General features: G+C 36.7%; 6 protein-coding genes across 6 annotated transcripts; 3 read left to right on the forward strand and 3 right to left on the reverse strand.

The window, feature by feature from the left end:
* The first annotated feature begins 6742 nt into the window (after window positions 1-6742).
* On the forward strand, window positions 6743-7705 carry LOC100935164 (olfactory receptor 10Q1). The gene has a single exon (XM_003773967.1). The coding sequence runs from the start codon at window positions 6743-6745 to the stop codon at window positions 7703-7705; it is 963 nt and encodes a 320-aa protein (XP_003774015.1).
* An 11321-nt stretch (window positions 7706-19026) lies between these two features.
* LOC100934905 (olfactory receptor 10W1) lies at window positions 19027-19977 on the forward strand. Its single transcript, XM_003773966.1, has one exon. The coding sequence runs from the start codon at window positions 19027-19029 to the stop codon at window positions 19975-19977; it is 951 nt and encodes a 316-aa protein (XP_003774014.1).
* Window positions 19978-25569: 5592 nt separating this feature from the next.
* Window positions 25570-34462, reverse strand: LOC100934643 (extracellular calcium-sensing receptor-like). Its single transcript, XM_031942317.1, has 5 exons — window positions 34205-34462; window positions 29307-30131; window positions 28379-28606; window positions 28007-28130; window positions 25570-26477 (listed from the first exon to the last, which is right to left on the reverse strand). The coding sequence occupies exons 1-5, from the start codon at window positions 34460-34462 to the stop codon at window positions 25570-25572; spliced, it is 2343 nt and encodes a 780-aa protein (XP_031798177.1).
* Window positions 34463-42363: 7901 nt separating this feature from the next.
* Window positions 42364-47008, reverse strand: LOC100934380 (olfactory receptor 9I1-like). Its single transcript, XM_003773964.3, has 2 exons — window positions 46967-47008; window positions 42364-43302 (listed from the first exon to the last, which is right to left on the reverse strand). The coding sequence occupies exons 1-2, from the start codon at window positions 46985-46987 to the stop codon at window positions 42364-42366; spliced, it is 960 nt and encodes a 319-aa protein (XP_003774012.3). The 5' UTR covers window positions 46988-47008.
* A 14286-nt stretch (window positions 47009-61294) lies between these two features.
* LOC100934122 (olfactory receptor 1S1-like) lies at window positions 61295-62260 on the forward strand. Its single transcript, XM_003773963.3, has one exon. The coding sequence runs from the start codon at window positions 61322-61324 to the stop codon at window positions 62258-62260; it is 939 nt and encodes a 312-aa protein (XP_003774011.2). The 5' UTR covers window positions 61295-61321.
* Window positions 62261-66096: 3836 nt separating this feature from the next.
* On the reverse strand, window positions 66097-67047 carry LOC100933860 (olfactory receptor 9Q1-like). Its single transcript, XM_003773962.1, has one exon. It carries the CDS (start codon window positions 67045-67047, stop codon window positions 66097-66099), a length of 951 nt encoding a protein of 316 aa, XP_003774010.1.
* Window positions 67048-72089: the final 5042 nt, after the last annotated feature.

The following is a 72089-nucleotide window of genomic DNA, read 5'->3' on the forward strand; positions in this document are numbered from 1 at the left end:
GGTGATAAAGAGAGCAAGATTCCCTTCTACAAGTCTCCAGGCTCCTGTTGGGATGGCCACTGAACAAGCCTATAGAGATATGAATGTCCATTAATTTTACCTGACTTGTCCTCAATTCACAAAGTTTTCCCCAAACCCTCTGCTTCAGGGACCCATTCCTCTGAGAGAGAACCCAGAGAAGACTGTAAATAACTTGATTAAAGAAAAAACATGACTAGACTATGATTGGAGTCAATAGGGATTACCCTTATTGGCTTTTTTCATTCAGCAGACTCATCCTGAATCTTAGTCTAGAAAGTGTCCATGGTACATATGCTCATTCTATACTAAAGCTATCTCCACTCTAAGACCCTAGGTAGGGAAGGATACCAGTATCTGTTCCCATCTTCAGTTCTATCAGATTTAGCCAGAGAATTAAAGAAAGGGGAATATCCATTAGGCAGGATCTCTTTTTTCTAGTTACTCATAATACCCTTTGAAAATCATGTAATCTCCATTTAAATCAACAAGAAGGTAGAAAGTAACTGAGCTCTGTTGTAGATGGGCACAGGAGCATCTCAGGACAAAAGCAGACTGCTGATCAGCTCTTCCCTCAGATGATTGATGGATTCAGAGATGCTGGAAAGAAGAGGTAATTTCACTGCTTCCTTTTTATTTACTTATTGACTTGAGATCTCAGGATTTGGAGCAGAATCAATTCAGTCTAAACCCTCTTCTTTTAAGAAAATTGAATCCCAGTGAAAGGAAGTGTCTGGCCAAGAAAATACAATGAACTGAGGGGTTTTGGTTTCAACTCCAATATTCTTTTCATCCTACTGGACTTTTCCGGGATTATCTTAAATATGTATAAATCAGCCTATCTATTTGATCCTCATGCAGGACTATGGTTAGAGTCAAGAGGAATCTTTGATACCAATCAAATCTATAGATATACTTTTCTAGATATGAATAATATGGTCATTTCCTTTGGCTAGATTCCTATTTATAATGAAGGAGAGGTTTCTCTTGGTGGGGAGAAGAGGGGTTAGGAGAGTCAGCAGTCAATAGACCATCAAGGAAATATTTCAAATTCAGAGAAGAAATTAAAGAGAACTGTAAAAGAAAACACAAAAATTCTTTATAAAATCATTAAATTGTATATATGTGTGTATATACATATATGTGTACATATAAATATTTCTGGAAGAATATTACATAAATTTAAGGTTTCTTACACAATTTCCTTTTTTATATATTGTTGGAGAAGAGGAGATTGGGAGAGTCAGCAGTCAGTAGATCATCAAGGAAATATTTCAAATTCAGAGAAGAAATTAAAGAGAACTGTAAAAGAAAACACAAAAATTCTTTATAAAATCATTAAATTGTACATATGTGTGTATATACATATATGTGTACATATAAATATTTCTGGAAGAATATTACATAAATGTGAGGTTTCTTACACAATTTCCTTTTTTATATATTGTTGAAGTCCTGCTCCTGTAGTGAGATGAAGGATGTGACTTTTACCAGAATTAGGCAGAGAGAATCTCGATAATGGACTCTTTAAAGTTTATTGATCAAAGAGACAAATATATATACTTCAAATGCTCATAGACTTGATACAAAGCACACTCTTTGAAGTTCCTATACTTTTCTCTAACAAACAAGATCTACTGAGATGTAAATGATTAAGCTCCGGATCTTGGTTAATTAGTCAGAGATTCATATAGTTGAGATACACATCAGAGTAAAGTTTATCATACCATTGTCTCAAGTATCTTTCTCCCAAATGCCTTTAGTGTTTATTGTGGCCTCTTTTTCCTGTCCTAAGGTCAAAGGTTTGCCTTTAATCTAAAGAGCAGTGTTTGCATTTTGCTTCAGTCACTAGATTATTAATTTATTATCTTGACAAGCAGTCTCTGCTATTTCAATAAGGGAATTTAAAGTGAGTTTACTGTAAGATTCAAAACCTGAAATGGATTCTCACCTCCTGGCCCTCTACAAAATATTATTTGTTTTATGGATGGTTATTAAGTTCACAATAATAAAGAAAATGTTAAAGATAGAAAAAAGTAGACCAATTGGACATACTCCCCCCCATCTTATTGTCACTGGATCTCCTTCTGTACTTCAGTGGCTCATGTGTGTCAGTCTTATCTCATCAAGTACATCATAAACTAAAGTACAGAAAAGACAAGAGAATAAAGAGATATGAGTTCTAAAAACAATTCTGCTACTAATTTACCATGGAATATTGGGCAACAATTCATTCCACTCCAGTTAGAGTTGAAAGTTCCCTTAGAGGCCATGTAATCCAGTCCTATCACTTTATTTTCAGAAATGAGGAAACTGAGGTTTGAAGAGATTAGTTAGGTTACCTATAGCCATACAATTAGTAAAATCCTAAGGCAAAATTGAATTCAGGTCTTTCTGATTGTTAAAGCAAACACTCCATTCACTGTGCCACTTTCTTTCTTAGTTTTCGTACCTGTAACATTAAAGGAGTGATAGACCCCTCTTTAAGACTCTTTAAGAGTAACTATAGGTCACATCCTTAGTTAATCCACCCTAAGTTCAAAGCCCCAAACCCAAGGAGTATAAATTTCTTAAGACACAAAGTCACAAATAGGCCAAGCATCTGCCCTATAATGATGAAGTGGCTTCTCTCAGGATCAGGTTACAGGATACTTTTATCTCTATATTTTATATATATTCATCTCGTGGAAAAGAGAGTATCCTCAGAAATTTATTTGAAACAGATTTCACTGTTCTTTACCTAAATGGCTAAATGTATGGATGCATCATAGACTTAGAAGTGAAAAGGACTTTAAAGATTATCTAATCCAATTCCTTGGTATTACATAAGGAAAGCAAGGACTAGAGAAATGAACTTGCTCATGGTTACTCAGGTAGAGAGTTCTGGTATTGTCTTTTAAACCCTGGGTATTCTGATAGTAATAATGATAAAAGGGGAGGAGGAGGAGGAGGAGGAGGAGGAGTACTACAAGTAGTAGGAGAAGGATTAGTAGAAGTAGTACAAAAAGCATTTACGCAGTGTTTTAAGGTTTGCAAAGCATCTTACATTTGCTCATTCACTTGATTCTCACAATGATTATGAAATAAATGCTATTATTCTTACTTTACAGATGAGGAAACTGAAATAGAAGTTAAATGACTTGCTGAGAATCACCTAGCTAATAAGAGTGAGTGGCAAAACTAATTCCAAGTGCTGTATTCTTTCCACTTCACTACCTCTTTGCCAGGATTTTTTCCTCTTTACCTCACAGATGCTCATCTAAACCGGTACAAAGGGCAACCCACACCTGCTGTCCTCAAGGGTCTTATTCCCTCATTACTGAGAAGAGAGATAAGATATTGATACCTCATCTTGGTCATTCTTTTTCATGTCCTTCCCTAAACCCTCCATAGAAAAGTTATTCAATGTACTGACTGCTTTCCTCTAGTATAGGTGTTCCTAATCTGGGATCCACAGACTTGAGGATGTTCATAGAGCATCCCCGGAGCAATTTCATAGAGTCAATGAATTTAAGTAGGAAAGATACATCTAAATTCAGCAAAATTGTTTTCCTTTCCCATTCTGTTTATTTTATTTTGCTCATTTCAAAACATTCTGAAAAAGAGTACATACACTTCAGCAAACTGATGACATGATGCATGACTCAATTAAGAAAAAGGTTAAAAACTTTTGCTCTAGGTCTTTTTACATTTTGTGATCTCTTTTACATGATCTGAGATGTTGCATCATCTAATCTAATCTCTCTAATCCCTAGAGTGTTTAGCTATTAGGGGAATGGGAAATAGCCCAGGTTCTTTACCAATATTCTTTGTCTTAAAGTCTCTACTAATCCATGGACAGGACAGTTTTGTCCCTGCAATACTTTCCTTCACTTCAGTGTGATTCAACAAACATTTACCAAATTCGTGGCATCATTGACTAGTGCCATGATACATAATCTAAGCAACATAAACTTGAATAAAACTGATCTTTGATCAGCAGACAGAAGGATAGCATTGTGGGTCATGAAATCACAGAGTTGTGTGAGAATTCTAAAATAGCAATTAATTCACGTTCATCTGATGACAAGGAAACTGTGGTCAAAATTGGGGGAGGATTCATTGCTAAATTCAACATATACTTAACAGAGTTTGTGAGGGCTTTAAAAGCTAAAGATAAGAATGTATTTTATTCGAGAACCAATTGGAAGCCACTGGCGTTGGTATAGTAGGGAACTGACACAGTTAGATCTGTACATAAGAAAAATTGCTTTCAAGTATCATGGATGGTGCACTGAAGTATAGAAAGACAATTCAGAGAAACTAGCCAAGAGAATGATGTAGTAATCTAGGCTAATTGGGATAAGATCCTATACTTAGGCAATGTGGCAACCATGTGAGTAAAAAAAAAAAGAGAGATATTGGGAAAATAGAAGTAGCAAGATTTGGCAAGTGATTGAATTCATGTGAGATAAGGGAGAAGGCGAGTAAGGAATAGAGGATAAGACTAAGATTATGAATCTTGAAAGCAGAAAGAATTTCAATGAATAAAAGCAAGTTTGGAAGAGGAGATGAGTTATGGGGAAAGATAGAGCTCTATTTTGAGTACATTGAGTTTGACATATTTTCTTGACATACATTTTTAATGCACAATAGGCAATTGGTAATGCAAGACTCAAAGTCAGAAAAGAGTTTGGAGCTATATATCCACATCTGAGAATCACTGGCATAGAATTATCATTTAAAAATTTATGAGGTGATGGAGTCAGAATGAGAGAGTGCAGAAAGAGAAGAGTAAAGGAACCTGGCAAAGAACTTTGGGTGACACTCCCAAGTAGGGGGAATGACCAGGATGATGGATAAGCAAAAGAAATTTAAAAGGAGAGGTAAAAGAGAGTGGTGTTTAAAAAAAAAAAAAACCTAGAGAGAAACAAGTATCCAGGAGAAGAGGGTATTCGACAGGTTTAGACTCAGCAGCTAGTTGGAGAATGATGAAAACTAGCAAAGAAAATCAGATTTATCAATTAAGAGATTTTTAGTAATATTGTAGAGAGCAGTTTCAGCTGAGTAATAAGGTTGGAAGTGGAAACCAGAGTGCAAAGGATTGAGAAATGACTGAGAAAAAAGTAGCTGAAACAATGAGTGTAGACAGTTTATTCTAGGAATATAGTTGAGCAAGGAAGATGGGTAATAGGACAATTGCTGAAAAGAGTGGTGAAGTCTAATGATTTTTTTTTAATATAGGGGAGAATTAGATTTGTTAAAAGACTGGAGGAAAAGAGCAAAGAGATAAGGAGAAGCTGAAAATCATTAAGAGATTATTGAGGTTGTAATCTTTTGGGAAAAATAGGAGGAGCTGGGATCAAGAAGATATATGGTGGAATTTGTCTTGTCAACCAAGAACTTTGCTATATAAAATATTAGAGTAAAACAATGATTTACATCTGATCTGGAATGAACTTAACAGTTTTGAACTTTGAATCTCCAAGCTTTAAGGAACTTTAGTAAATACAACATACATTGTTAGAACTAGAACAAATTAGGGAAGTCACCTAATTCAAGCACTTTCTCATACAGATAAAGATAACTAAGACCCAGTGAGATGAAATGATTGCATCAAGATGATTTTAACTGGGCATTGAAGTCTGAAATGGTATGCTTTCATCTTAACATAATAGTAATTCAGACAAAGAGTGGACGGACTGCCTTGATGTGGCCATTAATTAGCTATTCCAATTGCAATGAAAGTTGTAGCTTTTCTAAAAAGTGAAATAATGAAACCATCAATGAGTCTGAAATTGGAGGGTAAAGTTTTATTTTGTTTTTTTCCATTGCAATGAATTTTTAAAGTCTTTCTGTGGGAGACATGAAAGAATCAAAGATAGTGGGGGAGAGACAAAGAGAAATACTAATGAGTGACAAACAGCATCAGGAAAAGAAGCATACTTTCCATGAAACTGACTTGGCTTCACCCATTTTTCCTTCAGCTTTTGAGGAATCGTCTTAAGATAAACCCAGCAGGGAGTGAAAGAACTCTGCCAATTTGGAGAAGCCTCCAGAATGCCACTGAATCCCCCCTTCTGTTTCTGCTCTTTTTGTTTCATTGCCACATGCAATCTTGGATCACTTTACCACAGTTTCTTTGCTCTTTTAATTTTTTTTTTCCATGTGTTTATGTCTTAATGACTGTTCTTTCTGGATGAAGGAAAGATTATTACATTGTATCCTGAATTAGCATCTTTTCTATAGAGATCAAAAAGACGAATAATTGAGTATAACAAGACTGGAAAACCACATTTCTAAACTAATTATTAAAATAATTTGAGGTTAATTTTATTATTAATTATTGATTTTATTACTTATCTACATTTTAAGCTTTATAATTTTCCAAAGCAAAAAAAGCCACTTGGAAATGAGATCTACACTCGTATGAGATTTTGTCTCCAAACCAACAAGTCACTTTGAATAAAGAGACTCTACCCTCATGGAAGAAAAGGGATGAGGAGTAGATATAGGGACATCGAGCAGTGATGGCCTGAGATGACCCTAGCACGTAGAGGAAGGTGTGGTCAGGGAGAATCAGTTCCTATCATCCTACTGAAGGAACAGAGAAAGAACTCCTCAAGTAAATTAACTTTCACTGTGACGTATTCTGAGCAACAATAAAAATGGCATTTTGGATTCTGATTTTATTTAGATAAATCAGCAGCTCATTCTTTCTTTATACTTTTCCTTAGCAGGTAAGATGGTTCCACCCAACTTTATCCATGTCAACCAATCTGGCCCTACTGAATTTGTATTCCGGATGTTCACTAGTTCCCCCCGAATCCAGGCCCTCCTCTTCCTTCTCTTTTTCCTCCTCTATATGATGATACTCTGTGGGAACACTGCTATCATCTGGGTTGTATGCACCCATACTTCCCTCCGTACCCCCATGTACTTCTTCCTGTCCAACCTCTCCTTCCTAGAGATATGTTACACCACTACTGTAGTACCATTGATGCTCTCCAACATCTTTGGAGCCCAGAAACCCATCCCATTGGCTGGCTGTGGGGCTCAGATGTTCTTTTTTGTCACCCTTGGCAGCACTGACTGTTTCCTGTTGGCTGTCATGGCGTATGATCGCTATGTGGCCATTTGTCATCCTTTGCACTACAGTCTCATCATGACTCAGAAGCTTTGTACCCAAATGGTGGTCGGCTCGCTGGGTCTGGCTCTCTTTCTCTCTCTCCAGCTGACAGCACTGATTTTCACCCTGCCCTTCTGTGGTCACCACCGGGAGATCAACCACTTCCTTTGTGATGTGCCACCTGTCCTACGCCTGGCCTGTGCTGATACCAGAATTCATCAGGCTGTCCTCTATGTGGTAGGAATCCTTGTTCTGACTGTCCCATTCCTGCTCATCTGCATCTCTTATGTCTTCATCACCACCACCATCTTGCGCATCCGCTCGGCTGAGGGCCGCCGACGAGCTTTCTCCACTTGCTCTTCCCATCTCACTGTGGTTCTGCTGCAATATGGCTGCTGCAGCCTAGTCTATTTACGCCCCAGGTCCAGCACCTCAGAGGATGAGGATCGACAGATTGCCTTGGTCTATACTTTTGTTACTCCCTTGCTAAACCCTCTCATTTACACACTACGGAACAAGGATGTCAAAGGTGCTCTCAAAAAATCTGTGAGCCGCAAAGGAGCCTCTGAAATTCCATGAAGGGGCAAGATGAAAACCTTATGGTTGTTAAGACTGTGAAACTTTTAGAAAGCATAATTCCAACATATGTTGTATGTCGTTTCTTAAATTTGTTGTTTGCTTCTCTGAAATACTAAACATATATCAATCTTGTTAACTATAGAACTATCCCAGGAAAGGACAGATGTGCAAGCTATTTCAAAGAGTTTATCCCCCTCTTTAGAAATACAGGTAATTTACAGGTAAGTAAGATAATAAGCTTAAAATTAGAATCTTAAAGACCATCTAGTCCAATTCACTTATTTTATAGCTGAGAAAATTGACACATATCGAGGTTAATTGACTTGCCAAAAGCTGTACAGGGAACTGAAATTTAAACTCAGGTCCTCTAAATTCAACCTTTTATCTTTTACTTGGGACAACTAAATGGTGCAGTGGATGCACAAAACTAGCCTCAGATACTTATTAGTTGTGTGGTCCTGGGTAAGTCACTTCTATTTGCCTCAGTTTCCTCATCGGTAAAATGAGTCAGAGATGGAAATGGCCAACTACTCCAGGATCTTTGCCAAGAAAACCTCAAAGAAGGTCACAAAGAGTCAGACATTACTGAACAATGCTGCCCATGCCACTTCTGAGAAGAGCCTAAATAGAATGTGTTCAAGAGACTTTGTCATCTTTGGACCTATGTCTTGAGGAGGGGTGGTTATAATAATCCCCCCACATGGGGGTTTTGGAGGCAGAACCATTGTAGTATTATTGTTGATATTAGAACTTCATTTGCAATCATAATTACCTTAATTTATCCTCTACTAATATTTTCCTATTTTTGTCAATACCCCCAACCAGTCCCTAGGAAATATAAAATAAGCAGGTTAGACAAACAACATATTTAGTTTCGATTTGAAATGAGGCAATGGCCTACTGATTGCCATAGTAGATAGAGTTGGCTTTGCAGTTGGGAATTCCTACTTCTGACACATAATAACTGTGTAGCCCAGGACAAGTTAGTTTACTTCCCAGTGTCCTGGAAAGTGATACTTTCCAAGATCATAAACTAGAGAGTTGAGACTTATCTGCTGTAGTAAAGGAAGTTTCTCACCAAGATTTTCCAATTTTAATGGAATCACAAATCCAGCAAAAAAAAATTCTGCAAAACTGAAGTCAAGAGTAGAGACTAAATTTTAGTGTTGGTCTGCTAGACTCTCTTCTGTTTAAGGAACCCCCCCCCAACCCATCTTTCAAAAGATTTTCCTATCTCTATTAAGCAGGGATCCCAGACTATGAATGTCCTCCTAACGACCAATGATAAAGCATCTCCCAATTACCAGAAAAGTGACAGATTAACTATGCAAAATGACATTTTTTTTACATAGATATGGGAATTTTTACTTCATTTTGGAGATAGCATTTGGGTTAGAAAATAGTGATCCCATTGTCATGAAACTTGATCATAGTTTGTTATAGTGTGTGACTCTGGACCAGTCACTCAAGCTCTAAGCCTCAATTTCCTCACCTGTAAAGTGAGAATAATTGCACCTGTCTCCCAGGGCTGTTGTAAAGAGAATATGTAAGAATATTTGTAAAATGCTTTGCAAACCTTAAAATTCTATATCAATAAAATCTATTATTATTATTATTATTATTATTATTATTAAATAAAGACAAATCTATCACTCGACTCAGGATCATGTTATTTTTTTATGAGTTCTCACAACCAAAGAAGTTTGGGCAGGTCTTACCAGGATAGAAAGGCTTCAAGTATTAGTCTAGTGAATGGGTTGGATAGAGTCATTGGCTTCCACTTGCCTGGAATGGATTGTCTGAATGGACAGACAATGGATAACAATAATCTCTGATGCTTAACCCAAGTCCTTAATAAATACTCATTAATTGATTGATTTGTCTAGTTATCTCAGGAAAGATTCATTATCAGGTTGACCTAACAGTAATGATTCTTGTAGAATATACACTAGGTTATAAAGGGTTGAAATCTACACAAGTCAAAGAGGTACTCATGATGATGAAATTGAAGCACCTTAATGTATTTTTATTAATAAGATAATAAGATTAAAATAATTTAAATGCATACAGGCCTTTAAGAATAGAACATACACACAGGTAAGTTATAGTCATTTATATTGTGTCTCATTTAGCTTCTGGATCCATTACTTTCTCACTGGGTTCTCCCTTCTTTTGCAGAATATCATATCCTCAGCCATGTGACAACCTAGATAACAGTGCCAGTACAGAGAACAGCTTCTAACCCAGGGCTCTCATTGTTGCACAGGAAGATCTTGCTTGCCTCCAGAAATATCTTGATATATTCATTCACCTTTGTAATTTATAAGAACCCAACTCTCAAAGGTCCCTCAAAGCTAGATTTTGCATCAGCCATTGACTCAGAGATCCACATCTAAATACATTCATATACACTCTATATCATTAACCCTATAGGGTTCCCACAAGAAGGAATATTCCCTTGCAATTACCCAGTATAATCTAGAAATGCATATGGATAATTCTATGAACTCACTGCTCATACTGACACTCAAACACACACACTAATTCCCATAGATCTACTACTTTTTTGCTTTGTAACAGAGACAATTAGGGTCTCAAGGGAACCACATTTCAATTATCATCAAGTGATATCCCTTACAACCACTGCTAAAGGTGTTATACCCATAGGAACCACCAAGTGGCACTTGTAGTTTTCCATGCCAGCTCACTAATGGCATAGGGAATGAAAGCATCAGCTAACTCATATGTATTACTTGAGTTCGGCCTTCCTATTTAGATGCATAAATATCCCAACAATAATTCATAATTCTCTCGGCCCATCCATTTGGATAACAATTTATATGCTTCCTTCTTTAGTATATCCCTAAAGAAATAATTCAATAAGCATATTAATATATGTTTAGAAGATAATTCCAATCTGAACCAAGCTTTAAAAGGGAACTATTTTTGGGAAGACGAGAGTCTCTCTCTCTTTCTCCCTGTGTGTGTGTGTGTGTGTGTGTGCATATGCATACATGTATGTGTCTGTCTCTCTCCCCTCCCTTTCTCCCACTGATTGGATGAATAGGAGAAATGACATCTAGCTGTGAATAACATAAATGCTTTGAAATTTGAATTGGCCAAATAGAAAAGGAGACACAAAAATCCACTGAAGAAAGCAACTCTTTAAAGAGCTCAGTTGTCTAAATGGAAAAGAAAGTACCAAAACTCATTGAAGAAAATCCCTTACAAGTTAGAATTGGGCAAGTGGAAGTCAATGACTGTAAGACATCAAGAATCAATTAAACAAATTCAAAAGAATGGCAAAAAGGTTTCTTGATCATCTCAGATAATTGAAATGTAGGAGGAATGAATAAAAACAAAAGAAAATGAGATAAAGGAAACTAGTAGGGAGCTTCATATATATATATATATATATATATATATATATATATATATATATATGAAGGAAAAAGTGAAGGTAGAACTCAGGTGGATGGAAAATCAAGACTCAGGCCATGTGTATTATAGACAGAAACTCACAACACTTTACCTATAGATATATAAATGTTTTTAAGGGATTGAATTACAAAATGTGAGGGTGCTTAGAAGAAAGAGAGGAGCAAAGAAAGATAGAACAGAATGTGCCTTATACACAGGTCCAACTGAAGGTTAACAAAAAGAAATTGATCCTTGCAGTCTCTCAGAAAAAAAAGAGTCTGCAGGAGAAAGAGTGAGAAGAAGGTAAAACACTGAAAAGAGATGAAAGAGAATGGCCTTGTTTTAAGGTTTGGAAGAAAATCCATTGATAAATGATCCTATTAGTTAAGGGAAGTATTTGGTAAAGAAAGATGGGGAGCATGGTTTGATTAAAGGGTGTGGGGAAAATCAGTGCAAAAGACTACTTGTTCCTCCTCAAGAAGAAGAGAAATGGAGATCCTTAGAACAACTGCAGCTTGGGAAATCATTAGATATGGATCCAAGGAGGAGATCTGAAGGCATATGGTGAAGTTGGGTAACCAGGAAAAGCATATCAGCTAGCTGTACATGGCAAAATCAGGGATTAGATATGGGAGCACATTCTGGAATGGAACAATACTGTCCCTCTGTCAGCTACATGACTGGCATTTTGCTTGGAATTAGTCACAACCCAAAAAAGGAGCTCTACAAAGCAATGACAGAAACTATCTAGGTGAGAGAGACCAGAATGATTACCTGCATGAGGAATACAAACAACAGTGAAAGAATAGATAATTATAAGGGTCATGAAGCAATGAAGAATCTAGAGCATAAAGAAAAAGAAGATAGACAGTGAAGAGAATAAGTGGGAAATCCTTTAATGGCAAAGGGAACAAATGTGAACTGGTCCAACCATTTTGAAGAACTATTTGGAGCTATGTTCAAGACAATCATCAAACTGTGTACAGTGTGTACTGTGTACAACTCTATGTACAATTTGATAATCTTTGACTCAACACTTCCTTTACTAGCTTTATATTTCACAGATATCAAAGGAAAGGAAACAATATGCCCAAAATATTTATGGCAGCTCTTTATATGGTGGTAAAGAATTGGAAACTGAGGGAATGTTCATTTATTGAGGAATTGCAAGAATATTAATATGATGGAATATTATTGTGCTTTTAAAAATTGATAAGGAAATAGCAGAGTTATATGAATGGATGCAAAAGGGTGTGAAAAAAACAGGAAAACAATATACACACTAATAAAACATTAAAAGATAATCAACTGCACTGTGACATATTTAACTTGTATAGGACTGCTTGCCATCTGGGGGAGGCGGTGAAGGGAGGAAGGGGAAAAGTCGAAATAGAAGTGAGTGCAAGGGATAATGTTGTAAAAAAAAATTGCCCAGGCATGGGCTCTCTCAATTAAAAGTTATAATAAAATATATATAAATATATATAATATATATATAAAATATATAATAAAAGATAATCAACTATCAAAGAGTAACTCTGATCAATAGAATAATCCACCATATCTCCAAAGAATTCAATGAAAAATTCTACCCACCTGCAAGATAGAGAACTGACAAACTCACATTACAAACTGAAGCATATGTTTCCTTTATTTCTACTGTTTTTTTATCTTTTTTCTGGAACATGGATAATGCAGAAATGTGTTCTGAATGACTTCATATGCATGATGGGCATTAAACCTTTTACTTTCATAATTAGAGAGAGGGTTTAAGGGAAGAAAAAAATTAGGAATGAAAATAAGTAGAAATTTGGGGAGGGAAAGAAAAGGGAACAAAAAATGAAACTTAAGGAATTACTTTTTAAAAAATAAAAATAAATAACTCAAATATAGAGGAACAGAAAGAGAAAAAGGAAATCAATCTGACTGAGAGAAAAGATTAAAAAGAGGTAATAAATGGAGTTTACCTTAAAATGATGCTTTTCTAAAACTATCAACAGGGATTATCTGTAATAAGGACAAGCTAGAAAGCTTCCCAATACAATCAGGGGTGAAGCAAGGATGCCCATTATGTTAGCTATAGCAACAAGAGAACAAAGAGGAATTAAAAGAATTAGAATAGACTACAAGAAAACAGAACTATCACTTTTTGAAGATGATGTGATGGAGTCCATAGAGAATCTTAGGAAATCCACTAAAAATCTTTACCATAGTGGCCAAATACAAAATAAAACCACACAAAGCATCGGCATTTCTATGTATTAGTAACAAACAACTCTGTGGTACCACCTTACACCTATCACACCTGTTGTCTAATAATTTATAATACTGAGTATTGGAGAGGATGTGGGAAAACTGGGACACTAATGCTTTGTTGGTAGAGTCATGAACTAATTGATCCAGAGCAATTTAGAACCATGCCCAAAAGACTAAATCTATATACTAAACACATTCCCCAAAAAAGGAAGGAAAAAGGGCCTACTTTTACAAAAATATTTATAGCAGCTTTTTGTAGGGGCTGAGAATTGGATACGGAAGGGATGCCCATCAATTGTGGAATACCTAAACAATCTTTGGTGTGATTGTGATGGAATTTTATTGTGCTATAAGAAATATCATGGAGAGGTATTTCAGAATAACTAGAAAGACTTATCAGGGGTCCTCAAACTACAGCCCGCAGGCCAGATGAGGCAGCTGAGGACGATTATCCCCCTCACCCAGGGCTATGAAGTTTCTTTATTTAAAGGCCCATAAAACAAAGTTTTTGTTTTTACTATAGTCCGGCCCTCCAAGAGTCTGAGGGACAGTGAACAGGTCCCCTATTTAAAAAGTTTGAGGATCCCTGACTTATATGAACTAATGTGTAGGGAAATGAATGTCATTTACAGTAACAGAAATATTTTTGATGAAGAACTTGACTTCTCAGTCATACAATGATTCAAGACAATCCCAAAGAACTAATGAAAAAAGCACACTACTTGCACAAGAGGAGTATAAAACTACGAGACATCTGATATTGGGTTATTTAAATTTTCTACTTCTTTTTCTGATTATCTGGGAATTTTATATTCAGATTTGAATAAGTTTTCATGTAGTTGTTCTTGATTATTAGTTTTGTTGGCATATAATAGTGAAGTGAAGATATAGATGGAAGCATATTATTTTTTTCACTTTCTTTTTTTTTCCTTTTGAGTCTTCTTGTACAAAATGACTAATATTGAAAAGTTTTAGATAATTGCATATGCATAACCTATATCAGATTGCTTACCATTTTAGGGAGAAGGGAGAAAAGGAAGGGATAGAATTTAGAATTCAAAATTTTAAATAAAAATGCTAAAATGAATAGATAAATAGATACTATCCCATACTTAGGGAGGGAGATAGTAAAATGTTTATGTTTGCTTTCAGAAACAAACAAAAAAAAAAGTGAAATGACACACTTATACTAACCCAGCCTATAAGTAACAGAACCAAGATTTAACTACAAAAATTTCTCATTTGACATTCAGTTATCTTTCCTCTATGCTATTTTCCTAAAATCTAAAACTCCATTCTCCAAGTATTCCATTAATTAATTTCTTTTCTACTTCTTAAAAATATGTTTAATTGTCCTTTAGGCACTCAACAAAATCTTTAACATGATATATCCTCATTATATGAGCTTGATCCTAGATCCTCAAAAGCTTTGTCAGCATAATAGAAGCTCTGGCTGACCCTATCAAGCTGTAAAAGTTTCACATGTAAGAATAGTGATAGATTGTGTGCTGCCTAAATCAACCAAGAAAATTCCACAGAGGTTCATCACCAGCTGCAGAATTTCTAGGAAGCTTACTAGGTTATAGAAGTGCTGCAATCTATGGCATTGAAAAAAAAAATTGCAAATCCTTAAATTAACATATTGAGGATAGTTATTAATATAAGAATAACAAGAACTTTTTTTCCCTGACAGTAGAAATAAAAAGCAAAGATCATAAGCCCCATTCTGCCTCCAATATTACTAAGTGTACCCCTGATATTTAATTAAGTTTCAAGGCAATTTGCACAATCCCGGTACTAGGGATATTTCACTGTGCCTGATAAAAGATGAGAGTCTAAGGAAGACATTCCCTTCTCCTTCATGGAGCCTACAGTTTAGTAGGGGAATAAGATTTAAACACACATAACTGGGTACTACTTCATGTTCTGTTAATCTGGGAATTTTATATTAAAATTTTTAAAGAAATAATCTACTTGTTCTTAGTTCTTAGCTTTGTTGATATATAATTAATATATATTAATGATATCATGTTGTAAAGTGGAGAGTTAAGGAGGGAATGGTTAAGCTGCCTCCCTTGGAGATCTTCCCAAAATTTCCCCTCAAGGTATTTGAACCTTCAAGTTTGAGCACAATCCATGATGTTGTGGCAGTGAATGTGTTTAATAGTTTATTTTGCTTCTCCAGAGGTGTGCCCTCCATTTTCCAGAGACACAGAGATCCCAAGTGGAGAGATAGATCTTTTGTGGGCTAATTACCTCCAACAGAGTCTCAGGGGAGAGTAGCTTTTGCTGTACTGTTCACCTCTGGGAGATGGGACTGAGAAGGTAGGACCCTAAGACCTATTACCATTTATTTCTGCCTTGATACTAATGCACAAAAAATTGAGGTTTGTTTAAGATGGTTATATAAATGCCTATCCCTGTTGAACAGGCTCTCCAGGTTATGGATGTCTCCTCCTTGACCTGTCCCTAGAAAGATATGAGCACTCTCCATCAGATATTTGATCTGATGACTGGTTCTGAGCATGTAGCTATAACTGAAGATCTGGAAGCTAGAGCATCCACACACTTCTGAGGTAAAGTGTTGCTATATGGCCATAGATTGGGGAAGCTGGAAGAGATAGTGCAAATCATCTATTCTAGCCTGATTCATTTTCCAAAGGGAGACATAAAAGGTATTTAGATTGCCTAAGGTCACATAGATTATTACTACCAGAACCAAAAATAAAACCTCATCACTTAACTGTTCTGTTCATCCAGTATTCTGTCTTTATTGGCATTTCCCTAAATCCTAATTTTTAACTACCCAGGTATCTGATAGTTTCCAGGGCTCAGTAAAAGGAGTGAGTCATGAGCTGATAGGCAGAATTTGGGGCTTCTTCCATGTCTTAGACTATTGTTCTAAACCATAGTCTGTTTCTTGCTTCAGTTTCTCCATACTTAAAATGGTATCCTCCCTGCCCAATTCAAACCCAGGATCAATGTGATAATAATATCTCCCACTTTTATGGGATAGAAGCCACCTAATAGAACTCTTTACTGATCAATAATTACCTGTACAATGTCTGAAGCAATTATCTGACCTCTGTCTGCACCCCTGAATGCATCTCCTTCTCTTTCCAGATAGCTCTACTGTCTAATCCTTCTAAATGACTGTCATTTGTTAATGTGTTTGAAAATGACTAGTACGACTTCTCTTCTGCTAACTAAATAGGTTTGTTTTCTTCAAGGAATCCTCTTATGGTATCATTTCACCTCTTCTTCTTATCCTAATTAACCTTCTCTAGACATTCCCATTTGTCAACACCCTCTCTAAAAAGTGATGTCCAGGAATACCTACAAAACTCCAGATGGAGTCCCATTAGACTACATCACTGATACAGGGAACCTTGAATTCGATGCCAAAAGATCTTGGTCCAAACTCTAGCTCTGCCATCCCCAATCTGAGGGATGCTCAATATAGCTCCCTTCCCTTCTCTGGGCCATAATTGCATGACCTCAGAATTACATTCAATCAAATAATCTTTAAGGGTCCTTTCTAGTTTCACTTTGAATCTATGAACTGTAGTATGAAAATGCTCTGTTATAATAGAGAAATGCCCCCTTTCTAAGTTTGAAAGAGAGCTCTTTATTATCATGCTGAAATTAATGGTCTTCCTGATTATTAGAGAGATCCTAGAATCCTAGATCTGAGCTAGAAGAAACCTCAGAAGTCATCCAGCCCAAATTCCTGTTTTGTACATTGATACCCAGCTAAGTAACATGACTGGCCCTCAAGCACACAGGTAATAAATGTCAGGAAGAATTTGGATTTTTCATCCTCTGTCTCCAGAAACATTTGCTTTTTGTACTGCACAAGGATGCTTCCAACCACCTCATGCTGCCTTTAAATGTCTAACAGGGTATTCTGGGCTCAAATGTACTCATTTTTCAGGTGGGGAAACTGAGACCCAAAAGTGATACCCAAGTCTCCTAATTAATAGATAAAAGAGCCGGGACTCGAATCCATTTTCTTCCTTTCTTGTCTAACTTTTTTTTCTCTACAGAAATGAGGAATTCCATGAGAAAACACTCTCTGTTTCTTATAGTTCCCACAAGTTTCCTAAATTGAGGCTGTTGGGGAGACTAAGTGTGGATAAGGCTCCAGGTAAGGAAACAAAGACCTTCCTTTTCTTCTTGGGTCCCACCTTTCTGTTACTAGGGCCTTCCCTTATATTTGTTATCATCTCATATTATGTCTATACCCTTTTGACTCTCTTATAAGTGCCTCCTACTACTGGATCCTCCTTGACATTTCTGTATCCAAAACATGACATATTCTGGAGGAAATTTACCAGGTAGATCTAGTACATGGTAAGAAGGAAGGGTAACTATGGTGATGAGCAGACTGGAGACCAAGCTATACAGATGTGCAGAAGAGTCATGGAGATGTGGGAAAGAGATTCGGCTTATATAAGAGTTAGGATATGTGTTTTCTCCAATGTCTTCCAATTCAGAAATCTTGTGATTATATCTTATCTAGGGAAATGAGTAGATTTCCTCCTGCATCATTTGAGAAGGCAAAAAATATTCTAGTTCTCCCTCCATTATCACCCCCATTTCCCCTAACCTCTTTTCTTTAATTCTCCTTTTAGACTTCATCCATTACTTTGCAGGGTATCATTGACAAGTGTTATTGGCTAGATCAGGCAAAACAGAATCAGAAAATCATGGGAGTTAAAAACAAAATTGACCTTAGACTTATACAGGCATTCTTAAACTGTGGGGTTCGTGCATCCCTTTAACTATCTGGGAAAGTCTATAAATTCAGTCTCAGAATGTTTTTAAAATTCACTAAATTGGGGGGAAAACAGTATATTGAAATACTATTACCAATTTTTAAAAAGTTCACAGATATCAGGTTAAGGACCCCGGGCTCAGAGAGTGACTTGTCCAAGCACCATTTTAAGAGGAAGAAATTGGCACAGGAAGAAAAAAAATGACTCACCCAAAGTAACACAGATAACAAATAAAAGAAGTATCAGTCATCTAACACTAAATCCAGTGGATTTTCCCCCTTGAACCAAGTTGCCTCTCATTCTCCCATTTCCCATCACTATCACAATCAAAATCATATATCATAAGTTTAACATGTCTAACATGTTTGAGACTGGCTGCCATCTAGGGGAGGGATGGAGGGAGGGAAAGGAAAACTTGGAACAAAAGTGTTTGCAAGGGACAATGTTGAAAAATTACCCGTTCATATGTTGTCAATAAAAAACTATAACAAAAATAATAATAATAAAATAAAAAATCATATATCTTGCTTTAAAGTTTACAAAAATTAAAGTTTGATTTTTATCACAATCTTATGATGTAGACAGTTAAAGTGTTATTATCTCACTTATCCAGACTGAGAAACAGGCTCAGAGATATTAAATAATTGACTTGGGATCACAAAACCAGGGTCTATAGGCAGGATTTGAGCCTGAAGTCTTGCATCCACATCTAGCATTTTTTCCATTCTTCCATATTCTCTGTCACAATCCCAACCTCTGATTAGAGCAGACATACTGTGATGATATGCAAGATATTCCTATGCATTCATAGATTGATTCTTTCTTCTATCTTTTATCTCTTGCCATACAGAAAATCTCAGCACCTCAATGACTTGGGTGAACCAAACACTATCAACAGAGTTTGTATTCCTAGCTTATCCTACACACCCAGAGCTGCAGGTCTTGGTTTTCTTGGGGATCAGTCTAGTCTACACCACGATCCTCACAGGAAATATCCTTATAGTGACTGCCATTCAGATGGAAGCCCGTCTCCACACACCAATGTACTACCTCTTAGGCAGCCTGTCTATTGTGGAGATCTGGTACACTGCAACAGTGGTTCCCCACATCCTGGTGAACACCATGAAGAGGCATAAAGCCATTACATTTCTGGGTTGTGCTACTCAGATGCTATTTTTCATTGGGCTTGGTAGCGCTGATTGCTTCCTATTGGCCGTTATGGCCTATGACCGCTACGTGGCAATCTGCTATCCCCTACAGTACCCCTTGATCATGACTCAGAAGCTCTGTGTCAACCTGGTGGTGGCCTGCATAGCCATTGGTTTCATCCTATCCCTACAGCTGGTGGTCTTCATCTTCTGCTTGCCTTTTTGCCGTTCCAGAAGCATTGAACACTTCTTCTGTGATGTTCCCCCGGTGATGCGACTGACCTGCACCCACAGCCGCCTCCCTGAGCTCTCAGTGCTGGTGGCAGGCACACTGGCCATCGCCTTCCCCTTTTTCCTCATTGCTATTTCCTATGCCCTCATTACGATTGCCATATTGGGCATCCATTCAACATCAGGCCGCCGCCGGGCTTTCTCTACCTGCTCCTCCCACCTCATGGTGGTCCTCCTACAGTATGGTTGCTGCATGTTCATGTACCTTCGGCCAAACTCGAGCTATTCCCCCAAGAAGGACCAGTTGCTTTCACTGGTATATACACTAGGTACTCCTCTTCTCAACCCCGTAATTTACACCCTAAGGAATAGTGAGATGAAAGGGGCCCTGACAAAAGTACTCACGAGAAATGTCTTCTCCAAGAAAAGCTGTCTCTAGGATACTATGGTAAACCAAAGTGATAACTCTGGTCTCTAATCATGAGAGCCTATATATCTAACACTAGACAGAGGTTGGGGGCAATAAGGTGAGTGGTTAACCAATGAGAAAAGAGGAGTCTTATCAATATGGTGCTAAAAAGATTCAAGAATATGTAGTTGCCCATAAGCCTTAGACCATCAAAAGGAAAAAAGCTGGATTTGAATCTGAAGATCCAGGTGAAGTCCTTGCTGATTGGTCTTAGGAAAGTCATATCATCTCTCTGATTCTGTTCCTTTATCTAAAATGTTGGGAAAGGAATACCTTCCTTGTCTACCTCATAGATTTGTTGGGAGAAATGAATGAACTATGAATATGAAAGCATTTAATAAACACTAACACAATGAGTTATCCGTGATATCCCCTACCAATGTAGAAATTCATTCATTACTTCATTCATTCAACAAGATTATTAAACACTTACTACTATGTTTCAGACACTAGAGATACAGAGATTATTTTTTTTATTTCTTCCCTAAAAGAGCTTAAATTCTCTTGAATATGCACAGAGATGTATCTATTAAGATGCAGAATGAATACAATTGAATCATAAATCGGAGAGATCTGAAAAGAGGTAGCACTTGGGTTGAGATTAGGAAGAAACTAGCTCTTCCAAGAGTCAGAGGCAAAAAGGAAGTGCATTCCATGCCCAGAGCACAGCTTAAGCAAAATCTTGGAGGCAAGAGATGAAATATCCTGACTGGGAGTGAGCAGGTTATAGTGGTTTATATGGAGCATAGAATGCATGGATGTAAGTTCAGTTTGGTGAGGTCTTATCCCTCTTTCCTTGAATGGAAATGTTGAGTCTAAGATGGGACAGTTTGAGAGAGAAGATACATTCTATACAATTTACCCTGAATGCTACCCCACACCATCAGCCCTATGGCATGCCCCTGTGCCCAAGTTCCTTTTTGACTTGTTATTTAAAACTAGGTTAGGTCAAAGGCAAGATGATCATCATTTATTATATATAAATAATTGTATGTTCAGTCTTTCTTAGGGTCAGGGGGCTCAATTCCATGATGATTTGAGGCTTGTGCCCATATCCAGATGCAGTTAATTCTCAATTATTTACGCCATGGCTTATCTTGTAACTCATATTCTCAGGTTTTTAATGACACCATTTATTTAAGAGAACTGTGTATGCGCTTGATAACTTAGAACATGGATATTACTATACCTGGCAACAGAACATTTTCATTATTTCCATTTTTATTGTTTGAATTCACATTCATTTGGCTTTCTTCTACTATCTCTTAGAGTGAATTGGTTTGCAGGAAATACAGAGGAAGAACGTCCCATGAAATTCAATTTGATCATGGAAGCTGTGAATTCCTAACACGTTCAGAATCCTACTCAACCTTTCAGATGCTACATAGGATTGTTCATATCTTCTTTTCCTATTACATATGCCAGCATAATCCCAACTAGTCCTTCTCTTGTCACACAGGATCCTAAAAGCTCCCTAATACAAGTCAAGGACAACTCTCTTTTCAACCAATGGGCAATAAACCTTGAGACTATGATCATACATTTTATGATCAGTCTTCCCACTTTGAATTTTAATGTTTCTTTATCTCTTAAAAGTTGCTATTAGTATCCATTAATTATTCTTCCACTTTACTTTCTATTCCATGTGAATTCACAGGTAACTAGTCATCAGTCTTTACAATGTATACATTCCCTACCGAATAAGGGTTAAAGAGAGAAGAGAAAAAAAAAAACATTTTTTGCAGTTTTCCTTATGCTATTAAGTGCTCTTGCCATTGGATCTGAGCTGGATATTGCCAAGTTGTCTCTCATATTTTATATCAATTCCTTGATCACTGTAGTAAGCATTATTTTTACTTCTGCCCTGATGTTTTTCTCATATCTTTCAACATTATATATATATATATATATATATATATGTGTGTGTGTGTGTGTGTGTGTGTGTGTGTGTGTGTGTGTGTTTTCTTTAAAGACTATATTAACAGAGAACAAGTTCTGGGAAAATGCACCTAGATGGAAAGAGTCAACAATTAACTTCGTCAAGCATTCTAGGACCATTCTTATTAAGGATGGAGAACTTCATTACCAGGCAGGCCACAGGGTGATGAGATGTCAGAGGAATTTTCAAAGAGTGTCTCATGTAGGCAAGAAATGTCTCCTTCATCTACTCTACGACAACCATCCTTTAACAGATTTATCTAGTTTATTTACTTAACTATTATATGTATAGATCTATAATTATATATATGTAATATATATTATATTATAAATATATTTATTTAACTATTAACTTCTTCAGCATCTACATGAACTGAGTGAAATGTGTAATGAAATTATACATCTAATCTATGAAAATCTAATAGCAAGAAACTACACTTTAGTTCTCCCCAAAGCCTCCTGCAAAATATGAAAAGGGAAACTAGACATCACTCTGCACAAGATAATTTTACCCCTAGTCAGTGACTATAGCATTGCCCAAAACTTCCAAACAATGCAACATGAAACTCATCTTCATCAGTGACCTCGTTCAGTGACTACAGCAGCAATCTCTTATTAAGTACCCTTGGATAAAGGATGCAGTCAGATTCAAGCTGGGGATTACTATTCTTTGTTTTACTGGCTGTCTGAGTTCTCACTAGGCTAAGGCTAAAGAGAAAGGGATTCATAGTGAGAACTGGCCATTATCACAAATCTACATACTTTTCCACCTGAACAAAGTCTTAATTACTCTATTAAGGGTATATTCCCAAGGCAAGAAATCACAGTAATAATTTAATTAGATCAGATAAGGAAAACAAGGCTTAATGGGAGTCCCAAAAAAACAAGCTCATAAAATAGAAGAGAGGGAACATTTGTAGACATATAGCTCCAAGGTACATCCTAGTTTGACAATTGATCTACTGAGGCCCAGGTTACAGTATGAAACATAATATAGGATAACAGCAAGCAAAAGGAGAAAATGATTATTCCTCTGACGGAGGGATACCTTCACTGTTCATAGAGTTGTTACTACAAGTATCTAGGATGAGTCTTTGTGAGGAACTGAGAAAGACCAGAGAGATTGTATCCAACTAAAACTGCTATGGGTACAATTTTTCATCATGTTGATTGTTAATGTTCCTATACCTTTTGGTGATCTTGGTAAAACTTAGCACTATTGTAAACTAAGTGTGTCATTTAAGCCAAAGCCTGAACCTTTAACCTTCTGAGAGCAGGGAGCTTGCCATAAAGGATAGAATGTTGAAATTGAAATCAGCAACACATCTTTTCAAATCTTGTCTCTGACCTTTACTAGCTGCCTAATGCTGAATAAATCATTTAAAATTTATTCACCTTAACTTCCTTATGTGTAAGGAATGTGTTTTATGTGCAAAATGTGGAGAGGGCATCTAGATACCTTTTTAAATCTCTTCTAACACTAGATTTATAATCTGATGATCCTATGAATTCAGATTCATTAGATGCACTTATTCCTTCCCCATCTCTGAGAGTTAATTTTTTTCCACTCACAGTTTATCCAAAGCCCTATTGTGCAATAATAGTTAGGCAAAATGAAGTCAAATCAATGAAGATAAATCAAGAAAGCTAAAGATCTAGTGGACACTAATCTAGTGTTTAAGCTTTACAAAATGTTTCATATAATTATATTATATAATCATCACAATGATTATCACAGGAGCCAGGAAACACAATTAAGATTCTTTTCATTTAACAGATGGGGAAACAAGCTCAAAGAATAGTGACCTGTTGAAAATCACAAAGTTACTAAGTGATGGCCCCAAGGTTCAAACCAACGTTTGACCTCCAACACCATGTGTTTTTCACAATCCATATTTTCAAAATATTACACAAGGAGAACTCACAGCCAATCATTTTTTCTAAATAAACAAACAAAAAAAAAAACTCCAAGAAATTTAAAGCCTGGGAGACTTTCACGTGAAAGGCAGAAATTTAGAACAAAAGGCTTAAAGTAAAGGATGATACTTTCAGATTTTGGTCTTCCCCTACCCATTCATTTGTATGGCAAACTCAGAGGATTGGGAGGCAGTCCAAGAAAGCCATAGTACTTCAGATTCTCATGATCATTTGGGGTTCATTAAAATATGGTGCCTGAACTGGTTTAAAAGGGAATGAAAACTGGCAACCAGGAATTCATGGGAATTTCAGAAACTTTCCAATGCTAAATTAGTAAAAGGCTTGGAACAGAAATGGTGGATGTGCAAGTTGGAACAAGTTAGTAAAAAAATACAATAATCATACCCAGAAAAAAATTCTACTTGCCTCTTGTATCTTGGGTATAATAGTGGTTCCTAACTACCATATGATTATGAATATCCCTAAAGAACTGACAGCCTCCCCTTTTGAAGAGAGACTCTTTTTAGTTACTATCGTAAATAGAAGTCACAATGTGCAATAGATGCTACGAAGAAATGAAACCCAGATACTAGGGATAAAAAGATACTCAGAAACTACAATAAAAATGGAGATACCATTCCTAGGGAAGAGCAAATCCTGTGTAAACAGTACAAATATATTATCAGGAACATGAGTTACTCCTTCAAATGTGTATCATAACAATACATGGACATATTTAGAGTGAATGTGCCCCAAGTTCGGGGAGTAGTATTCAATTTCTTCTTCTCTATACTATACTATACTATTTCACTAAATAAATCCCTTTATGTTGAATTTTGTTTATGCATCCTCTAGCCGACTAGTAAAAGTACAAGCATCTCTGGAGAGTCATAATCTATAGTTTTGAGTAAGTAAAAACCAAAAAGATATCTAAAACTGGAATAGTTTTCCTGGTGTCCACATATATGAGAAGAGTGTGTCACAAGTACAATATAATCAATAAATAGGGATTTATTGCACATCTACTGGTACCCAACTCTGGGCCAAATACTGAAATGGATATAGAAGAAAAAAATTGGTGCTTACTCTTATGAAGTTCGCCTTGTAGGCAGTTCTAGGATACATGCAACTATTTGAAAATGTTTAAGCTCCATATTTGATGCTAATAAAAGGTATATAAGTCATCAATGGAAATTTAAGTGGTCAGGAAAGACTGCAGACAGTGCAGAGCTTGAAGTCAAGATCTAAGTTCAAATGTGGCCTCAGACACTTACTAAATTGCATGACCTTAGAAAAGTTACAAACTCTATTTGCTTCAGTTTTTCATCTGTAAAAATGATAACACACTGGAAAATGAAATAACAAGTCACTACTGTACCTTTGCTAAGAAAACCTATGCACAAATGTCCACAGGTCACATAGAGTCAGAAATGATTGATGACTGAACAACAGTACTCAGAAGCTTCATAATTGAAGGGAATATTTTAGATGGGCCTGAAGGACTGGTAAGATTTGGATTGGCTTAAAAGTAAAGGGGAAATGTTCCAGTCTAGGAGAGAAAACCTGTGGCATGTATGAATGACAGCCAGGTATCAAGATGAGATACTGGCCCTTTCATGGCACAAAGATAGCTTGGAGGGAGCTAGGAAATGCTGAGAATTTTCCCTCCCATCTATGATGAGGAAAATGGAATGACTGGTTTGGATTTCATTTCTTGAAATGACGATTGCCCCTCATTTGGTCCTTTGTGTTCTTCTCAGGCCGTAGCAGGATGATGTAGCACTTAGGGAAGAACAAACAGCACATCAGGCCTGCCCCAGATGCTAAAATAGCAAAGATCTCCACAGCCACAGTGTCCTTGCCCTGAGTGCTCAGGTGGGCTGGGATGAAGGAGATCCAGACACAGGAGAAGACCAACATGCTGAGGGTGATGTGCTTGGCTTCGTTGAAAGTGTCAGGCAGTCGACGGGCCAGGAAGGCCACCACCAGACTGACCAGGGCCAGGAAGCCCAAGTAGCCCAGCATGGTATAGAAAAACTCTGAGGAGCCTGCACCACACAGCATGGTGACCATGGGTCCTGCTTCTGTCGAGTTCATGGGCACCGGAGGCCAGCCAATGACCCAGAACATACAAAGAACAACTTGGACCAAGGAGAAGCCAATGAGGATGGCACTGGGGAGACTTGGTCCTGCCCACTTCCTGAGTCTGGCATCTGGTCTGGTGGCCCTGAAGGCAGACACAACAATGATGGTCTTGGCCAGAGTGGCACACACACAGACTGTGAAGAAAATCCCAAAGGCTGCCTGGCGCAGGGCACAGGTCAGAGGTACTGGGTGGCCAATGAACATGAATGGGCAGAGGAAGCATAGCGCCAGGGAACAGAGAAGGATGTAACTTAGCCTGCGGTTGTTGGCTCTGACTATAGGAGTGTGGTGATGCCGTATGAAGGTGCCGAGGATGGTCAGGGAAAGGAGGAAGAGAAAGGTTATACAGAAAGCTAAAGCCATGCCCAGGGGCTCCGTATAGGAGAGGAAATCAAGAATCTTGGGGATGCACTGATCCTTCTCATTGTTTGGCCATTGGTCCTCTGGGCACTTCAAGCAACTGGCGCTGTCTGAAAGAGATTTGGGGTAAGTCAAATAAAAGAAGTGAGAAGAGAGATTTTTCATACTGGGAGAACTTTTCCTTCCTCAAGTAAATCTTCCCTTCCTCTTGTCAAAGCAGTATATATTTTCATCACATTGTGATGACTGCCAAATGATATTGCTGGCTCTTATTATGTCTTCAGTTCACCAGAAATTTTAAGCATTTTTAGGAAATCTAATTTAATCTCTTCAATGTCCAGGTTGAAAATACAATCTTGTTGGTCTAATCCCAATACTGATCAGCATAGAAGCTTAAACCTGGCTTTTTTCTAACCTGGGCCAGTTTTTCTCTTTTTAGGTAACCAGGTCTTTACTTCTGGAGGTTTGTCATATTGGGGCTAACATCAGTTGGTCTGGACACCTTGATCATATTTGCAGCTCTCTGAACTCCTGAACTCAAGCAATTCCCTAGCTTTGCCCTCCTTAGAAGCAAGGATTACAAGGATTTACAACTACCTCCAGCTTCCCTTGTTATCAAAACTTCTGTAAAAGCAGCCTTAATCCTATTTGCTTTTTTGTTATCTCATGACACTATGCTAATGGTCATTATACCTGACACACAGACCCCACTTAATAATGCTTGCTGCCTTTGCTTACTTGGTACACTAAAATTTCTGGGTCTTTTTTTTTTTTTTTTTTAACATGAATTGCCTTCTAACTTTTTCTGTCCTATCCTGCATTTGTTCAATTGATCTTTTAGACTCAGGTTCTGTATTTGAGACAGCTATAGAGAGCTGGTGCTGGAGTCACAAGCATTTGAGTTCAAATTTGACCTCAGATCCTTTCCATCTATTGTGACCCTGGGCAAGTCACAACCTTTGTTTGCCTCAGTTTCTTTATCTGTAAAAGGAGGAGCATAATAGCACCCATTTTGCCCAAAGCCCAGCACATAGTAAGTGCTATATAAATATTATTATTAGCTATTATAATTTTAAAGCACTTTCCCTTATTAACTTTACGCAGTGCCCGGCACATAGTATGGACTTAATAAATGTTTTTTGACTTGACAATTCCAATCCATCATTCAAGCCAATTGAAATCTTTTTGGATTCTGGTCATAATATGCTATATTTTAACTGTGCTTCTCAGTTTTCTATTATACTACTTCAAAATAAAGCCTGGATTTGAACCATATCTTCCAAGTTCTTTGGCTCATTTTAAACTAGATTTTTAACTCTTGCCAGAAGGAAACCTTCAAGAAATGACTGAATGATGACTTTTCAGATATGTTGTTTAAAAAAACATTCTTAAGCATGGACCAGACTGGAAATTCACTACAATCCTTTCAACTGTGAAATTCTATGAACGATATCGTCATGTTTTCTGTCTTCTTCCCATCAGAAGTTACTAGTATTATTCTTTTCCATTTCTCCCATCTGACTCTTCTCACTTCCAAACAACTTACTTCTCCAACTAGTTCCATAATATTCTCACCCTGAATCTAGCTCCCTAGTTGCTTAGGGTCTAAATGGTCCCACCATTCTCCTGTCTTCCTTACCTGAGATAAAGGATATTTCTCCTTTTGGACAGTGAAGACACTGATAGCAGCAGCTTGGTTGCCCCTGAATAACTGACTTCCAGGTTCCCAAAGGACATGTTTTGCTGCAAACTGAAAGAGGGACCTACTCAAAGGCAGACAGAAAAAAAAGAGAACTGAGTTAAGTTTAGAGGTATCCTAACAGCATTTATAAAATAAGTAATTTTCAGGAGTTCCCAAATTTGTACTTTTCTGAGTTCTCACTAATGGGGGAAATTTCAAATACTTGGAGTTAGGATGTAATGACTGAGTCCCAGAGTTACTTCCTTCCCCTGGTTAGTTGGCACTATTATTGAAGGAGAGCAGCAGAAAAGAATGGATTTTGGTTCTCACCTTTCCAGGACCCTCAGCCCAAATGATAGTACTGCTATTTATCACCAGCTCTTTCCCTGGAGGCTCCCTGAAGTCTAAGTGTCCAACCTTGGCAGTCTGCAAACTATGGTTAAGAGCAAGGTAATTATTCATTACATCAAAAGTCGCTGGGATCTCTCCATCCTGGGTAAAGAAGATCTCTTCCTGAGTTCGAGTAGTAAAGCAGACAGCCTTTAAATAGTGCAAAAGCTGAGGCAAAAGCACAAATAGGAAGACAAGAAGGGGTCAAAGAAAGGGTCCAAGGATACTTGCACTGTCTTTATAGCAAACTTTCTCATATATTTTTGGCCATGACAAGTGGACTTCTCCAGAGTGGTCCCATTAATTCTACCTTGTACTTCCTCACTACTCATTCCACCCAAAGATTAAAGAAGCTGAAAGCCCTAGAAGACTGAGTCTCTTGCCAGCCTGATCCCTTTGTTCTTCTGACCACTATCATTGCTTATCTTTATAATTGAACTTTCTACCTGAAGTCTCTTGGGGATGTTTTGAGATGTCCCCCTTCCTTGACTGGTTTTCTGATTGGTTGAGATGCTTAAAAGTGGGGGGGAAAGGTACCCCTAGGCCCATTCATGAGGTTATTATAGTTTTGCCTTTTCTGGTAACAGTTACTAGCTCTTTGCCAGAATTTTTTATTCCTAATTTCTCCCACCTCTTCTTTGTCCTCCATTCACAGCATCATAGATCCTGGAATAAAGCTAAAAACTGAGAGACCATCTAGTCCAACCTGTTCATTTTATAAATTTACCCAAGAAATGTTTAGCCCTCCTAACCGCCTTTGTTATCCGTCCTATTCATAGTTTCCTTCACTCTATTCAATAGCCATGAGCACTCATCCCATCCTAGAGAAAGCAGGACATAGAACATGGATTCCTCATCTCCATCTCACCTGCCATGGGCTGGCATCTTCTGTCCTGGTACAATTGCTGCCAGTAAATGGTCCTTCCCCAGAAGAGCAGGCCCTCAGATTCTGATAGGCCACCAGGAAGGTTTTGGCTGCCAGGTAGGCTTGGTATATAGCAGTCAAGTCATCCAGATTCAGTACAGATAGATGGAGCTGTGTCAGCTGCTCTAATCCTGTGCAATTTTGGACAACACATCCTGCTCGACTGTCAACGAGCTTTGGCCCAGGCCAGGTGCAGCCCAACAAGTCTTGCCAAAATAGCTTTACCAGATGATTGTCTGGATACATAGCTGGATGCAGAGTAGACAGGAAGTGCTTGAAGCCGGGTATTGGTCCAGAGTGTATCCCCAGAGACAGGCTCCCATTTAGCATCTCTCTGGCTTCTCTGCTCAACACTGAGGCATCTGGTAAAAAAGAAGTGGACATGAGCCAGATTCTGTTGGTCATACTCTTCTCCTGAAGGGCCTTGGCAAGGAGAATGAAGTAGATGTGGTAGCAATCACAGACGGTCACCTTGGCAGTGGAAGTCCAGATGGCATCAGCCACATCACCCACGTTATTGACATGGCCATCGATCCTCTTCGAGAAGCTTACGCAGCCGCCATTCTTTCCGACCTCCTTCCGGAATTCCTGGTCCAGCCACTCAAAGGCACCGCTATCCGAGCCCACCAGCCCCACCCAGGTCCAGTTGAAGTAGAGAAGTATTTTAGCCATGGCCTGAGGTTGGTGGACTCTGCTGGGGACTGTGCGAAGGAAGGAGGGGAACCGGTGGTGGTCAGAAAATTGGGGATGTTGAGATCCATGACTTATCTGGGGAAAGAAAAAAGGCCAAATGTTCCTGGCCAGAAAAAAAACAGCATATGATTTCATATTTCCTGAGACCTTCAAATAGCTGCCTGGGAATTTAAACCTTGATCTATTTTCACCATTCTTCATAAAGTTTCATCCATAAACTAGAGCTAGAGGGAGCAAGAGGGCAGAGAGAATAGAGTTCTGAATCTGGAGTCAGGAAAGCCTGTACCTAAATCCTGTCAAAATCACATGGAGGAGTGATCGTGGGCAAGTTACTTAACTTTTTCTCAGCCTCAGTTTCCCCATTTCAAAAAATGAGAATAATAATAGAATGCATCCCATAGAAATATTGTGACTTAAATGAGATAATGTGGGCTATGTGCCTAAAGTTAGTAACAGTAATAGTAGTAATAATAGCAGCAGCAGCCGCAATAGTAGTAATACAAGTTCCACGTAACTGCTACAGTTGGGAAAAGCGTAATTTGCAAACCTAAAAGTTCTAAAATAAAAATAAAAATGGAAGGCCTTATTGTTTAAACAACTCTTCCATGAATGTCTTGTCATGTTCCCTCTCCCCCATTCTGGAATTATCATTGAGAACTCAGGTTTGTAAGTGGGACCACAGACCCATGGGTCTGCCTTCCTAAAGTTAGAGTTCACAAGCCCAGGCCAGGCCAGTAAATTCACCTTCAATAGTCAGTCAGCCAGTAGCTAATTATATATTAGCTCAAGGCCTTTAGCAAGCTGATAAGTTTTACTAAGCACGGTAAGAACAGTAGCTGCCAAGTATTCCTAACAAAAAATCTGGGTCACAATCTCACAAATGCACACAGTACCAGTGGGAAGAGTGATCACTTTGAGTACAATGGTAGTGAGGAACACGTGGCCATGGAAAATCCGTTCCTCCCAGCGTGTGGGGTCCCAGTGTCCTTCCTCTTATTAGAAATTCACCACTGTTCTTCCACAGGCTCAATAGCTTTACAATGTTTCTCTCTGTGGCTCAACTTACAATTTCCAGGGACAAGTTTGCTTTTAAATCTATACTCGGTCAGCCAATAAATATTTAATAAGCGTCTAATATGTTCCAGGCCTTGTGTTGAGTTCTAGGGATAAACAGAAAGGCATTGTCAATTCTATTACTGGTGATAGAACTTGGAGCTGCTTCCTGATTCTTCCTGCCCCCCAACTCTGTCTACTGCACCATGCTCCCTCCCAGATGCAGCATCTCCTATAGGGTAAATAAGAGTTGTATATTTAACATGTATTGGTCAACCTGCCATCTGGGGGAGGGGGTGGAGGCAAGGAGAGGAAAAATTGGAACAAAAGATGTGGCAATTGTCAATGCTGTAAAATTACCCATGCATATACCTTCTAAATAAAAAGCTATAATAAATAAATAAATAAATAAATAAATAAGAGTTGTAAGGGACTATGACTGATAAAGGGAGAAGAGAGGGAAGAGCAAGTCCTTTCTCCTCTCTCTCATACTCTCTCTCTCTTACATACATACACACACACACACATACACACACACACTATTATAAATAGAGTAATTATATATGTTATTTTGTGTTGTATCATCTCATTTATGTCCAACTCTCCATGACCCCACCTGGGGTCTTCTTGGCAAAGATAGTGGAATGGTTTGCCATTTCCTTCCCCATCTCATTTTACAGATGAGAAAGCTGGAACAAAAATGGTTAAGGGATTTGCCCAAAGTAACACAGTAAGCATTTGTTTGAGCCTGGATTTGAACTCAGGAAGATGAGTCTTTCTGGCTCTAAGCACAGTTCTCTTTCCACTGCACTGCCTGGCAGCCCTATATAATGTAACTACTTTATATTCATTTGCATTTGTCCTCTTTGTATATATTATGTATATACTCAAAGAGAGAGAGAGAGAGAGAGAGAGAGAGAGAGAGAGAGAGAGAGAGAGAAAGAGAGAGAGAGAGAGAGAGAGACAGAGATAGAGAGATGTTCATCTTACTTTTTAGAATGCTTGCCCCCCTGAGAATACAGATTTTTTCAATCTTTGTACTGGCAACTCCAACTCTTGGAATATAGCTGGGGCTTATTAATGCTTTTTTGACTGACTGATTTAAAGGTGGCTAGGGTCCAGATTTAAAAATTAAATAGAAGAAAAGAACATGAATTTTATTGTAGAAGCAATAAGAAGTCATTAGAGATTACTGAGTGTGTGAAGACACTATAAGGTCATCTGAATATCCCCAGCATGGAGAAGTCTTTTTGAAGTAGTGAGAAAAACCTGGATTTGGAGTCTAGCATATGGGCTTGAAGCTCAACTCTCCTATTTACTACCCATGTGACCTTAGGAAATTATAGCAGCTCTCTGTTCTGAAAAACAAGGGAGTTGGATCGGCCTATCTCTCAGCTTCCTCTTGTCTCTTATCCCTAAGAGTGCATGTTCATATGGCTAATTGTGGAATCCTTGCCATGAGTTATTCTCCAGAGCCAACCTGTACCAAGTTCATATTCCCAATCCAACTCACTCCATTGATGGGCATTCTGGGAATTACAGCCTCTGCAACATCCTAGCATCATTGCAAAAGACTCAAAAATTCTCATGGACAAAATTAATTCACTATTCTTTTTTAATGCAGCTTTATAAATCTGATGCTGATATGATATAAAGAAATACTGAATCTGGAAACAAGAGGCCCATGTGTTACTTGCTCTAAAATTAACTCAAAAAAAATTTGATTTTGTAATGATATAATTTAATTATTAATAAATACAACATTAAATGTAATATAATATTAAACTATTAAATGTATTAATAAAATATAATATTAAATAAAATATTGATGTAGTTAAATATAATATAAATATTTAAAATTACTATTGTTTGACATTTATATAATTAATCATTAATAAATGCAACATTAAATATAATATAATATTAAATATATTAATAAAATATAATATTAAATAAAATATGGGTATAATTAAATATGATATAAATATAGTAAATTACTATCATACTATATATTGTGTATAAATATAATATACTACTGGGACAGCTAGGTGGCACAGTGGATAGAGCACCAGCCCTAAATTCAGGAGAACCTGAGTTCTAATCTGACCTCAGACACTTAACACTGCCTAACTGTGTGACCCTGGGCAAGTCACTTAATCCCAATTGCCTCAGCAAAAAAAAAAAAAATTTATATATATATATATATATATATACACACACTTATATACTATTTATATATAGATATATGTATATATATCTATATATATATATATACACTATATACTATATATATCAAAGTTGGGTGTTGGGAGGAGCTGTTCAGACAGGAGACCAAGAGTATATATTCTAATATATAGAGAAATATGTATATTATTTATAATATATTTATATATATATTACTATAACTTGTATATAGTGCTTCAAGATTTTAAAGCATTTTATTGATATTATCTCATTCTACCTTCACAACAATCCTGTGAAATACTTGCCATTGCTATACCTATTTTAGAGATGTGAAAGTGAGGCTGAGTGATGTTAAATGATTATTTTGCCCACGGCAACTTAGTAATAAAGTTGAAAGCCAAGTGGCTTGAAGTCCAAAAAAACCACTGTGGACATTGAGCAAGTCACACAAACATTCTGGGCTTTTTGTTTATACACTTGTCAAATGAGATTGATTTCTCTTGCCTTACTTAGCTCACAAAGGTTTTGTAAGGAAAACACTTGATAAATCTGAAAGTATTATCTAAAAGTAAATTATTGTTTTTTTAGTAAATGGTTTCAAGGTGTTATTCTTTTATGGAGTATTTTCATTTTAAGAGTTTGTAACCAAAATAAATTAATTAATGTCAGGAATCATTGAAAACCCAGCACAAAGCTATTTGAGCTTTTTCCTGGAAATCCTCCAATCACATTATATGACTACTCATTCACTACATCATGGAGTATATCATACCAAACTGTGCGAGGGAATGACCCTGGGTTTTTAGGAACAAAGAAGGGCTTTTAGACTTGGAGAAGAGAGGAAACCACTAGAGCAGGTACCTCTTTCTACCTATGAATTCTCTACTTATGTCTCTAGGTATATTACTCACCTGAGAGACTTGGTAAACAGAGAGCAGCTCAGCCATGGCCTCTGACTCTGGGGAAGTCATCCCACCTATGATTCCCAGGAGTCGATGCTGGGGGTGGCAATCAAAGTTGGGTGTCGGGAGGAGCTGTCCAGACAGGAGACCAAGAGTGCTCCCAAGAGCCCGGGTTCCAGACACACAGGAGTCATAGAGCTGGAATCCCACTGTGATATTGGGCAGGAAAGTGGGGTCTCTATTTGCCTCTTCCACGGCAAATAACATACCCAGAGCATTCAGGAAAAATCTAGCTTTGAATCTTCAGGAAGGAACAAAATACAGCAGACTCAAAGTAGCCCCAGCCTTGGATAACAATAAAATCTTGGAAAACTCCCTCCTTCCCCATGAGCTGGACATATTCTTATTTCTATGGTGATACAATGGTCATTCCCTCCCTCTCCCTGGGTCTCAGTTTCCTCATCTTAAAAATGACAGAATTAAACCTCATCAGAGTCCTTTTCATAATAATGATTCTAAATGTATAAAACAAATAGATGATTACAAAGGAAGCCAAAGGTAGTGAGAGTAAAAATGAGATTATTTTCTATACAAATTCATAGACACCCCCCATCCCCATTCCCCAAGTTAAGAATATCTGACCTGGGGGATTTCTCAATTTCTATTTTTTAAATTAAGTGAATACAATTTGAGGCTCGGGAGAGGAAGCTTTTGGTGCAGATCCAACTTCACACCTTTACTGTGTGACCCAAGAGAAGTCAGCTCATCTCTCCTAGCCTCAGAAGGATGCCCACTCAAAAGAGACAAGATACATAAAGTGCATTTGCGGTTTAAATATGAGCTACTTTTGTTATTGCATCTCTAGACAAATTACTTGAATGGAAATATTAGTGTAACACTTCTTAAATTTGCTACTGATAAAAAGAAGAATATATGCTTTGATGAGACTCGGCATTATTACCCAGTCAGATCATGAGAATGGGCCAAATCCAACAAGATACAATTCACCTGATATAAAGTTAAGAGTTCTTTTTGTTTAAAAAAAAACACCTGTAGGAAATAATGAAGATGTCTGGAAAGGAAAAGGACTTGGAAGTCTATGATGATTCCAAAATCAACATAAACCAACAATGTGACATAGCAACAGGGAAAAACTGAATTGTTTGGCTGCATCAGTAAAAAAGGAAGAGACTCCTGTGCTCTGTCCTGATCAAGCCCCACCTAGAGCACTACTTTTGGCCCCATTGGAGCCTGCAGGTAAAATGTAGAGGGGAGGCAGATAGAGACAGTGTAAAAGAATCTAAAATTCCAAACAATTAGAAAATGGCACGACCTACCTAGGAAACCAGTGGTTTTCCTCTCTCTGAAGTAATTTTTATAAAAGCTTGTTAGACACCTAGTAGGGCTGCTTTGTAATTGGGTTTGTGGCTCAGTTCTGTCTGACTCTGTGACATTGTTTGGGATTTTCTTGGCAAGACTTCTAGGGTTTGCCATTTCCAGTGAATTAGGCAAAAAGAGGTTGAATGACTACTGTGTGTCTTAGTTCAGATTTGAATTCAGCCTTCTATCCTGGGGGCTCAGTAGTCTATCCACTGAACTATCCAGCATTCTTGGGTTTTATAGGAATCACCATTTAGGAAGAGGTTGAAATCAGCATCTACTCAGCCTCCTTTCAAATCCAAAGGACTTAAATGTTAATTTGAAATGAATTCTAGGATTTTTGGATGTCCCACTTCAGAAAGGTCACTATGCCTGTTCAGAAAGATGATGGAAGTCTATCTAAGGAAACCCCGGAAGCTTGTCTTGGAGAAAAGAAAAAAAGGGGAAGGGCCAGAAATTGGTTGCTGGGTTTGAAATGGATTTTGCCTTTTTCTGTTTGGGGATGCTAGGGAGAAGATAATTGTCTTCAGATATATGAACAGTCATAAAATAGAAGAGGTTTTGGAGCTCTTCTGCTTGGACCCCCAACACAGCACTGCACCTGATGAATGGAAGCTACAGGGAGGCAGACTAGAGCACAACATGAGAAAGAAGTCTCTAATAACTGGAACTGTCTAAAAATGGAACTGACTGCTAGTAAAGGTGTTGATTTCCTCATCACAGGAAATGGTCAAGCAAAGAATGAAATATCATCAGTGTTGTAGAAGGGATTGTTGATTATGGTGGGGGGACAGAGAATAAAATGGATAGCTTACCGGGTCACTCTACCTCTTATTGAGTTACTATGAGCCAGAGATTCTAAAGTGCCAGCCTCAGATTAGATGATCTTTAAACAAAGAGTAGGGGCAGAGTTTCCCTTTCTTAAACCCTATGTTCACAAGACCCAGCCACTCACAACTCCAATTACATTTATACTAATTTGATTGCACCTCTCCTAGTTTTTTTTTTCTTTCTGTCTGTCCATCTCTCTCTCTCTCTGTCTCTCTCTGTCTCTCTCTCTCTCTCTTTCTCTCTCTCTCTCTCTCTCCCTCTCTCTTCTTTCTGTCTCTTAATGAATGAACTATACCACTATTCACTACCTTAAAAGATCTACAAGGGGTCCAGCTCTATCTATTCAGACTGACCAATCTTGGTTTAAAAAAAAGGGTATAAAAGGACTGTGGCTCAATCCTCCCAGATATCCTCTCCACCCTATCACTTAGAGCATGTTTGCCTCTCTCCTTTTATCTTTCCCAGGCATAAAGGACAATACTTACTGTCAGCATGGTGGCTGCTCTGGAGGCTGGAGAAAGGTCACCTTCTGCCGGACAAGCTGGGCATGTAAGGGGGTGACAGCTCCAATGAGTACATCCCCCTCAGTAGAGAGCTGTTCAGTCATACTAGGGGCAGGTAGTTGGCAGGGAGATTGGACAGCACTGGACATAGAGGGGGTTAGGATCAGGGTAAAGAGCACCAAGCACAGCATGGTGATGGGTTTCTCCTCCATATATCTTCAGTCCTCAGAGAGTGAGCTACCAGCATCTGGAGTTCAGCTCTTCTCTGAAGTCCCAGAAATCAGGGATAGTTATTTTTAGGAGGTTGAGGAATAAGCCCTGCTCAGGACTCTGACACTATGCCCACTTTGCTTTCTCCTTAGAATAGTTGCTTTTAGTGAATGTAGTCTCTGGGTTATCCCTCTTACAGCTTCCTCAATTAAAGCCTGTGCTAGCTCTGTTCACAATCTAACAGTCCTCAATCACTTCTCCCTCCTGTTTTATCATGACTGAGCTGGTGCTTTCCCTGAGAAGGAGTTAGAGACTGGCAGATAAGTGACTCCCCCTTACATCTCTTACATCTATGTTTATGAAGGATTCAGTCTGGACCCCCTCACAACCCCAGAGCCTCCAAGGTGTGAGCACAACCTGTAATCTGCAAAGCCAAAATTAGGCTGAGTAGCATGTGGACAATATTGATCTCAATGTTCTCCTGAGGCCATCCTCATGATCCCAAGAGGGCACACAGACCCCTGGACAAAGATGAAAAACAACTATATGCAAAAAAAAAAAAAGCTCCAGAACACCTGGGCAAATTTCTATGTCTCAGATTGTCTGACACCAGAGATCACCTTCCCTAATGGAAATGAGCCACAGTGAGATTGAGGTCAAGTGCTCATTCTACTGTGTAATTCAGGAGCTCAGGATGGAATAAAGGATCAGATGCTTTACAGTGAGAACAGTCCCCATTGCTTTGGAGGAGTGTAAAGTGTTTCAAAAATTACTTTCCTTTCTCCTAATAACAACCTTATAAGAAACTACATATATTTTCTCAGATCTTCTCAATAACGCAATAGTCCAAGGAAATCAGTACCATAGAGGATTAGAAGGTTAAGGTAGAAATCATAAAAGATGTAATTAGAAGAGGTTTCCCACAAGTTTACAAATTGAGATGGCCAGAACTCATTATTGTTTTAGATGAATGTTATTTCAGCTGATATCTCAATGGGGTAACTCATCAACAACTTTGAAAAAGTTTAAATATCTTTGAATTTCTAGAGGTGAGAAAATTGGGGGCAGGATGTAGAAGGGAGTTTTAGAAGGATGCATAGACCAAGATTAAAAGGGCAGGGAAGAATATAAGGGAGACACTTTTAGAGGGGTGAGTAAAATAAGTAATAAGAAGATAAGGGGAGAACCAGCTACGCCCAGAGAAAGAACTCTGGGAGATGACTAAAAACCATTACATTGAATTCCCAATCCCTATATTTTTGCCCACCTGCATTTTTGATTTCCTTCACAAGCTAATTGTACAATATTTCAGAGTCTATTTCTTTTTGTACAGCAAAATAACAGTTTGGTCATGTATATTTATTGTGTATCTAATTTATATTTTAATATATTTAACATCTACTGGTCATCCTGCCATCTGGGCGAGGGTGTGGGGGGTAAGAGGTGAAAAATTGGAACAAGAGGTTTGGCAATTGTTAATGCTGTAAAGTTACCCATACATATAACCTGTAAATAAAAGGCTATTAAATAATAAAAAAAAAACAAGTTAAAAAAAAAGAAGAAGAAGAAGATAAGGGGAGAAAACAGGGTTGCAGGGATAGAGTAAAAATACTGAGAAGGAAGTAGTAAGTAAAAATAAGATGAAGGAAAATTTGCAGATAAATTTTCTTTATATTATATGATATATATATAATTATAACTTTGAATGTGAATGGAAATGAATAGCAGAATGGATTAAAAATCAGAATGCAACTGTATTTTGTTTGCAAGAAACACATTTAAGAATGAGGGATACACACAGAGTTAAAATGGAGGGTTGGAGTAGAATTTTTTATGTTTCAGCTGATGTAAAAAAGAGAAGTAGCAATTATTAGCTTAGACAAAGTTATGGCTAAAATAGATTTAATTAAAAGAAATGAACAGTTTAATCACATTTCAATAAAAGGTACCATAGACAATGAAATAGTATCAATATTGAATCTATATGGACCAAATGATATACCACCTAAATTTTTTTTAAAAATTAAGTATTATAAGTGGAGATAGATCATATTACTGTAATAGTAAGGGACTTAGAACTAGATAACAAAAAAATAAGAAAGAAGTTTTGTATATATATATATATATATATATATATATAAACAACATAATTATAAAGAATGGATGGGTTAAAGAACAAATTACAGAAATAATCAAAATTTCATTAAATATAATGACAATTATGAGGCTTTGGATAAAATTTAACAAGCATTTCTATTTTTAAAAAATTTGGAAATATTGGCATCAATGGATTTTTCCTTCAGTACTAATGAAAAGCATTTATCTTTAAGTATAAGCAAGCATTGATGTAATGAAGATAAACTAGAAGCCTCCCCAGTAAAATCAACTGTGAAATGAGGATAGCCATTGCCACCAATATTGTTCAGTATTATACTGGAAATCCTAACAATATCAATAAGAGAAGAAAAAATAGAGAACCTAAAATAAAAAATGGGGCAACAAAATAATCTCTTTTTGCAGACATTATGATATACATGGAAAATTCCAAAGACTCAACTAAAAAGTTAGTTGAAACAATAATTTAGTGATATTTTAGCAAGATATAAAGTAAATCCACATAAATCATCAGCATTTCTACTTATCACAAACAGAATTCTGCAAAAAAAATATATCCTTTTAAAAAATAATCCTAAATAGTATAAAATATCTGATAATACATTTCTCAAAACAAACCCAGAAACTATATTTTAAATTTTTTAAAATTTTTATTCAAAATTACAAAAATTGTACAGTATTAATTGTTCATGGGTTGGAGGGATAAGTATAATACAAAAAACAGTTTTACCTAAACTAATTTATATATTCAACAATATCCCGATTAAATTACCAAAAATATTAATTGAATTGGAAAAACTATAAACAAATTTCATTTGGAAGAACAAAAAGTCTAGACAATCCAAGGACATTGTTATGGGCCAGAACTTGAAACAAGGTACTAAGTGGAACTGAGGAAACATTGGTTAAATCTAGTTTAGCATTGATTTACTCCTACAACAAATAATGATCTCCTAGTGATATAATGATTGGTGTATACTCAATATGGAGCATATAAACTAGAAGCTCTCAGGGCCAGAAAAGACAAGTGCACTAGAAGCTCTCGGAGGCTGAGACAAATTCATTCTATCATCCACCTTTGTGATGATGGCTGGAGGCTAAAGCACAAACCTTTGGATTCAGGGAGATTCAGAAGCCAGAGAAGGCAGGCAGGAGCTCAAGCTCTTGGAACCAAGGAGAGATATAGGCCTCTAAGAAAGCTAACCGGGCCTGGGAAAGGAGACAAGATTTGAAGGAGACAGTAAAGGATTTGGACTTTAACACCTGGCTACACTTATGGTGATTACTGAACTGAAAGGAAGGTTGCCTCCAGAGATTCCAAGAAAACCTCAACAGAGAACATTACATTTCAGACATAATGAACATTACAGACATAATGAAAAATTGTAAAAGAATATCCGTGTCTTAAAGCATACGATAAGATAGTAATTCACAAAATTATCTGGCACTGACTAAGAAATAGGTAGATTAATGAAACAGAATAGACATGTAATTTATAGCATTAAACAAACACAATCACCTTGTATTTAACAAGTGTAAAGACAAGATTTTGAGATATGAATTAATTATTTGCTTGGGGAAAAAAGAGTTTGGAAAACTGGAAAGGAATAGAGCAGAAACTGGGAGTGCTATAGACTTTTAAATTCTCTTTGCCTCCCAGACTCCATACCTCTGAAAAAAAAAAAGTCATGTTCCAAAAGAGATTCACAGACCCTAAAAAAGGCAATAGAGGCTTGAAGGGGTAGAGGAGCAGAGTATTGGTAAGACAAAGGAAGTGTTTATAAAATAAAACATGAAAAACAATGAGACAAATATAGAAGATGATGTAGATCTTCAGAGGAAGTACAGCATTTAGACATAAAGACCAACTCTTTCAAGGCCCTCTTCACAGTAAGGTCCAGTACAAGAGTAATAAGTGGCAGACCCTGGATTTCAAGTCAGGTCCCCAAATTGCAAATCCAATGCATCTTTCTGCAGTGATAGATAATCAGGTAATGTGATTAGGACTCTGTCCAGGGTACTGAACTTGAAAGGTGCTGACAGTCTTTTTACTCCTTAGGATATAAATAGAATAATTAGTGATAACTGATAAATAAGCCAACTGATTATGAACCAGGATCAAACTTCTCCCCACTCTTTGCCTCTAAGGATTCGCTTTCTATGTGTTTTGTGTTGTGTTCTCCAGGTGCAAACATGCTTAATGCCAAACTCTTTCCACTCCATTACAGAGCTTCTCAGAGTAGAGTAAAAAACTCCTCAACTTGGAAGGATGATCTGAAGATAATAACGGTGGGATTTGCCACTATAACTCATATTTATAGAATTTAAGGTTTACAAGGCACAATTAGTGAGTCATCCAAATATTAATTATCCCCAATAAGTATTGGCAAGCTTTTGGAAGTGGGGGTACAAATCTGCTCCCATCAGCCTCTTGCCTGATGAATTTTGCACTTCTTGCAATATCGTTATTTAGATATTTAGAATATGAAAACTAGAAAGATCCCTATATGCAACTTTCAATTTTCTAGAAACAGGAACTGAGACTAAGAGAGAAACAGTGACATTCTATGTCACACAGTCATCTAGTGGCATGACTAGATCTTTTGCCTCCTAGTTCAGTAATCTTTTAGATCATTATACCATGTTTAGCTGTATTAATTATCACCTTGTTGAGGTTTGAGAACTTGTATTACATATTCAAATGAAACTAAATAAGAAGATCTCTAAGATCCCTTCCAATTCTAAGTCCTTTGATTCCTCCTAGATCTTAATAGATCATCAATTAAAAAATTTTTTTCATAGATGTTAGTTATTATTACTTCTGGCCAGATGCATGGCACAGTGATAGAGTGCTGACTTTAGAGTCAAGAGAACCTGACTTCAAATCCAGCTTCAGATTCTTACTAACTGTGTAACCCTGGGAAAGTCATTTATCTCTATTTGTGTATGTTTCTTTCTCTGTAAAAAGAGAGAGAGAGATTGGAAACCACTCCAGCATTTTTGCTAAAAGAACCCCAAATGGATTCACAGAGAGTTGGACACAACTGAAATAACTCAATAATGATAACAATTATTATTCAGAGGAGAATATCATTAAGATAAATAAGGACTCACCCAGAACTATATCTACTAAAAAATATGGGTTCTATTCATGACTTTTCTGAAGGCGGCTTTCACCTCCTTATTCCTCAGGCTGTAGATGAAAGGGTTCAGCATGGGGATGACCACAGTATAGAAGACAGACACCACCTTGTCCTCTTCGAGTGATTTATTTGAATTGCTGCGCATATACATAAATGTAAGGGTCCCAAAGAAGAGAATCACAGCTGTGATGTGGGAGGCACAGGTGGAGAAAGTCTTGACTTTGCCCCCAACTGACTTTATATGCAGGATGGCCCTGATGATGAACAAATAGGAAACCAAAATCATGAGGGCATTGGCCAAGATCACAAAGTTGCCAAAGAAGAGAATCAGAATTTGGCTGGTGGTGGTATCACTGCATGAAAGCTGCAGCAGAGGTGGCAGATCACAGAAGAAGAAATTGATCTTGTTAGACCCACAGAAGGAAAGTGTGAATGTGCAAACTGTGCGAAGGATAGCTCCTGATACACCACCAGCATAAGCCCCTGCCACCAAGCCCCAACGGGTGCCTAGCGTCATGGCTGTTGTGTACAGGAGAGGATTGCTAATGGCAACATAACGGTCATAGGCCATCACTGAAAGCAGAAAACATTCAGTTCCAGCACAGACTGTGAAAAAGAAGAACTGAGTAGCACAAGAGTTATAGGAGACACTTGTCCTGCCAGTAACCAGAGTGATCAATATCTGAGGAATAATGACAGAAGAGTAGCAGGCATCCAAGAGAGAGAGGTGACTCAAGAAGAAGTACATGGGGGTGTGGAGACGGTTATCCAAGCAAATCAGCAGGACCATGCCCATATTGCCCAGGACAGTGATGAGATAGAAACTGAGGAAAACCAGGAAGAGAATAATTCCCAACTTGGGATGGTCAGAGAAGCCAATGAGAATGAACTCTGTCACAGTGCTGTGATTCTGCTCAGCCATTGACTTTATTTATTGCCTGGGAGGGAGAAAAATGACATTAAAATCCCTGGATCTGGCATACCAAGGCAATCAATCACACTCTGAAGGAAACTCAATGAAGGCTTAAAGGGCAGTTTAAGGAAAGGGTAATTATCTCATCTCACCCAAGCAAGGTGGATGAGTATCTCTGATTAGCCAAAACCTTGGCATTAAGTGTGGAAGACAAAAGTGATTACGGGTAAGAGTAAAGAGAGAAGGGTTCTTAATCAGGAAATGAACAAGCCCAAATCAGATGGTGAGATTGTACTAACAATAATAATAATAACATCTAACATATTTGGCACACTTATTATGTGCCAGAAACTGTACTGAGTAATTTACAATTATCTCACTTGATTCTCTCAACAACCCTAAAAGATAAGAGCTTTGTTGTCTTCATTTTATAGAGTCTTTTTATAGACAAAAAGTCTCAGTGACTGTCCTAGGTAAAACAGTTTTTGTCTGATTCGGGGTTTTGAACTCTGATCTCCCTGACTGCAAGTTTGCAGCTTTAGCCACCAAACAGTTTATGTTTAATGCTCAAAAATCTAAAGAGCTAAGAGAGACCAAAAAACTGTGTCCAAAGAGAGATATTCAAGCTCAAAAAGCAAAAAGGAATTGAAAAGCAAAATATGGAGAATGTTAAAAGAACTGGTCATTTGTTTGATAGTGTGGTAGAAAGAAACATGAATTTGGATAGAAAGTAGATCTATTTTCTTTGAGAAGACAATTCTAAGAGGAATGCAGAGAAATAAAAGAGAGTAAGATTTTTTTTTTGCTAAGGCAATTGGAGTTAAGTGACTTGCCCAGGATCACACAGCCAGGAAATGTTAAGTGTCTGAGACCAGATTTGAACTCAAGTCCTCCTGACTTCAAGGCTGGTGCTCTATCCACTATACCACCTAGCTGCCCCAAGAGTAAGATTTCAATTCCTTTTAAGAAAAAGGTGCCAAAAATTATGACCCTCTTGCACTATCTTGAGAAATATGAGAGTCATATCACTGATTTGTCTCTAACTCAAATGCTGGAAGACCATTTAAGAGGAGAAACCTATTTAGATAAGAATTGGATAAGATGACAGTTGAGACCCATTTCAATCCCAAAATTATCTGTAATGGTGGAAAGCACATGTGCATTGTATCTATGGGGTGTAATCCTGATTAATGAAATTATAAACCTATGTTGTACTAAAATATTTAAAATAATTTCCTTAGAAATATATTGCTACTTCCTGTTGCAGATATTCTAGCTACATATGATCAATCAAGCAATTAGTATTTATTAAGTGCCTACTATATGCCAGACACTGAGCTAGATGCTGGGGAAACTGTCTCTATTCACAATGAACTTGCATTCTAATAATCAGACACATGTTTAAGAAGTATGTCCTCATATTCACATTACCCATAAATAACATCTATAAAAAATACAAAATCTCCTCAGCAATTGACCTCCTTCCGCCATATTTTATGAACTCTCTGACATTAATGAAGTATATAAAGTACCTGTGTTGGAAAATAGCCTTTTCTTAAGCTCCAGTAAAATGGAAGGCTCCCTTTGTAAGACACCACATATATTTTCTCAGATCTTCTCAATAACATGATGATTCAAGGAAATCAATACCATGGAGAATTAGAGATCACAAGAGATGTAATTATTCATTCTCCCTCTTCCATTTAATTACTTAAATCCAGATTCTGAAGAGGTTTCCCACAAGTTTACATGCTGATTTGGCCAGAACTGGCCATAAGTTTCAATGGATATTATTTCTGCTAATGTTTCAGTTCATAACAACTCTGGCTGAATTATTCAGGAGAATAACCAATTGGATTGACTTTTTCTTCTCTGAATCAAAGAGATCTCCATGGTCCAGGTAAAAGTCAGAGTACTAATGACAACTTGTCTAGTTGTGTAGATCAAATGGGTGTTTTAATGATCTTGGTAATGGCTTGAAGCCCAAAGCTTTGTTACTAAATCCCAGAAAAAATATGACAGATTCCCAATATGAAGGAGAAACTCAGATTCAAGGCACAACTCATCAAGGAATTCATTATTTCCCCTTCTCTCCAGAGTGGGAAGAATCTATAACTTGGGAAATCATGAGGCCCAGGGGAGCTGGTGGCAGCATATTCCTGCTGCTACTACTATGAGATGCTCCAAGCATCCTGTGAAAGAGAAAGTTTTCAATGCTCTACTAGATAGAAGGTCGCATCAGTGAATGTACCAACTGTCAGGACAGCACATCCTGGATGAATGGCACCTGAACAGGGAGGCTAAGACACATTTTCCCTGAAAGAAACATGTTACCTCTATTTCACAGATAAGGAAACCTGCTTAGAATACTTTGGCCACAATCATTCAGGTTTTTTTTCCATTAAAAGATTCTTTCTCAATAAGTGCTCACTTAAGGCATGAAGAGCTTAGAAGACAATTCTACAGCCCATCTTTCTCTAGTACCATATTTTAAAACGTATATTGGCAAGGTACTATTCTTCATATCCAGCCAATTTTCTCATACTTCATTTCATTTCCTCTTGTTCCCAACTTACTTAACCTATCTAGACTTTTTAGATGTACCATATTTGGAGAAAGAATCCAGAATGGGACTTGTTGCTCTAGTAATAGTTTCAAAAGTGCTGAATTGAAAAATCATGTGTTTAAAATTCAGAGGAACCATAGAGGTCACTAAGTGTAAATCCTTCATCTTAAAAGTGTTGGAATCCAGCTCCAGTGAATATCGAGAGTGTGAATGAGTATCTGAGGCCAGATGGAAGATATGCTTTACAATCTTCATTTATTAATCTGAGGGCTAGACCTTTTTGGCTAGTGTTATATTATTAATAGCTACCTTCAAGGCATATCATACATCTTCCAGGATTAATGCACAAACCATACTTTGACACTTCAGTATTCACCTTAACTATCAATACCAAGGTATTATCAACACAGAATTATCAATAACATAGTTGTAATTCTTATCAATACCAACACAATTGTAAATAGTTGTGACATTTATCAATACAAAAGAACTTGTTGAAACAGAGTAGTTAATAGAAATTATCGTACTAATGAGTTTACCTCAAATATGCTTTTAATTTAATGTTAAGGGGTAAACAGTATAATTAATACGTCTTGTTCTATCACTTGCATTCTCCATCAAGATTATCCTAAATTTATCGAGTATGTCTTTATAATTCATTGTTAAGGAGATCGTGAGCCAATAGATTGAATCGCTCGCCCTAACAGAGAGCACTTCTCAAATAATACCTGCATCGGACTTTTGCTGTTCATGTGCTTATTCGATATTGGCCCTCTACATTAGAAGTTGTGGAAATTGAAGATCAGAAAGTTAAAGTTACTTGTTTATGCTCACACAAGTCCTAAGGGACAGAACTGGTATTCAAAACTATGTCTTTCAACTTCAAATCCGCCATTCTTTCTAATGTTCCATATTATTCTAATGTACCATAATCATAGATTAAGAACTGGCAGGATCAATATTAGAGCTCACCTAAGGCAGCTCCTTTATTTTATAGATAAGGAAACTGAGTCACAAAGAGAATAGGTTTTGTTTTGTTTTGTTTTTTTATCCAAGGTCAAACTAGAACTATGTAGCAAAATCTAGATTTGAACCTAAATTTTCTGACACTGTATTCAATGCTCTTTGCATTGTTGGGGGTAGAGCCAAGATGGTGGATTAAAGTCTTGGACTTGCTTGAGGTCACTCAAATTCTCTTCCAAACAACTTTAAAATAATGCCTCACGACTAATTCTAGAGTTAATGATCCACTGTACCAATGTGCTTCTTTTTATGCATTATAATTCTTTTTATTTGAAACCCATCCTTGCAGATTTCCAGTAAAATTGTTTTCTGAGGCCTTAGAAATAATTTCAGCAAAAGTCATCATTTGTCTTCTGTCTGGGAAGAAGTGTATAAATGCTGATAAACTAGAATACCTCAGTTCAGGCTATGATTCATTATTGATTTAGAGGTAAGATCAACATTAGGCCTTGAGGATCCCAACTTTAAGGCTTTCCTTCAAAAGAAGCTTTCTTTCATTTATACATTTAATTAAGATTTCTTCTTGGGAAGAAAGAATGAATTAGTAGAAAGAGCACCCAATTTAGTCAGAAGATCATAAGTTCAGAATTGGAAGATGTTAATAAAATCATGATGTTTCAGCCCTTCATTTTATAAATGAGAAAACCTGAAGATTAGAGAAGCTAAGTAATTTTCCCAGTCCTAGAGTTAATAAATGTCACAGGCAGGATTCAAATCTAAATCTTCCTGACTGAAAATTTAATGTTCTATCTAAGACCTGAGTTATAGTTCTTTATTTATCATTTATTATACTTAGAATGTTGGATAGCTCACTTAAATTTTAGAGTACAGTTTCCTCAAATATCAAAAGAATGTAGGAACTTTTGTACAACCTGCCTCACAAGATCTCCTTAAGAAAAGGTTTTTTAACTTTAAATCACAAGATTGGAACAGCAGTTTTCAGATGGAAAAAAAATTATATAATCACATGAAAAATGTTTTAAATCACAACTAACTAAAGAAATGCAAATTAAAACCATTCTGAAATACCACCTCACCTCTATTGGATATGACAAAAAAAGGAAAATGATGCATGTTGGAGGGGATACAGGAAAACTGGGATACCAATGCAATGTTGGTGGAGTTGTGAATTGATCCAATTATTTTGGAGAGCAATCTGGAAGTCTGCCCAAAGGGCTATTACAGCATACACCCCCTTTGATCTGAAAAAACCATTGCTAGATTTATATCCCAAAGATATAAATAAAAATAAGAAAAAGGAAAAGGACTTATATGTACAAATATATTTGTAACATTTGTAGCAAAGCATTGAAAATGTAAAGGATGTCCAGCAATTGGAGAAGAGCTAAACAAGATGCAGTGTATGATTGTGATGGAATATTGTGCTTATAAAAAATGACAAGCAGGATGATTTCAAAAAATTCTGGAAAGACTTATATGAACTGATGCAAAGAGAAGTGAACAGAACCAAGATATCATTGTACACAGTAACAGCAATATTGTTGATAAAGAAGTATGAATAATTTAGCTATTCTCAGCAATGCAATAATCCAAGAAAATAGCAAAGAATTTATGAGGAAACATGCTATCTCCAGAAAAAAAACATATCATTTCAATAAAGACTGAAGAATACTATTTTCATTTTCTTTCTTTTTTTAAATTTTATTTGAATCTTCTTGTACATAATGACGACAACAGACATGTTTTACATAATTCCACATGTAAACTTATATCCAATCTTCTTAAGAAGTGGGAAAGACCAGGAAGAGATAAAATCTGGAACTTGAAAATTTTTCAAACTGCTAAAAAATTGTTTTAATGTAAATGGGAAGAAAAAAGTATATTTTTAAAAGGAAGAAATCAAGTTTACGGATCTTGACACTGGGGACAAGGGAAGCCAGAAGCATATAATAACTATACACTTAGCTTTAAACTTCTGTTTCCAAACTTATCAAGGGATAAACTTATCAAGGGTTGAAACAATAAAGTAGTGGATTTGAAGTCAAAAAACTTGATTTTATGATAGCTTTGCCACTTAGTAAATATCTTATTGGAAAAACTAAGTTTCTCCTTTCTGTGCCTCAGTTTCTATGTTATATTATCAACCAACCCTTTACCTGGGGTATGTAGGAAAAAACATTATCCCTATTTGACAAATAGGATGGAAAGAAAGAACTAAGCCTTTATTAAGTACCCCACATGAGTCATGTACTATACTAAATACTTTATAGATATTGTCTCATATGATCCCCAATAATGATCTTGGTAGCTACATGCCATTATTATCCCCATTTTATCCTTATGGAAACTAAAACAAACAAAAGTTAAGTGAGTTGCCCAGGTGGCACAGCTTGAAAGTATCCAAGCTAGATTTGAATTCAGATATTCCTGTTTCAAAGCCTAGAGAAATAAAGCAATTATATTAAAGCAAAAGTTAGAACTAAAGATGACAAATTTCAAAAATAATATTTTATTATTTCTCAATTCCAAATACACCAGTCTTATGAATAAAATTAAAGGAAAGTAATTACTCAGCCAGTATATAGAAACAATTCTCATATTACTTTTAAATGTAGCTATGTAGCTACTTCTAAAACAATCTAGAATGATTGTGTGGTAAAAGCTATAAATGAAAAACTCAAGTTTAATACTATACCCATGAAATCTTTGGGTTAAACATGATTGAAAGCAACTTTCCAGTAATAAGAGCTACTCAAAAGTCCAACTGAACACTCAGGATTCTCCTTCACTGGAGTTCTTCTAGCAACTCTCTAACTTCTAACAACCTCTCACATCTCTTATCGGGGATGTAGAAAGGATTCTGGCTCAGATGCACTCCTTCAGCTTTGACACTCTGACATAGTGAGGCTCATTGTAAAGTTTGGGGAACATTTGTAAACTCCTTCTCTTTCCAGGATTATCCAGCCAGAGTAGCTTCAACCCCATTTTGTGCTCTTCCTGAAAATCCTGAATCTCATCTCTTTCCTTCTAATCACTCTGCCCTCACCAAGACAATTGAAAGCCCTTCAAGCCAATCTGGAGAAGAAAGCAGTTGCATCCCAGAGCCTCATTTTTTGTAGTAATGGGGGGATGCAATTTAACTACATTAGCACCAGATGGTGCTAGCCACTAACATGATGTTTTTAACAGGCAAGTAACAGAACTGGCTATTCCTGGGCTCATTCTGTCAGTTATGGCTATCCATTCTATTGCATGGAAAGGTAGGTGAAATGTTAAGCTCTCTATGGTTTTTGAAAGATTAAGGATCTGCACCCCAGCTCTACCTCCATCTAGGACATAAGGACTATTAAATCAAATCAGCTCTCAGTCCCTCTCTCTAGCAAACCCCCATCTTTTTTGTATTGGACATGGAAGATTTGAATTAGAATAAATCACAACACTTTGGTATAATAGAATCTCTCTCACACCGAAACAAATAATGTATTCTCATTTGTATATGTCTTATTAAAAGATTATGAAGCATAAGTAATATAAAATAAAGCTATAAATCATATAACCACAGGTTCAGATTCTTCCAGACATAGGAATCACCAAGCAATATATGATACTCAGAATCCAGGTTCTAGAAAATAGAAAATCTAGTTCAATTGAAGACTTTCCTTTAAATCCACCCCTGGTCTGGAAACCCAGTTCTTGCTTCCTTCACTCCTGAAGTTTCTAGTCTGACCCTCCTAGCCCAGCACCATTTCTACCACATCCTATCTCCTATGCTTCAGCCTGCCCTTGCCCTAGATCATCTCCAGTGCCAGAGAAACCCATTGGTGACAATATCTCTAAGATAAGCAAGGAACATCTTCCTCCTAACTGGTCTCTGCTTGCTCCTGCCCTTGTAAGATGCCTTCTGGCACCTCAGAGATTCATCTCCACCCTACAAGGTGTTGAACCTCAAGGGACGACTTTAAACTGTCTAATTTCTTCAGTGGATCTCTTTTTGATTGCTAATCTTCTGCCTACACTCAATTCTCAATAGTCAGCATTCCCCAAAACTCTAAGACAGTCTCATTTTGGTAAAGCTGCACCCTTGCCTACTAGTGTGCAAACTCTGTTCCTTTTCCTCAATTCATCATTCTTTCATCTGTGTACACTTCAGTCAAAATAACACTACCACTCAACATCTCACTCAACTGCAGGTCTGTGTGTCCCTTCCACTATTCTCTCTGGTGTAACTGTTCCATAATTACCAACTTTCTCCTGAATTATTTGTTTCTCACCCCTTTCATCATCTCTCCTTTACTTAGACACAGCTTCTCATTCCCTATCATTTTTTATAGTATTCACTACACTTTTTTTCATCTTCCCCAGTTCACTGATCACTGTGAGGGAATCAGAATTCTACCTACTCCCTACTACCACTCATAAACTCCACCTCTATCACTTTATTAAGCAGCTGTATCTTTGAGGTCAAATTTGTTACCCAAATTAGCTCCTGTGGATCTTTATTTCTGACACTGTAACCCAAAGCATGTTCCTTCATTGTGTAATGTGTTCAGTGTCAGGCTCATGTGAAGTCTCTTTCCTCCCCATCCCCTACCCTTCTACTAGAGGATTACTTCTAGATTCTATCTAACAAAATCTAACTTTTTAGTCAATCCAATTCTCAAGACCAGCTTTCTCTATACCACAACAGTTACACAAAGAGATGTTCATATTCTTCATCTTTCCAGCATCCACAAGTATCTCATTTCCTCCTTCGTGAACACTGAAATTCTTTGTTACAGAAGAGAATTCTGTGATGAGTCAATGTCTAATAGGAAATGACTGTCATTTGGAAAATCTAATTCAATTCCATTGAAATCAACAAGAATGTGTTAAATAACTATTATATACATAACTCATGAGCATACACAGTGCAGTGCTGGATTGTGGGAATACAAAGACAAAAATAAATCAACTCTTGCCTACAATAAGCTTAATTCTATTGGACTTCACCCTCAGCTACAACCATGTTAGTTCCTCCTTCAAGTTTCCAGGTGCTGATGAGATAGCTTAGAGAATTTTGTAAGTCTGATCTTTTTTTAAAAAAATTGTTTTTTAAACAAAAAAATGTGGTTTTTTAACAAAAAAAATTTTTTTAATGTTTGTTTCCATGGTCTGCAGATATGTCATTACTTAAGCTCAGAATATGTATGAGGGGTTAGCACTAGGGGCTCCACACCACCTACAGTAAGACCTTGAAGTTCTGGTTGACAGGTTAAAAGACATTTCTGGGGGCTATCAAGTCATGGTTTAAGTTTATAGATGATATTAGAATTTTTCCAATTAGAAATAGAAAATTTCATTTTAGGGTTCACTTCGATATATCATTGAGGGAATTGTGTCTCCAAGGATGTGAATAGATCCCAGAAAGGAAATTTTATTTCATTTACTTGAAAGGAGAAAGAGAGAAAGCTAGTTGGAATTAAAGATGAGAATCTCATCTCTAAGGCAGTCCAGGAAGCACTGTTCTTGAGGATTTCAATCAATATACATTCATTAACTACTGACTAAGTCCTAGACACACCGCTAAATGTCAGTGATACAAAAAGAGACAAACACAATCTCTGCCTTCAAAGAGTTTACTATCTAATGAAATCCAACTTGGAAATTTTCTGATTGGGAGAGAGTGATACCTATTGTTAGTGATTCCTCTTGAATTACTTAAATTCCATAAGGGGATTTAATATTGGATTAGACACTAGAAGACCCAGGCTTTAATTTCATATCTGCTATTTATTAGATCAGTGTTCTCATGGAAAACCCTTCCTGTCTTTGGGATTCAGTTTCCCTCATATATAAAAGTGAAATTATTAAACTAGACGATGTCTATGTTTTCTTTAATTTCTAAGTTCTATGATCTTCTATGAGTCCAATGTTTGGAAAACTCTATGAAAAGATGGCACAATCCTCTTGGGGAAATTTACAAGGGAAATCTTTGCCCCTTTTGACCTCATAGACCTACTGAGAAGGGATCTATGTGTTAACATAGCAATAATAAGTAGTTTAATGGCATATATAGTAAATGTTTGAGGAGTTTGGAGGAAAAAAAACATTCCTCTTAGCGGAAATCAGGCACCAGAGCAGAAAACAATATCCATCCCACCAGAGAATATGACTCAGGAGGATAGAATAGAAGTAGATCTGAGTTTTTCTTTCATGAGGAGCTTCAGGGATCTGTTCCCAGAGGTCTAAGAATACAGTAAATAAACCAGACAAGTCTTTCTCATGTTTATCCATTCTTCTACATTCAGTGCTTAAGGATTAAGGTCTTTTCAATAGTCCTCACTGTCACTGACTTCACTTCTGTGGTGGTGTATTCATAAAGAAAGAACCTTACATCTCTAGATAGGGTCTTGTTGTGAATGGCTCATCATCTAAAGGTGAGTCATTTTTACATTTTCTATCAGCTTCAAACATCAGGCAGAAAATCTCACTCTCCTAAGGATCAACTGGACTCTGGTGTCTTAGGGTGGGAGAAGAAATAAGGGATTCTCACTCAAAGATATATCTAGTCCCTTTACAAGCCAGTATAATCTGGGCTCACTTCAAATTACAATCCTGCTCTTCAAGTATAGACTATGAAAGTAGTTCCCTAGAGTCAGTAGAAATCATTTATTCATTAGTTGATTATACATTTTTAAGTAAATACTGAAAAAAGTGGGGCAGAGTAAATAGTATTGGACTCCGAGTCAGGAAGGTCAGGATTCACATCTTACCTCAAAGACTTAGTAATTGTGTGACTGAGATAAATCACTTCATTTCTCTAGCTTCAGCATCCTCATAAATAAAACGGGGGGGGGGGGTGGTAATCTCTAATCATCCAGTCACCACCTTAGTTACCTCTCACCTAGATTATTGAAGTGGCCTTTTAATTGATCTCTCTCAATTTTCTCAAGTTTCTCTCTGTCCCAGACTTTTCCATACACAGGTGGCAGAATGACTTTCCTTAGTGCAGATGTAACCATGACACTTATCTATTCAATCAACCCCAATGACTCTCAACTCAAATATATACCATGTTATGCTTTTAAAGCCCTTCACAAGCTGATTTCAACCTATCTTTCAGCCTTTTTTATAAATTATTCCCTTTTAGGCATCTATGATGTAGCCAAATTGGCCTTCTCTCTCTTCTAAAGGACATCATCTTATTTCCTGTCTCCATGAAGAAGTACTGGCCCCTTCTCCATGCCTGGAATTCATTCTTTCTTCCTCTCTTACTCATGAAATCCCTCTCTTTCTTCAAGATACCTTCAACAGGGAGCCTTTTCTGTGCCCCCCCCCCTTCCCAGCAGCTAGTGTTTTCCCAACTATCTTGTAATCTTATGGTTACTCTTTTTATTCTGCATATATTTACATGTGCACACAGATTCTCCCTGAAAGTATGGAGAGCAGGGGTTATTTCATTTTTTGTATCTCCCAAGCTTAGCATAGTGCCTGGCACATAGTGGTTATTTAATTAATACATGTTGATTGACTAACAAAAGAATCTACTTAAGAAAAAAGGTTGGAAATTTAGTCCATTCTAAACTAGGAAACTATGGAAAAGTGAAATGCTGCTGCTATCAGTTCTCTCAAGCATAGTTCCCCTAATCTCCCTATATTTTACAATGGTTTCTTTTTCAGTTTCTGAAAATTTTATATTTTTCATTCCTTTCTTCCCAAACACTTTATCTATTCCATCTGCCTTCTTATTGCAATTTTCTTCCAATGCTTCTATTTTTACATGGTGTTTTCATTTCTCTTGCAATGTTCTCTGATATACAAATTTTCCAGTTTTCATTGTATGCCCCTCTTCAGTTTTCTTTTCTAACACTTCTATCTCATTTTCTTTATTTCCATCCTTTAAGAAAAATATTCTTCTTGGAAAAGCTACCTTATTCTTCCTGCCATCCCATTTGCATCTCTCTATTATTCTTTTCACTACTCCAAGTGATACTTAAAATAGTCACTAGGTTTCAGTATAACACATCAAAGCTCTGAGAAAGATGAGATAGTATTCAATATTGAGAAGTGACTCATCCTATAGCAACTCAGACAAATGGCCTTCCAACCTTTATAAGTAGACCTCTCATAAGGAAGAATTTGCTACCTCCTGAAATAGCCCATTGCATTGTTGGATCATTATCATGGTTTCTACATTTCATCTAGCATCAACCCTAAGCTTGCCTCACAGCATCTTCCACCCATTACTCCCTAATTGTTTCCTCCAGGGTCAAACATAACAAATCTGATACCCATTTCACATACTGGCCCTTCAAATACATGGCAATCACTAATCATGTACCCCAAAAATAGTCGCTTAGCTAAGCTAATCATCTCCAGTTCTTTCAACTAATCTATGCATGACATGTCCTTGAGGCCTTACACCAGTGGTTCTCAAAGTATGGTCTAGAGAATCCTGGGGATCTCTGAAACCCTTTTAGAGGGTCTACAAATTCAAAATAGTTTTTATTTCCAATATGGTAAATGTCTATAAATATAATCCAGATAAACAGAACTCTTTGGAGAGATCCTCAATAATTTTTAATAAAGTAAAGATATTGAAAACAAAAGTCTGAGAACCACTCCCTACACCATCCTATTTTGCGTTCTCATGAACACTATTTAACTAATCAAAAATCTTTCTAAAATAAATCACCCTGAAGTAAGCACAACATTCCATGTTGTCTGACAAGGAAGAGTAAAACAGGACAGTCAACTCCTTAAGTCCTGAACATCTTGCTTTCTTTTGCTTTTACATAAATTTAAATTGATGTCTGTTTTTGTATTGCCCAGATTTCCCCCTCACATCCCTCCCTAACAGAGCCATACCAGACAATAAAGATTTTTTCAAAACAAAAGAAAAGAAAATTAGGAAGAAAAGAGAAAAATCTGCAAAACCAATCAGTTCCTCAGAAACAATCTGAAAATAAAATGAATTTCACCTCTCCTGTCTATTCTTCTCTATCCACCATCATGTATTTGGGAAATATATTTTTGTTTCATTAAAATGCAAGACTGTATTCACTTTATTACATTCATTTCAATGTTCTAATTTGTTGAAATCTTTTGGAAGCTTAATTTCATTATACTATGTTACCTATCAATTACTAGCTTTCCTCATGTCCTCCTTAGACTTCTCTTTTTCAAGCTAAAATATCCCCAGTTTCTTCAATAAATCCTTTTATGTTAAAGTCTTCATTCATCTCAACTTGTTCCCCAGAAGTACTTTTTTATCCTTCTGTTAATTGGATAATAAAAATAGAAATCAAAACTCATTACTGTCTTTTTCATTATCAAATATAGTACATGAACTACCTTTGATCTCCATGGGCTGTATTATTCCATCAGATTATGGAGAAATTCCACAAATCTAAGAATTCTGGGAATAGAGACAATAAACCTTGGTTTGATTCCTGACTCTACTGGAAATATTTAGCTTAGCAACACTTGAGGAAAACATAGTAACAGTCTTGAAGGGTTGCCATTTGGGAGATAAATTAGACTTCTGCTTAGCTCGAGAGGACAGGATGAGGAACAATGGGTAGCAGTTGTTGAGAGGTAGGTTTCTACTTTCTATAATGAAAAAATGTGCTGAAAGCCAGAGGTATACCAACGTGGACCATGCTGCATTGAAAGCTAATGGATTCCCCTTCAACAAAGAATTTCAAGTGGAGTCTGAGTAATCTCTTAATATGGATGTTGTAGAGGAGATTGTTCCCCAGAGATGGGTTGGATTAGCTGGATTCTGAGATCCCTTCCAGAAATGAAAAACTGTTTTTGCCATTCAGTAGGAAGAAGATTTTGGGTAAATAACTTCCCATTACTTGATTTTAGCTTCTTCTTGTGGGAAAATTGTGGGTACAATAACAATATTGTATGATGATCAACTATGACAGACTTAGTTCTCAGCAATAATGATCCAAAAGAATTCCAATAGATTTGGGATGGAAAATCTGCATCCAGTGAAAGAACTATGGAGATTAGTGGATATCAGTGCATACTATTTTCAGTCATTTTTGTTTTTCTTTCATGTGGTTTTTCCCCTTTGTTTTGATTTTTCTTTCACGACATGACTAATGGAAATATTTTTAAATGATTGTACATGTATAACTTATATCAGATTGCTTTCTGTCTTAGGAAGAGAGAGACAAAAAAAAGTTGAAACTCAAAATCTTGCAAAAGTAAATGTTGAAAAATATCTTTATATGTAATTGAAGAAATAAAATACTGTTGAGTAAAAAAAAAATTAAAGGGTGGGTACAATTATACTCATAAGGAAGAAATGTTTTATAAACTATAAGCTTTGTAGGAAAATAAGCAAGAGTATATTAGGTTTCACCCTCTAGTGCCCAAAATTAGCATCTCTGCTGCTGAAAGAGGCCATCTGCTTTGTCTTTACATTTATTAAGAGTGGGAATCTTAATAGGTCTGTTGAACATTAAATAGTTTAAACTAGTAATAATAATGACAGCAATATGGAAGTTATAAGAGACTTAAAAACAAAATTTAGAGGAAAGCAAGACAGATCTTAAAATAGAATTTAGAATTCTGAGATTAAAAAAAACTTTTAACAACCAAAAAAAAAAAAAAACCATAGACTATCAGAGACAGGAGGGGCTTTAGAACAAAAAACAAAGATAAAGTTGAGAGGGATCTGAAAGGAAAGATGAAAGAATGCCTGGAGTGAAATATTAGAACAAGGAACACTGAATGTCTGAGATGGAAAGGTCCATAGAGCAAAGAACAAAGAATATCAGAACTAGGAATCATTTTAAGCAAAGAATATACCATATCTGGGAAGAGAAGAATCTGAGAAATGGGAAGATCAGAATTAGAGAAACCCTTGGAACATAGAAACTTTGAATACCAGAATTGTTCATTATGGAATGTTAGCAGTAGGAAAGACCTTAGAACATTGAATATACAATTTCAGCCTGAAGAAACCATAACCACAGAACTTCGAATATCAGTTCTGGAAAAAAAAAAAAATCTTAGATCAAAGAACAAAGAACTTCAGAGATCAAAGGTACCTTAGAACATTTATTTTCAGAGCAAGAGTAGACCATAGAGATCACCTAATCCCAACATTGTACATTAAAAATTTCATAAGAGAAACTTATATTTGTTTTTTGATTGGTTGGTTGGTTGGGGGTTTGGGGGGGGATAATTTTTTAGATTTCAAATTTAAATACAAAATAAAAAAAAAGAAATTGCCAGGTACACCACAGTTTATAAGAGATGATCAATATAAAACAATATATTTCCATTTCAAGAAAATCTATATAATAAATTCTACACATTGTCTTCAAAGCTATCCAGCTTTTCTTTGTTTCCTTGCAGGTTTTCTTTTGTTTTCTACTATGCACTTTTTACTTTATTTTTCCCTTCTTCATAAATAGCTATAAAGATACACATTAATACATACATATTCATACACATATGTAAGATTGTATTGTGTTTATTTCCTTTTATTATTTGTTTCTATGAGAGTATGTAGCATCCTCTTTCATAAGTCTAAGTCTATCCATGCTTTTCTAAATCAACCAGTTTGACATTTTCTATATTATAGCATTATTCCAACTCAATCGTGTCCCCATCTGAGAAATTGTCTATGAATGGTTTTCCCCAATTTTCTGCATGCCTTCTACTCTCAGTTTCATAGGTTTTATTTATACACAAAAATTTTAGTTAATAAAAATTGGCATTTTCTTTTTTTATATTTCAATGATGCTCTCACTTTATAATTTATTTTAACCTCTGATACTATTGAATCTACTTTCTTTACATCTTTTCCCCCGGCCACTATGAAGTTTTTGATCTTTTGTTCTTCCAAATGAACTTTGTTTTTATTTTTCTAACTACATAAAATAATTTTCTACTAATTTAATTGTGATGATATTGAATGAATAGATTAGTTAAGTAAAATTTTCATTTTAAAAATTACATTGGTTTTACTTACCTGTAAACCATATATATTTATTTATATTTGAGTTTATTTGTGTAAAGCACTTATTAAAGTGTTTTGCATTCATATAGTTCCTGCATCTGTTATGACAGGTATACACTCAGATATTTTATGCCGTCTAGATATTTTAAATGGTCTAAAACAATATTGAATAACAATGCTGACACATAGTATACTTTATTTTTCTCTTTTGGTTAAATCTATTTAACTTTAACTTTGAGATCATAATTGGTATTTCTACATTTTTATATACTGAATCCCCTACTCCTGCCCTTTATTTTATCTTTGAGCATATCTCTTATCTTTAGAATGTTTCTTGAAAGCAACATATTGTTGAATTCAAATTTTTAATCGGCTATCTGCTTCTATTTTATGGGTAAATTTGTCCCATTCATGCTCAAGTTACAATAACTTGTTGTGAATTTTCCTCCTTCCTATTTTTCCACCAATTTGTCCAATTACTCCTCACGCCTCTATTTTATTTCTACCTATCTATGAAATATAGACCTACAGAGTTTCAACATAGTAGTGATAGATCTTGTATAATTCTTATTGTAAATCCATTATATTTAAATTGTTTTTTTCTTGTTGCTTCTCTTTATATTTTCTCTTTAGTTGGGAGCTCTGAAACTTAGTTATCATATATTTGATATGTTTTCCTCCTGGGGTCTCTTTCAAGTGGTGATCAATAGATTCTTACTATTTCTATTTTTCCTTCTTGTTCTAGAACTTCAGGGCAGTTTTCCTTGATAATTCTTATAATACAATATTACATACACTATTGTATCAAGGTTCTTTTCTTAATCAAAAATTTTAGGTAGTCTGACTACTCGTATTATTTCTCTTCCATTTGTTCTCCAGATCAGTTGTTTTTCTTGATGAGATGGTTCACCTTCTCTTTTATTTTTTTCATTTTTTATTTTGTTTTATGATTTCTTTGTGTTAGAATATCATTCGTTTTCTCTTGCCCAATTCTAAATATTTCCTTCCTTAAGTTTTTGATTTTTCACTTCCAGATTTTTGTCTTTCTTTTCATAATTTTTTTTTATTTTCTTGGATTGCTCTTATTTTTTTCTAATTTTTCCTCAATCATTCTTATTTGATTTTTAAAGTTCTAAATTTTACAGTTTTTCTTAAAAATATCTTTGTGCTTGGGATTATTTGATATTGCTCATTTAAGAAAAAAAGTTGTGGCTTTTTTTTACCTTCCTCTGAATATGAACCCAGATCTTTTCTATCCCCATAGTTACTATCAACAGTTGAGTTCTTTCTCCTTTAGTTACTATTTTTTTTTGTTTTTCAGCAATTATCAGTATAAATAAGTTGTAGTTCCAAGGTGTGAGTATGATGCCTCAAGATTCAGGTCCTTCTTACTGCTATTTTCTGAAATCTGTCTTGATACCCAACCTTGGGATCTCTTCTCCACTCCCAAACTATGGGGAGGGCCCCCAGTCACACTGTTCTGCAAATGAACTTGCTCTCTGAGGTCCCTTCAGTAGCTGCAAACTACAGCTGTAATCTGTCCCAAATGGAAGCACTTATAAGTGCCTCCATTCAAAAGGGTCCTCAACCTTACTATTCCACTTACTACAAGTGTGCTAGTTCCTTCCCTCTTACAACCACAGCCCAATGCGTCTGATCAGCATCCCTCAACAGTAGAAGATCCTCTATCTTTTCCTACTCAGCCATCAGAACCCCACACTATCTATAAGAAGAAAGTTTCTAAGGCTGAGACTCTCTCAATCCAGCTGCCCCCAGAGTTTCCTGTTTGTTGATCCTACTGAATCATCCTGGAGATGTGTAGACTTTACTCAGGCAGAAAGTAACATCTTTCCTGGGGTCTTCACAAATTGCCTTAGGGGGACAACTGCTTTAACCCATGTATATTTCTGATTCTCTGAGGTGATGTTCCATCATTTTTGGTGGAGGAAATTTGGAGAGCCAAAAGTTTTCTGACTTACTTTGTAACTTTCCCAGACTCCTCTCTTACATTTTAAAATGACATTCTAATATAGGCTAAGATCACTCTGAGGAAAAAAGGTTATCTCACTGGAAGACTGGGTTATGATCTCTGACTGCTCCACAAATGCCATCTTACCCAGGGCCTCCATTTGGTATCAAAATTCTAGTCACTGGCATTACCATGATATAGGCTGGAAGGAAAAAGGAAATGTTTATTAAGTGCTAAATACTTTACAAATATCTCATTTGAGTCTCACAGCTCTAGAAGATAGATACTGTTATTATTCTCATTTTACAGTTGAAGAAACTAAGGCAGATAGATGTTATGTGACTTGCTCATTATAAAAAATTAGAATGAGCTATTAAATGTCTGAGGCAGAATTTGAACCTGATTCGAGAACCAATTCTCTATCTACTGTAGCAATTATATACCTGAAGCATTAACACTATGTACCCAAGCCTATTAAATAATAGAAATGACCAGTGTTTTTTTGTCAATACATTTTTCTTCCCTCAGACTTAAGACCATCAGAAACATGCACCAAAGAAACCAAACCAGGGTCTCTGAATTCCTTCTCCTGGGACTTTCTGAACATCTCGAGCATCAACAGCCTCTCTTTGTCCTCTTCCTGGGCATGTACTTGGTAACAGTGGTTGGGAATCTGCTCATCATCCTGGCCATCAGTCTGGATTCTTACCTTCACACCCCCATGTATATCTTCCTTGCCAACTTGTCTTTGGCTGACATTTCCAGCATTTCTACTTCAGTCCCCAAGATGCTAGTGAACATCCAGAGCAAAAGCCAATCCATCTCTTTTGGGGAGTGTGTCACCCAGATGTATTTTTCCATTGTCTTTGTTGTCATTGATAATTTCCTTTTGGGGGTTATGGCTTATGATAGGTTTGTAGCTATTTGTTACCCTTTGAGTTATGTCACAGTCATGAGGCCCAGACTCTGTACTTTACTGATGATCATCTCCTGGGTTCTCAGTAACGTGGTTGCCCTGACTCACACCCTTCTGCTGGTCCAGTTGACCTTCTGTGACGCCAACACTATCCCTCATTTTTTCTGTGACTTGGCCCCTCTGCTCAACCTTTCCTGCTCAGACACAGTCATCAATCAGTTGGTCATGTTCATTCTAGGTCCATCTGTTATTGCAGTACCTTTTGGGCTTATCCTCTTTTCTTACATCTGCATTGTCTTCACTGTCCTGAAAATCTCATCCATTGAAGGAAAATGGAAAGCCTTTTCCACTTGTGGTTCCCATCTCTCAGTGGTTACACTCTTCTATGGGACAATTGTTGGAGTTTATTTCTTGCCCTCCTCTGTCCAGTCAGTCAACAATGAGAAGATTGGGGCTGTGCTCTTTACTGTAGTAACCCCAATGGTCAACCCCTTTATTTATAGCTTAAGGAATAAAGACATAAAAGGAGCCCTAATGAAACTAATCAACAAGAAAATGGTCTCTCTGTGAGATCCCTTGGGACTGGATTGTCCTCTCCCTGTGACTCTTGCTAGTGATTGTCCAAGTCTTTAGGAAAGTACATGGGATTCACCTGTTATCTGACTAAAAATCTCTTGAGGCTTCTCTTCTACCACTCCATGACTGAGGGATCTTTTTAATTGCTGTCATTTAATGTATATAATCTTTCTACCCACTACTCTTCCCCACCCAAAGCCTCTTAGTGGTAAAAAGAGGTCCATATCAATTAATACAAAAAGCAGCATTTATAAAACACTTATTGTGTGTACACTATTATTCTTCATTCTGGGGGAAGAGACAAGTAGGCATACTGAAAAGAATAATAGATTTAGAATCATTAAACTAAGGCCTGGGTTTGAATCTCATCTCTGAAGTTTAGTATGTAACTTTTGACAAAAATAAATAAAACAAGGAGTAATATAGATGAATACTCCTAATGAATAATGATGCAAAAAAAACTTTTAGCAAAAAAATAGCAAAGTAACTAATTCAAAATATAACAAAAAAATTAATGTGACCATTTTGGAATTACATGGTTGCTCAGGATAGGTCAAATACTAAAAATCTGTAAATTTAATAAACCACAGTGACAGGAAAACAAAAATGATGTGATTTTATCAGTAGGTGCTTTTAACAAAATAAGTCACTCATTCCTAATTTTAAAAATACTAATAAGCATATGAATAAATCTTTCCTTGATGTGATGTCATATTTATCTAAAACCAAGAGCCAAATAGTAACAAACTATAGACCTTTTCTGTAAGGTCAAGCATAAAGCAAGGATGTCCATAAACATTATTACTATTTGATAAGCTCCTAGAAATTCTAGCTCTACTAGTAAGAAAAGAAAAAGAAATTGAGGGAATAAGTTAAAAAAACAAGGAATCAAAATTATCACTTTTTTGCAAATAATATAGTGGCTTACTTAAAGAACCCTAGAGAGGCAACTAAAAATCTAATTGGAAAAAATTACCAATTTCAATAAAGTTACTGAATATAAAATTAATCTGCATAAATTATCAGTGTTTTGCACCCTTTCAACAACACCCAGAAGGAGATAGAATGAGAAATTTCGCTGAAAATAATTGTTTGATGCATAAAATACTAGGGAGTCTACTTGCCAAGACACGTATAGAAACCATATAGATACAACTATAAAATATTTTACACAAATAAAGAGAAATCTAGATAATGGGAGAAATATTATTTGCTCATGCATAGACCAGCCCAAAATAATAAAAAAATGATATAATGTCCTAAATTAAATTACCTATTTGATATCACACAAATAACGCCACCAAAAATCACCTTATAGTGATAAGAAAAAAAAGAATTATGAAATTTATTTGTAAGAACAAGGTCAAGAATCTAAAGGAAAATAGAGAGAAGGAGGAAGAAGAGCAATCTATGAGCTTAGATTTCAAATTAGACTACAAAGCAGTAATCATCAAAATAGTTAATAAATAAGGAGACTGATAAATGGAATAAATGATCTTGTATCTGATAAACCCAAAGATACCAACTCTTGTGAAAACTCACAAAAATATTATAAAAGTTATAACTGAGTATGGCTAAAACATGAGATAGAGCAACATCTCAATGTATATAAGCAGATAAGATTCAAATGGGTAACATGATTTGGATCAAAAGAGTTAAAAGCAAATTTAGGAGCAATGTAGAAATTTTCTATCAGATCTTCAGATGAGGAGTAGAGAAAGGAATAGAGAGGATCAAAGAAAGAAAAAAGAATAATCTTTTGAGTGTTATATAAGTGGCAGATATTATTATTATTAAACACTCCAGTGAGCTAGCAAGGAGCTGAGAAGATTGCCAGGGCCTTTTTAAAATTCTATTTCATCATGCCCAGGTGTTGTGATTATCAATATTTCCTTTTATCTGTTGCTAATAGACATGAAAGCTAATAGAGCCACAGCAGAGCAGTAAATTTTGATCTTTACTGCTGATGTCATACCTGAGGATATGATGCAACAGTATATTGCTTGAGATCTCACCTTCTGCATGGGGCTCTATGCTCATAGAACTCTAGAGAATCCACCTGTCCAATACAAAAAACACTAGAAGTATGGGTGCTAAACCTTTTAATGGTCATTTATGGCAACTCCAGCTATTTTACTCCTGTCCTTGGAAACTAAAATTAATTCTAGTATAAACACTTAAGATGAAACCCAAGACACATACCCCAGTTAGCCAAGAGTCAGAATCATGGAAAAAGGTAGCTTGGCATAAGGACATTTTTTATACACATTATGCTATTTATCATATGATGTCTTCTTGCTATCACAACGCTGTCTCTTTTAGGTAAATTGTTTTGATTCTCTATGAGATATATGTTCACATGATCAATTCCAGCTGCTCTACAGGGGGAGATTCAGTGGGGCTCAGCATTATGAGTCATTTTGAATCCCAACACAGAGAGATTCTCAGGATAGTGGTTTAGAGCCATATCTCATCATCATTATCCTTCATATTTCAAAATATTGCAAAGCACCTTTCTCCAAAAACCCCTGGGGGAGATGCTTTGCAAGGATTATTATCTCTATTCTACAGAGGGAAAAAAATGCAGCTCAGAGACTTTGAGTGATTTGTGCACAGAGCAAGATTCATACCCAGCTCTTCCAGCTCTATGTTCAGCACACTTTCCAGCATACCATGTAACTTCTGATTGTACACAAATTTGTAGTATATAATTTGGACTATCAATAAAGACTAGCTGATGAAATTCTAGCTCCACAGCTTGGATTTTTGCTTCTAACAAGGAAAATGGAGGTCGATGAGTATTAAGAAATACACTGGAAGTCAGTCTGTGTTAAACTGGATTATACAAAAGGTTAGATAAAAGATGAGAGAAAGGGGAATGTGTGACAAACTGAGGCAGGAAACTTTGGATAAATAAGAATATACCTTTGTACCTCACTAAGATCCTCAAAGCAAAATCTTATTATGTAAACAGTGCAGATTACATTCACCCAATTTGACAGATGAGGAAATTGAGTCTCAAACAGGAAAAGGAATTACCCTTGACAGTAATACTAGTCCCATTGTAGTATTCAATCCAAATCAGCATATATCTGTTAAAGACATCCATTACAAGTCAGACATTATTAGATACTAGAAATGCAAAGAAATAAATTAAGTCCCTCAGGTCCTTGAGGAGTGCATTCTCCCAACAATCCCACAGAATAATCAGGGCAGGTGAGATGAGTCCCAGGTTGTAAAGCAGGAGTCTCCTCAGCTAAGAGGTGGCTTAGAGTTCCTTAGAAAAGTTGCTTAGAATTACAAGGGTAAGAGTGTCAGAGCTAGCACCCAAGCCTGGGTCTCTTGACTGGGACTAAGCATTCTTTCCCTTAATCATATAGCCAACTCACATAATCCACTGCTGGATAGAGACAGGATGGATGACATGGTACCCAAAGTCACAATGGAAGCTCTCTGAAGAACATTGGTCCTTTTATTTCCTAATCTAGGGTTTGACAGATTCTAGGAGACTACTCAATGCTTTGTTGTATGATTGATTGATTGAACTAGCAAGAGGTAAATGATAATCTCTAAAGGATGTCAATATCCTAGAAAGCGTTACACATTTTCCAATGGATGGAGGAGAGTGTAATTCTACCCCAGGAAGGCATGGTTTCATGCTTCTTCTGGATAATGACTCCCATTTCCATGCCTTAATTTATAGTCTTTCTAAGACTCTAAAAGCAAATGTCACCCTTCCCAAGAGTCTCATGTCATAGTATTCTATTTGTTCTAGAAGCACTTTCAGCTATAGAACCATGGGTACCCCAAGCGTGGCAATGGGGTTTTGTTCAACCTAGTTCCAGTCTGAAGACCTTTGTATTCCTTAAGGCTTTTCTCATGGCCCCCTTCACCTCCTTGTTCCTCAAACTGTAGATGAGGGGGTTCAGCATAGGGATTATCATTGTGTACATCACACACACTATCCGATCTTCCTGTAGGGAATTCCCTTCATTCCACCGCATGTACATGAAGATGAGTGTACCAAAGAAAAGGGAAACCGCCATGATATGGGAGGCACAGGTGGAGAAAGTCTTGGCTCTGCCCCCAGCAGAAGGAATGCGCATAATGGCTCCAATGATAAACAAGTAGGAGACCAGGATCACCACCATACAGGCAGGGATCACAAAAATGGCAAACACAACAATCACCAACTCCTGGGTGGAGCTGTCCCCACAGGTAAGCTTCAGGAGGGGTGGGAGATCACAAAACACAAAATCGACCTGGTTGTCACCACAGAAGGAGAGGGTGAAGGCAGCTGCAGTACGAATTATGGCAGCAGACAGACCAGCAGCATAAGCTCCAGCTACTAGAGTCACACAAGTCTTCTTGGTCATGACAGTCACATATAGAAGAGGCTGGCACACAGCTACATAGCGGTCATAAGCCATGGCAGCCAGGAGGTAGCAGTCAGTGGCACCCAAGAAGGTAAAGAAAAAGAATTGGGCAGCACAACGTTCATAGGAGACAACCAGCCCCTGCTCAAATAGTATTGCCAGTACCTGAGGGGTGGTGACTGAGGAGTAGCAGATGTCCACAGAAGCAAGGTGGCTTAGAAAGAAGTACATGGGGCTGTTGAGCCTGGGGTCTGTGCATATCAGAATGACCATTCCTGAATTCCCCAACAAGGTGATGACATAGAGACTCAGGAAAAACAGGAAGAGAGGAAGTCCCAACTCTGGATGTTCAGTGAATGTGATAAAGAAAAACTCCGTCAAGATGGTATGATTTTTCCCAGCCATTTATTCACTGGTACCTGAGAGAACTAAGAGAAAAGACAAATTAAAGACCCTTAGAATGAAACATACTAAGTCTCATGAATGAGAAACATGAGCCCCAGAAATAAAATTCTGAGTCACTAAACTTGTGTCTATATTATCTGCTCAACCATTAACTAGCCAAGTGACTCAAAAGAGTCACTCACTCTGAAACTCAACTTTTTCATTTTCTTTATGGAGACTTAACCTACCATGTCATAGGTTTGCAAATCAAATGAAATCAAAATAATGTAAACTCTTTGGAATTCTACAAGTAATTTTTAATTTTGAAACAAACAAGTAAAATTTGAAAAAGCACATCCCATGAGAGCACATGATGACCAATGTTCACCAACCATCACCAAGATCAAGACTTCATTTGTGTTGACCCTTCTGTTGTTGATCTAACAACACAATTTTTCTCTGATAGAAACTATCCCAATGTCTAAGAAGTTTGCAAAACACTTTCCTTGAACCTGATAAACATAAACACACGCATACATACTCATAGATACACACACACACACACACTTGTCTTCTGGCTTCCCCACCTTCTTTCAAGTGACAATGGCCTTCCTTTACAAGATTTCCTTTATCCCCACCCCCTTCTTTTTGAGAAGGAATCAGAGTTAAGTGACTTTCCTAGGATTACACAGTTAATAAGTATTAGAGGCAAGATCCTCCTGACTGCAGATTCTGTGCTTTATTCACTGTACCACCTAGCTGTCCTATCACTGTCCCCTTTAATAGTAGTATCTTCCCCATGTTGATTATAACCAATTTTCTTGCCTTTTTCTTCCTTGTATAGAATTGTTTACATGTCATATATCCCATTAGACTGTAAGCTCTTTGAGAGAAAAGATTTGCATTTATCTTTCTGTAACTTAGCATAGTGGCTAACACATAGTAGGTATTTAATAAATATTTACTGATCAATTGGTGGAGGAACTCAGGCTTGCTCAGTAGCAGAGCCAAATCTCAAATCTCTGTCGTTGAATTCAAAAGCTAGTGTTTTCTTTCACCTAAAGCTGAGTTTTTAGTCTAGTATCCAGGAACTTATTTGCTTTAATATTTTCCAACTTGGCTTCCTTTGCTATTCTGCCTTGTGCTTTTAAATTTATTTTATTTTTTAATAATATCCTAATTCATAGCAGTTCTCTCCTGAGGGCAAAACAAAACTGGAAATTGAAGGGATAGCCATCAATTGGGGGATGGCTCAGTAAAGTGTGTACATGTTTGTGATAGAATATTGTTGTTTTTTAAGAAGTGATGAGCAGGATGCGCTTAGGAAAAAAAACTGAAGAGATCATTATATACTTCAACAACAATACTATATGATGACCAATTCTGATGGACCTGGCCATCCTCAGCAACAAGATCAACCAAATCATTTCCAATGGAGCAGTAATGAACTGAACCAGCTACGCCCAGAGAAAAAACTCTGAGAGATGACTAAAAACCATTACATTGAATTCCCAATCCCTATATTTATGCCCACCTGCATTTTTTATTTCCTTCACAAGCTAATTGTACAATATTTCAGAGTCTGATTCTTTTTGTACAGCAAAATAACAGTTTGGTCATGTATACTTATTGTGTATCTAATTTATATTTTAATATATATAACATCTACTGGTCATCCTGCCATCTGGGGGAGGGGGTGGGGGGGTAAGAGGTGAAATTGGAACAAGAGGTTTGGCAATTGTTAATGCTGTAAAGTTACCCATACATATAACCTGTAAATAAAAGGCTATTAAATAAAAAAATAAAAAAACCTGGAAAGTCCTCCATGAATTCAAGCAAAATGAAATGTACTGTTTGCAAAGTAATAGCAATGTTCTAGAATGACCAGCTATAAATGACTTTGCTATTCTCAGTAGTACTAAGATTCACGACTACTCTGAAGGATTTATGATGAAAAATACTATCCATACCCATAGAAGAAACTGATTGTCTAAAGATGAAGCACTCTCTCTCTCTCTCTCTCTCTCTCTCTCTCTCTCTCTCTCTCTCTCTCTCTCTCCTTTATTTATTTTGAGGGTTTTTATTTTTACTAGGATGGAAAATCTATGGGTTTTTTTTTTTCAGAACATGACTTTTATGGGAATGTTTAGCATAACTTCAATGTGATTTCTCAATTGTGAGTGGGGATAAGAGAGAAAAACTAGAACTCAAATTTAAAAAAAAAAACAAATATAAAAATTGCTTTATAGGTAACTGGGGAAAATATTAAAGAAATAAAAATAATATTCTAACAGAGGGCCTATAAGTTTCATGAGACAAACAAAAGAGTCCAAACCATGCTCCTTCTCTAAGTCACAGGATTCAGATCTGGCCAGAACCTTTGAGACTGATCTTGAAAAAGGTTTTCTACCACCTGTTGAATTTATTTCCTTAGAACAATAAAATGAGGAGGCTCAACTTTAAGTCCTAAGACCCTAAAATCACAAAGTCTGAACCCTGATTTTGCTGATGAAATTTAGACTTGGGACCAATAACTAGCTCAAAATCACACAGGTAATAAGCCCCAGAATCATGATTCATATTCTTTTCTTTTTTTTACTATTCAATTCCCTCCACAGCTTAATGCAAATATTGTAAACATTATCAAACACAAAAATAAATATTTTGGAACCCAAAACCACTAGAAATTTTCATTTCCTAACTAATGTGAATTCACATTTCTCTAAGTCTTTAAGGTTCACAAAGTATTTCCTCACATTTCCTATGAGATGCATTATTGTCCTCATGCACCTTGACTTTGGAAACCTCCAGAAAAGTTCAGAATATTTAGATCTTGGTATCTATCTATCTATCTATAGGCATATCTATAGATAGATAAATAGATAGATAGATAGATAGATAGATCATCCAGTCAAACTCTCATGTTTTGCAGATGAGGAACCTGAGGCCCAGAGCATCCCTGTCTTACTTTTTATGTCTATCCTTAGAATCTAGCAAATTAATGCTTGGTACCTGATCCATGGACTTTGACTACTTGGTGCTTAATCCATGGACTTGCCCAAGGTCACAGTAGCAAGGACTAACACAGGAATTTGAACCCAGATCTTCAGGTGTTAAATTCAGCATTCTTTTCTTTTTTACCATGCTATTTACTACAGGAATCTAGACAGGATTTGGTTACAATACAAGGACTCTGACATAAACAAGATATTAGCTGACCCATTGGAACAAACAGAAAATAAAGCAAATGGGACCTGGATACTTTATTGCTTGGACGTGAGTCAGATAAACTTCCTCACCTGAGTTCCACCTCACTCTGGTTTCCTCCTTCTCCCAGGCTTGTTCATTGTTCTCTCTCTCCTGCTGCGCAGTTACTCCTCTGCTGGTGGCAATCTCATGCAAAGGGTAGTACCAAAGTCATTAGCATGGTGATCAAAAGGCCATAGTGGATCAGTGCTACTCCTATTCATTAATTAGATAGAATAGGCAAGTTGCAACTCCAAGATGAATGAGATATATCTAGTAAAAACTAGACTTCAAACACTTTCAAGTAATATTTTTTAAGATGGGACACAAGCCCCAAAGGGTGGAGACTTGGAGACATAATTTATCTGCTTCTACAAAGGGCCAAGAGAGATCTTACCTGTGATGCAGTCAGGAGGGGGTAAGTGAAGGGAGTCATCTTATAACTCATTACATGAGCTTATTGTTCTTGATTATCATGTCACTCTGACTCTGTCAATGAGATGAAAGGATCATTGGATCATAGATTTAGAGTTACACCGGATGATAGAGGTCCTATATGTAAACCTTTAATTTTAGAGATTAAAAAGTTGAGGCCATGGAGGCTAAATGTAGGAATACAGGAAGTAAAACATTAGGTACAGAATCTATTTCTGCATTTCAGAACTTCAGAGTAATTTTCTTTCCATTCAGCCATGATAGTCTCTAATTGCTAATAGAGTACAAGTACATTCAGTACCCTCTACATTCAGTTCCTTGCATCAAAAGCCCAATCATCATAGTCTAAGTGAGTTTTAATAAGTTGGGTTTTTCCCAAGATTCCTCTGACCCAGGATTCTATTACAGCAAAAAATTTTAACTTCTCCCTTATGTGAAATATTCTCCTGGATAAGAAGGAATAATAGCATTCATTAAAAATTGTAAGGGGGAATGTGTGATCATAAATTGATATCCAGAAAGGACTTTGGAGATTATCTCCAAAGAGATTTGACAGATGAGGAAACTGAGATTCATGGAGGGAGTGTTTGTCTCAAGATCAAACAAGTAATAAGGAGGAAAGGGATGGATTTAAACTCAGGTCCTCTGATTCTAAATCCTACACTCTTTCCACTGCACTACACTGCTTCTCTAAGCTCAGACACCAGAATTGCTATGTACACAAAACCTTAATCAAAAACAAGTCTCATTATGCTTCTGCAGTAAATACCAGAGCTTGGAGACCAATGCCACACTATTTCTAGTTGCTGTCTGATAGTCAGGGGAACAGCAAGCAGTTGATATGAGTCTCTAGGGAAGTTCCATATTCCCCATGTGGAATCACGTAAAGGTACCTGGTAGGATTTACACTGGAGAACTAAAGAGTGGTTTGTTGCTTTTTTTTTTCTTTTTTCCATTCTGTACCATAATCTTCCAAATCTCAGCTGCTGAATTCTTATTAGATATCCCACTTCTCCCTTCCCCCTCACTCAGGAAGAAAGGATCTAAACATTCTACCTTGTCCCACAATTAATCCACTACCAACCATGCTCTAATTTCTCCAATTGGAATGATGTCAAGGATTCTATTTGTTGATATCCTCATCAACTGGGATCAAACTGTGGGAAAGAGATGCTGTATAAATAAAAGACTTGGTTTGATTACAAATTTCCCAGAAAGAATCTAAGTGGAACTTTTGGGGGCACATAGAGAGAGAGAAGATAAGACCCAAATGACTTCAAAATATGTCTCCTCTTAGAGCTGATTTGTGAAGACCGTATATTTTTAAATCAGCCAGAGTCAGGAATTCAGGTTAGGGGAAAATCGTCAGTCTTTATTCTCAG

Source organism: Sarcophilus harrisii, chromosome 6 (assembly GCF_902635505.1).
Source record: "Sarcophilus harrisii chromosome 6, mSarHar1.11, whole genome shotgun sequence".
NCBI lineage: Eukaryota > Metazoa > Chordata > Mammalia > Dasyuromorphia > Dasyuridae > Sarcophilus > Sarcophilus harrisii.

Excerpts from the sequence above, each read along its gene's own strand:
- LOC100934380 (XM_003773964.3), bottom strand. The coding sequence starts at position 46,987 with ATGCAAAGAGCATTGAATACA. Across the intron at positions 43,303-46,966 it reads TGCAAAGAGCATTGAATACA|TCAATGGCTGAGCAGAATCA; the intron begins GTGTCAGAAAAT and ends CAATAAATAAAG.
- LOC100934643 (XM_031942317.1), bottom strand. The coding sequence starts at position 34,462 with ATGTTATTTGCCGTGGAAGAGGCAAATAGAGACCCCACTTTCCTGCCC. Across the intron at positions 30,132-34,204 it reads CTGTTTACCAAGTCTCTCAG|ATAAGTCATGGATCTCAACA; the intron begins GTGAGTAATATA and ends TTCTTTCCCCAG. Across the intron at positions 26,478-28,006 it reads AGAAATATCCTTTATCTCAG|ACAGCGCCAGTTGCTTGAAG; the intron begins GTAAGGAAGACA and ends AATCTCTTTCAG.
- LOC100935164 (XM_003773967.1), top strand. The coding sequence starts at position 6,743 with ATGGTTCCACCCAACTTTATCCATGTCAACCAATCTGGCCCTACTGAA.
- LOC100933860 (XM_003773962.1), bottom strand. The coding sequence starts at position 67,047 with ATGGCTGGGAAAAATCATACCATCTTGACGGAGTTTTTCTTTATCACA.
- LOC100934905 (XM_003773966.1), top strand. The coding sequence starts at position 19,027 with ATGACTTGGGTGAACCAAACACTATCAACAGAGTTTGTATTCCTAGCT.
- LOC100934122 (XM_003773963.3), top strand. The coding sequence starts at position 61,322 with ATGCACCAAAGAAACCAAACCAGGGTCTCTGAATTCCTTCTCCTGGGA.